This window comes from Arvicanthis niloticus, chromosome 2, assembly GCF_011762505.2.
Source record: "Arvicanthis niloticus isolate mArvNil1 chromosome 2, mArvNil1.pat.X, whole genome shotgun sequence".
Taxonomy (NCBI): domain Eukaryota; kingdom Metazoa; phylum Chordata; class Mammalia; order Rodentia; family Muridae; genus Arvicanthis; species Arvicanthis niloticus.
This window is the reverse complement of record NC_047659.1, coordinates 135,543,777-135,615,865: the sequence shown is the minus strand read 5'-3', so window position 1 is coordinate 135,615,865 and position 72,089 is coordinate 135,543,777. Positions and strand designations below refer to the sequence as shown.

Here is a 72,089-nt window from a genome sequence, read left to right as displayed (position 1 = left end):
ACATACATACACATAACAATGTGCACACACAGTCATGCACACAACATTCATACACTCACTCATGTACACGCACACTATCACATAAGCATACATACATGCACACACGGGGGGGGGGTGTGTGTGCAAGCATCTGATCTGTGTGAATTAGCAGAAGGGATTACATCAGCCTGGCTTTTTACCTTGCAAGGAGATGTCAGGCTGGTATCCATACAGAGGTGAGGCACCACAGAGGTCACACAGGAGTCTCAATGATGGGGTGACCAGGCTGTGGAAAACTGGGCCAAGTGGCAGGCTCTGGGTTCTGCATTCCTCGGACTAACATGACTTGTTTTCCTAGACTCCTACCTCTAGATCCTAGATAATATCTGCTCTTCAGCCTAATGGACCCTCTAGCCTCCCTGTTGCTTTGATTGCAGACGTATTTGGATATACAGGTGGTGACTCCACATCATAGGCAGATGCTGCTTGTGGTCAAGGCCGGCGAGGCTCACTCCTGGCGGCAGCCGATATGGCAGAACCCTGTGGGGCTGGAGGCTGGTTGTGATCTGGAGGCCAGGCATGATCTCTCAGAGTTTTAGGCTCCACTGTTCTTGTCCTGTCCCGTTCCTGGAGGCATAGAATGCAGCTAGACTGAGGTGTATTGGGGTATGTGGCTGCTTCAAGTCCACATATGATAACAACAATCTGTTCCTGTTCCAGACTCACAGTCACGCTTTTACAGGATCAGTATTGCACAGGGGCCTCTCTCTGGAGCCGCTCACGCTGTGTTTGGAAGTTTTCATTTCCTCTGTGCTTCACAGTGAGAAGCAGCACAAGCCATATTCATAGCAGGAGAGTGGGGCGGGGGCGCCCCTCTCTTCACTCTTGTTGCATCTTGTCCTCTGTGGCCAGTTATAGACAATTGGTGTGTTAGCAGCCAAGCACTGAATCGGAGGGAAAGTTTAACGAGCGTGTAAGCTTCAGATGAAATGTGGGTGACCATGCATGTTACACAGAACACGTGTTCTCTCTCTGGGATAAAGAGGCAAACCATCACAGCTCAGGGGTGAGAGGATGCTCTCCCAAAGAACTGGGGTTTGGTTTCCAGCATTCACATAACCCCTCACAAATGCCTGTAACCCCAGTTCCAGGTCATCCGACACCCTCTTCCAACCTCCTCTGGCACCAGGCTCTCAGGAGGAGCACAGACATATAGGCAGGCAAAACACTACACACAGAATAAAGATAATTTTTTAAGAGCTTAAGTCATTGAGCTGCAAATTTCATTTTTAAAAACAGGTAGGCGAAGCCTGTTTTCTCTATAGGAAGCAGGACCCTCAGGCTCCCTTCAGTCTGTGGGACGGTTTCTAGTTGCTTGTTTGTGCAATACCTCGCCTTTCATGGAACCTTTCTTCCTGTTCAAAGCACTTGCCTGATATGCCTCTCTCTAGTTCTTTCTGTGACAAAATAACAGCAGTGAAAACACTTATAAATGCCAGCACTGCTGGTTATATCACAGATGTGTCTGTGGGTCTCCCTGTTCTCACGGAGTGTCGGCCAATGCAGTCCACGAGGGCAGTGGGAGCAGAGACTTCGAACGGTGGTGATGGTGGGTGGTTCAGAAACCCTGTGAGTACTTATGGCGAATGACCACGCTGGGACAGCTTGTCAGTAGGCAGATCAACATTACTTAAGGTGATTGAAGGCTTATAAAGTTGGGGGGACTGAGGGTAGGGACATCTAGGATGGGCAAAAGCCATTGGCTGGGGGCTTAGGGTATCTGGAATGCCTCATTAGCATGGGAAAGCAGTTCAGGACTCTCAGGAGCTAACTGAACAGGTTTTGTCAGGAAAATGGAAATTGGTCCCATAAACTATAGGCCACATGACATTCCTCAGGTAGAAGCGAGTGTAAGGGCTTGGAACTCCCTGGACAAGGTCAAAGAAGGAGACACTCTGTTAATAAAGGGAGTCCCCCGTTACATGCTGAGCCCCAGAAGGCTATCGAGTGAATGGTGGACTTTGATCTTAATTAGAAGGTTTTCCACATGTGCCTTCCTCCCTGACTCTGCCCTGATGCCCTTGGTGTGAGGAACACCTCGTGGGCTTCTTTCCTGGCTCCTTCACTCAGCGCCATGTTGTAGCCATGGCTCTTGGGAAGCCCAGTCTTGATATTATGTTTAGGAACCTTTCCTATTCTCCTCACACTCTGTGCACACGGAGGAACTGTCTCCCTGCCCTCCATGTCTACACTTAGGCTCATGCGATCTAGCATTAGCCTGGATACTGGCTCGAACACCCATGAGTATCTCCCAGCTCCTCTTCTCCTCGGCATGGTGATTCGCTGATAGTCACGTGATCGAGATGGGGTGGGGAAGAGGCGGGGCCTGTCACAGTGGCGACGTGAAGGCAAGCCACCAAGCAGAGAAAGGTGGTGCCAAACAGTGGATTCCTGAAGATACGACTTTCGTTTTGGGGTCCAGTCCATGCCTGACATTGGTCACCCCAAATAATTAGTCATGTGACTCTTACATTCGATTTTCTTTTCCTCTCAGGAGTGATGTCACCTGTCATCAGTTTCTCTGGTTCAGTTTAAAAACAAACAAAGAAACAAACAACTCATTTTTGACTGTTAAAAAACTACTCCCGTGTGGGAATTGAGTCTTCTCTCTCCTGGGACACCCAGGAACTGTGAGGTGTCAGGAGCCCTTCAAACATGGCCTGCTGTGGAAACGCTGGCAGAAGAGTAAGCATAGAGTGAGGACCAGCTGCGAGAAGCACTTCCAGGCCCCTGCTCCCCACTGCCTGGTCCCCAGTCCCTGCCATGGTGAGTGATGGGTTCCTGTCACTCTGCCTGCGTCCTTGGATCCACATTCATACCACTTCATTAGTGATGTGTCTCGTTGGCTTGTGTACCTGCACTGGGGTGATAGGTGGGCAGCAGCTACCCTGGATGTGCCCTAGATCTTTCACAATCCAGGCTGGGCCTTCTACCTGGTGACCTTCTATGTCCCTTCCAGGAGGAGACACGGGACCACTTTCAGACCCTTCCAGCTGAGCAGGAAGAACATTGCCTAGAGATGCCCAGAGACCGCCACTTGGAATGAGCTTGTTTGCAGCTGGTCGCCTGCCCATCCTAGGTTTGTCATTTAGAAGCTGGGCTTACATTTGAGTAGCCCCGGCCTGGAGCAGCTCAGCTTGCCAGAGGAGGCAACAGGATGCAGGGGAATAGATTGTTCCTGAGCTGGTCCACAGCCCTGTGATGAGGAGGAGGTGGCGGCTGTAGGTGGGGTTAGTGAGCTGCACTGTGCCGCATCCTTCTGAACCATCACAAAGCTGTCCTGACACCATGGACATCGATGTGAGCCTGGTGAGTGTGATTATTGGAGGAGCTGCCAGGATTCCACAGGGACTCCATGCAATGTGTATAGGCCCCTTTGAAGATGTGTAGAGAATGGGACTCAGTACCACACATGGCAATTTGCCTCCCGGTGTACACCTCTGAGCTGTTAAAATGACAAGGAGCTGTCTCTGTGCGTCTAGTAGATGCTCATTAAATGTTTGTTAAGTGAATGAATTGGAGGTTGGATTAAGAGAGTTGGAAATGGGCTATCCTGGGAATTTATCCTTTCTCCTTATTGGCTTTTAGGAGATTAGATATTGGATATTGAGGGTGTCTTTACTTCCTTCCTTCTCTCCCTCCCTCCTGACTTCTTATTTTCTTCCAGGCATAACCCTTGTTTAATTTTTTTTGCGATAGGTTTCTCTGTGTAGCCCTGGGTGGCCTGGGTCTCACTTATATAGACCAGGCTGGTCTCAAAATTATAGCCATCCACCTGCCTTTGTCTCCCAAATTGCTGGGATTAAAGGTGTGTACCACCACATCTCTAATCTGAACCCTTGTTTGTTCATTCATTTATTGATTGATTGATTTTGAGACAGGGTCTCATTACATAGCTCAGAGTGGCTCTGAACGTACATCCTCCTGCCTCAGCCTCTGGCACATGTCACCATGGGTACATAATCTTTCTTAGTCCCCATTCTGCCTTGAAAGCCTGCTGGCTGGGACAGCCTGTGCTGGCTGGAACAGCTTGTGCTGGCTGGAACAGATTTCCTGTTTAGATGTGTGAACAGATACACAAAGGGAAGAAATTTAAAAGAAACAGTCTAGACTTTTGGAGACTTCCAAACTTTGACTAACTAAAACCATCTTCAGTTCAGAAGCGTGAGAGGAATCCCAGACTCCCTCTTTCATTTTTCTGTAATCTAAAACTGCTTTTAGAATTCCTATCTCACCCAAACTGTCAGGCCAATTTCATGTCTCCAGAACCCTTAACAAGTGGCATCTCAGATGTCAAGTACCTCGTAGAGCCTGAGTCCCACTGTGACCTCTGTGGTACGTGCTTGCAGAGAATGTTCCAGCTGTTATACTGGGGACACAGGGATAAAACCACACCTACTTGGAAAACTCAAGACTCACTGCAAAGCAGCTGCAGGGTGAGCATCCTGGACCAGGGTCTCAGATGCCTGGGTCCTATATGCCTGGGTACTATGTACCCAAGCGTGTCCTTCTACCAGGCCTATAACTAGTGACTAGGACCTTCGTCTGGCTGCTGGCACCTACCTGCCTAGCACCGGTCAGGGAGGTAACACCAGGCAGTTCTTCTACCAGAATACATACATCCACTGCCCATCAAAGGATGTGTGTGTGTGTGTGTATGTGTGTGTGTGTGTGTGTGTGTGTGTGTGTGTGTGTGTGAAAAGACCCAGCTCAGCAAAAGTCTCCAGCTCTGCCTACCTAGTGCTCACCACATGGGGCTCCCCTTCCCTCCCCTTCCTTCAAGCCTCATTTTCCCTAATGGCCCCGCCTTCTCACACCCCCGGCTTGTCAGGAACAGGGTCTCTAACATATTTAAGTCTGGAAATGAGAAGGGATTGGCCTTAGGCAAACTTGGAGCCAAACATCCCACTTGCATCAGGCCTTCACATCTGGGCACTCGGCATGTTGACAGTCTTTTCTGTTGTTTTCCTCTAAGACTCAGGGAACGTTTCGGAAGAAGAGGCAGGAAGCAGATTAAGAGTCAGAGGATGGAGGGAAGCAGCAAAAATGCTCGCTGCCAGATGTGACATGGTGGCACAAGAAGGGGCTCATGGAGTTCCACTCTCACTGAGGAGAGTGATTGATGGGCGAGGGGTAGACATTTTCTTCAGTGGTATAACCACCTTTAGAGTCTAAATAACCCCTCGCTTATGTTCTGTAAGCAACAGGGACACACACACACACACACACACACACACACACACACACACAAGCGAGAGTTGGAGGGGAGAATTGAGAAGAGGAAGGGAATTAATTAGCCAGAGTGGGAGGGAGCAAGAGAGGGTAATGGGGTGAACATGACTGAAACACATGGTGTGCATGCATGACAATACCAGAAGGAACCCATAACACTGTGATTAATAGATGCCGATAACAACCTTTTAGGAAAGGAAGAAAAAGGAGTAATCCTGGTTGGCCATCTCAGGTCAGGTGACAACCATCAGCTCAATCACTACAGTCAGGAGCATAAGGACCACATGGAATGCACCCCCACGCACTTCGTGTCTCGTGACCGAGTGCAAGAAGGAGCCCCGCAGACTACCACGTTCATCGAGACGTTACTAACATTGACCTCATAATACAGAACCTTGGATGGAAAAGGACTGGCCTCTTGGGACCAAGGCAGCTAGAGAGCTGTCAGGAGGGCAGATGATGGACAGAGGTTGGGGGTGGGGTTAAAGAAGCCACAGGACACCTTCACCTGAACAGTCCATCTCCTCCCCCACATGACTCTAGCTCAACTCTCATCTTTTCACACTGGAGACTGTGACATTTAAAAAGATACAGTTTAGGCTGACTAACTATGTGAAACAACAGATAGATAATTTTGACAGTAAAACCTATTCAGATACATTGTCATAAGTTAGTTATAGAAGACCAGACTCAAGATGAGGTTGTTAGAATGTGAGGCTGAGGCTAAGCACTGCAAGGGAATATAAATAAAAATTAAAAATATCCTTCTGGGTTTCCTGAGGGACAAACCTGACTGCATAGGGGTTGATGTCAAAAGTATCCTCTCTCCAGGAAAAAGACATCGGGATGGGTATGGCCCTCATGCCTCACTGAACAATGACAGAAGGACCAGAGCCATTACAAGGTCCCCTTTAATTACTGGAGGTCAGGCCTCTATCCCGCCTTTGCAAGACTGGAATTGCCATGGTCCTTCTACACTTGGAGAAGGGAGAAGATGTCAGGGGCGGCCTTGCTTATACACTGAAGGCCTAAAATCAGCCATAGGCCTAAGCCTTGGTCTCTGTGGACAAACACTGAAACAGATAGCTATAAGATATTGTAAACAGGCAGCTTTGGTGGAAATTTACCAGCCTGGATAAGAACTAATAGCCATAGACCTTGTGGATAGGTAACCTTGGTGCATAGTACCAGCTTAGATAAGAAACAAGTGATTCATAGACAGAGTCATAGTGACATGTTCCCTGAACCTTCACTCAGCCAACACTTTGTTCTGGAAGATATCTGTACTCCCCCTGAACACCTATGCTCCTCTGTCATCCCCTTCCCCACATCCTGACTTTTTGTGTTTATAACCCCTCTGTGAAAAAGTAAAAATCACGGTTTGATTTTTAAAGAAAAGATACATTTTTTTAAAAAGGCAAAAATCAACTGAGACCCCCGTCTGGATGAGCAGGGTGACTGTATTGGCCACCTCACTGGAGCTGTAGAAGGGCAGCAAAGCCCTGCGGACACAGCTGCTTTCTTGCTTCGTGGCTTCTTTCCACACTTGACATCTCTTATGATTTATGAAAAACAGATTAAAGTTCAAAGATCAGGATTACATCCTGCTGTCAGTGACCTGGGCTCAGAGAACGGAAGCTAAAGCTGTGTGTATCCTGTGACAGGCTGGGTGAGCAGCCCAGTGCTGAGAGGGAGCATGTGCCCACCCATTTCTTCATGCTGACTCCCCTGACATGAGTGGTCGCTATCTTCTGGATACCTCATGGAACAAGATAGTAGTGCCAACTCAGGTCATTGTCGTCTGCTCCCCAGCCAGCAGGACAAGGGAGAGAGGAAGTCAAGTGGCACAAAGGGGGCACTACAGTTGGTTTTTAAAAATCCCTCCATGACTTCCGTTACAAACCATGCTTGTTTTGCTGTATTCAGTGTTTTAAGACTTGATTGATAAAGATAATTACAATATTAGTTACTAACTACTGATTCCTCATGTGCGGATTGTTGTTTGAATGTGAACTGCCTCTCACAGGCCCACTTGCTCAATGCTTGCCCCCCACCCCCCCACACACAAGGTCGTGGAGCCTTCAGAGGATGGAGCTGAAGGAAGTGGGTCACTGGGGGAGAGCTTTGAAGTTTCACAGCTCAGTCCCACTTCCAGGCAGCAGATGTAATGTGACCAGCAGACTTCCTGCCTCCGCCACCACGCCTGTATCACAGTCTGTCTCTTTGAACCAAGCAGAACAAACCCTTCATTCCTTAAACTGCTTCTCCTTGGGTATGTTGTCATAGCAACAAGAAAATGGCCACCACCCAGGTATAATTACAAGTTTTCCCTTCAGTCAGTCCTCACGACCCCTCACAGTGGCCTGAATAATGTTCCCCAAGAGGTCCACTTCTGGTCTCTCTAACCTATGTACTTGTACTATGTACCTTGGCATGGTAACAGCTACGCCTCAGAGGTGACTAGACTAAGGCCCTAGGTTAGAGATGTCTCTTGTTTTTCCTGGTGGGCTCATTGCAATTCCAAAAGTCCTTATGTGAGGGAGGCAGGAGGTCAGAGGTCAGAGGTCAGACAAGAGTCTGTGACCGTGGCTTTGAAGATGGGGGAAGTGGAGTTAACAAGTGCTGCTGGCCTCTGGGAGCTGGAAACCAGAGCTCTGGGCCCTCCAGGAGGAGAGCTGTTTGGACTATTTGAAGTCTCCTTAGGACTGTGACAAGCATGTGTTGTTTAGCCATTGTTTGTTAAAAGCCTATGCAAGTGAGCATCCTGGTTCTATACTGTTATATTTCCATTTGCAAAGGAGGAAACTGAGGCACAGAGAGGATAAGTAACCTACCTAAGGCTACACAGCTCTAGGAGCAATCCTGGTTAGGACCCAGGCAGGCTTGTTCAGAAGTGCAGCCTCATGGCTCTGCTGAGTGGATGGTGGATGCTGTCTCTAGGGGTCAGCTCTGATTTTACAGTTAACTGATTTAGCAGTCTTTTAGCAATTCCATTTCACAACTTGGAAAATTTCAAACATACACGAATGCAAAAAGACTGAGATAATGAAAGTCAGGCCCCCATCACACATTCGCCACCAGAACTACCCCTGCTGCAACCAGCTCTCACTAGATTCTGCCCTGTCCTTACTTCCCTCTGAGGAAAGCCAAATACAGCATGTTTCATCTATAGCTGCCTGCAAATGGTAGGCTTCTTCTGCTCCCAAAGCAAGATGCAGACAAGCCTGGTGCTGGATTTATTGTGGAAACCTGTGACAGGGTTCTCTGGGGACTCAGCCATACTGCTCGGTCCTAGACTATGATGACCCTTGACCTTTCTAAAATACCATTCATTAACAACACGTTTTGCTTCTGTACCCCTCAAGATGAACCGACTGGCTGACCTGGACATCACTGTGCTTTCCTCTCCGCACTGCGTGTGTATCCGCTTGTGTCTGCTCTGCTGTCTGCCGCTCTAATTCTGACTAGCAGCAGTGAGTGGCAACCATGCCACAGTCTGGACACTGTGCCACCTTGAAATTTCTTGTCTAGTCAGTCCATGACTTTTGAATTCAACTTCACTCACATTTCCAGGAAGCCATGTGTGGCTCCTAACCCAGTTCCTGATGGCATCCTGTCCCTGTGAAACCTCATGAACTGGTGTTTACTGTCCATATTTTCCCCAGAACCCTCATCTTTCACAATCCACCAGAAGTGCCCTTCGAGTGTAGCTTCTTGTGCCTCAGGGCTTTTTCAGCTCAGAGTTCACAAACCAGGCCCAAAAGCTACAAGCAACATGACTCCTTTACTATAACAAGACCACAGACCAGAGGGCTCCAGGCCTCCAGGCCTCAGCACCAGTTTCTCTATTGATTTCTTTTCCTGTTGCTGACAGAAAAATACAGAAGCGACTCAGGGAACGAAGGCTTTATTTTAGATTAGGAGTTAAGAAGAGCCATAGTCCATCACCATGAGAAGATGCATGGTGCCACTCAGGAGGCAGAGAAGGGGGCTTCCCCTCAGGTAAACCTTTCTAGAACATAGTGCTGATCGTGTCTGTTTTGTGACTGTAGTCATTATAGTTGAGAATGAAGGTTAACAACCATACTTAGAGCAAACAGATGGGCACATCTTTCTGTCATAGTGGTCCAGGAGCAAGCCTCTGACCCTCTAGATTGAGGACAGACACCTGCATGTGGGATGGGAGGTTACGGAGGCCAGGGCGGAGCAGCCAGTGTGCAGCTCGGCTTGTGGGAAGAGGTCTCCTGGAAATGCTTTAGGAGCAGCAAGGCCAAAGTAACAAGATGGGAGATAGAGTCACGTGGGAAGGGAAGGCCCTGGTGGGCAGAGTTAACCCTAGACATAACCAAAGGGTTCCGTCTCATTTTCAACTTGCTGCTGGGAGGGACCATCCTCTCTCTGTAAATGCCCCACAGGAGCAAAGCCCCCAGCACACTCAGCTTCACCTGGACTGTGGAAGCTTTTTCACTGGTCCTGTTCTGCCTCTGGTTGTGTCTCGCTCCTGCTTCTTGGCCTTCCTCTTGCTCTGTCTGGATCAACCACTTGCCTCTCTGATGCCATGTCCCCAATCCACACAATTTCCGACACATTCCTGAGGTGATTAAAACACACGGCCAGGTGCAGCCCACAGAGAAGGAAGGGAGGGACAAAGAAAATAATAATGAATCAGCCAGCATGGGGAAATAACAAAGGCGGGCGATTTCTAGCTGATGGTGACATTTCATTGGATGCCTGGATCAATGAGACTTCCAAACAAGGGGCAGGGGAGGGCTGCTTGCCGAGGTGCACAGACAGGGTCTGCCTGTTGCTGGGAGTCAGGGGAACCCTGTGTTCAATTTACTGATTCTGTATGTATTGAGTACTCACTGTGTGCCTGGCATGGTTCTCATGCTTCCTGGGTGTCCCCTCACTGTGTCCTCCAGAGTCATGTAGAGGGACCACACTGTTGCTGGGTTTGCAGAAGAGAGACCCACGGGAATAGACAGTTTTGAGGACAGAACCAGCTGTGGCTGCTGGGCAGCCCGGGGTCCTGGGTTCTGTCATTTTAACCCTTGATTCACGGTGCTCCTCTGCTCCAAGTGGGGAGCTTGACACGGACTCACCCTGAGGTCCGTGCTCCCTCCTAAAGCTGCCAACCATGCATCAGGTTCAAATCCGGGTCTCTGAGTGCCTGCACCTAAGTGATCAATGCACACGCATGTTTGTATGTGTGTACACTTGTTGTCATACATGAACAGGGACACACTGTGAGTGCTGGACTGTACACACACATGTATGTTACAGAATAGCAGGGATCTGAGGTCAGGTGACCAGGTCAGTCTCAGCTGCTCAATAACCCACAGCCTCGCCAATGACTTAACTCCCCGGTATCTGGGTCCTCTTCTGCCGCATCGTGACAATCAGCCGGCGTCTTGTAGGGCTGCCGTGAAGAGTCTGTATGAAGCTCTGAGAAGGGGCTGGCTCTGGACATGTCACTGTTGTACTGCCCCTGATCCATGTGACCTGCAGGCAGAGCTCCATGTGAGGACCTGGGGTGACTTGGACGTGAGCTCCCCTTTTCTTAGGGGCTTCTCATCAAGAAGCTAAGTGATCTCAACCTTGTGTGCCGCCTTTCCACGCCCTTTCACCCCGCTCAGGAAAACTGGGAAGATCATCTGCTTCTCCCATGAAGCTGCTGAGATCAGCTTTGCTCAAGTGCTCAGGATCCTGTCAGAGCCAGGGAGGGCTGCTGCGTATCCATGGTGGTTACTGTGTGCTTGTGCATGCGTGTGTGCGTGCATGTGAGTGCGTGTGTGTATGTGTGTGTGTGCGTGCGCACAAGCTCAAATGTGCACACATGTACACATAGGACCAGAGACAAACTCAAATGTTGTCCTCTGAAAGGCTGTCCACTTTGCTGTTTTGAGACAGGGTCTCAGTTTCTGGAGATCCCCAGATAGGCTGGGCTACTACTGTACACCTCAAAATGAAACAACCCAGCTGGCCTCTCTGCCACAGCCCTTACTCCACCCGGCTGCTCTGCATGCTGCCATCTGTCGCTCAAGTCTGACTTGGAGCAGGGCCTGCCTGCCTCTGCAGCTCTGGGGTAACAGGTGCAGACCACCATGTCTAGCTTTTATTTTGCCTTGGGTTTCAGGATTTGAACCCAGGTCCTCACAGTCTGAAGGTGAGTGCTTTACCGACTGAGCCAGCTCCACAGTCTCAGCTGCTATTATTCTTGCTGTTATTACTGTGCTTAGAGTACATTATGGACAGTTATGGCCAATGGGGTCCCCTCTTCCTGCTGTAACTTAGCAGGTTCTCTTTCTAGCTTGTTCTGTCAGCAGGCCACTCCCAGGACCCTTCCCCAGCCAGCAGGCTCTCCTCATCCCTTCCACACAGTGGTAGAGGCTCCTCCACCCCAACCCTGTCTTGTCTTGCTGCAGGCAGAAGTCATCGACCTCTAACTTAAACATATGCATATTCTTCCACCCAAGTAGTCCCTATTTTTAGGAAAGTGTCCCATAGAAACCAAGGCTTATCTATATGCGCATATATATGCATACATATGCTTTGGATAATAAATATTCAAAGATATTTATTCCAGTGCTGATTGTGGTTGATTCTAGTTGATCATAGAATCTGAAAATATTTCGGAGCACTGCAGCACCACCGGGCAATGCTATCATTAGCACAGAGGATATTGATGCCGCAGTGTCACTAGGAGATGCTGTCCTTGGGGACCACCCTGGTGCATGTGTATGTCTTTGTCTGGATGTAAGGACGCACCGAGTTGGTGAGAAGAAGTTAGACTGACAGGCTTTTTAAAATCTTGATTAATATTGTTGTCTTGATGTATTTTAATAACAGATAGCATGTAAGCTATCTACATACCTGTGAGCGTGAGTATGAGCATGCTCACACAGGGACCCACATAGAGACAGTTAAATATCCAGAAAGCAGCTTCTGGTGGAGAACCTCAAGCCCCTTGGAGACTGTTAGCTCTGAGGGAATTTCTGCAACACAGGAATGGAGAGGGAAAGAAGGTTTTCTAGCCCTTAGAAAGCACCCAATGTGTGCATGTATGCATGTGCGTGTACATGTGTGCACCAGTGTGTGTGTGGGTGTGTTGTGCATGCATGTATGTGCATCAGTGTGGGTGTGGTGCATGTGTGTGTGTGTGCATTGGTGGGTATGTGCATCAGTGTGGTGTGTGTGTGTGTGTGTGTGTGTATGCAGCCTTCAGACGTCAGGAGTCTGGCTCACTCAGGGAATGAGGATTCCGTTCTTTTCACCTGGGAGTGGAGCAGGAGGCCCCTGGAAGTTTCTGTGTTCTAGGTTTCCCACCTCATCGTGGGCAGGGTGGAGAACTAGCCAGGGAAAGGCACAGGGCAAGAGGATCTCAGCAGACAGGCATCAGAAGGCCTCAGCCTGTGGAACTATGCAGCTACGTGTGGGCAGTGTGGAGCTAGCAGGTATTGCCTCTTCGCAAGGATGAAGCAGGGAGCTGTAGGTAATCAGTGGGAGGGGCCTGCTGATGCTGGGTGACAGTGCACCAGTGCATGGGACAGGTGTGCCCCAGGCACACTTGCATCGTGCTTTAATTTGGAAAGGCCTTCCAGCTGCTTCAAACTGTTAGTAAATCTCACTTGCAAGGATCTGAGCCCTGGAACTGAAGTTCTCTCAAGAAGCCACAACTATATCGAGGAGCCTGCAGACCATTTGACCTTGGCTAAATAAAACATTGGACTGTGGAAAGATGGAATTTGCTGACTGAGAGCTAAAGTTATCTTGGCCTGTCTTAAGCCATGAGCTAAAACAAATCGTTTCTCCATTAAGCATTTCTCCACTAAAACGTTACTATTTTGGCTCCTGGCTTTCGGGAAATCTGTCCAGGGTCACTTGGGTCCACATGCCCAGGGGAGCAATGTGGCACTGGGTGTGTGCAGTTGAGGGTGTCTTCATGCACAGGAAGCACAGAGAGGAGAGGAAAAGGACTAAGAAGCAAATAGCCTCAGGATCGTCCCACAGTGAGCTATTTCATCCAGCTGGATCCCACCTCCTCATGTTTCTGGAACCTTCCCATTTAGCTCCACCCACTTGACATGTGAGCCTGTGGGGGATGCTCCCAGCAGCCACAAGCTCTGTGTTCAGCCTGATCTTGGCTACAGATGAAGCTCTTGGGATACAACACTGAGCCCGAGGCATCTCCAGCCTCCGCCAGCCCTAAAGCTAAGGTGTGTGAAGATGACCTCTCGGTCCTGCAGAAGATGGGGGAGGAAGGATTTGGACTGTCTCACGGTATCAGGGAATTTCAGTCTGTTGCATCAAACAAGGCACCAGGAGGGAGGGGCAGGATATGAGCAACCTGGACCATGGCAGCAGGGATGTGGAGTGAAGGCCATTCACATGGCAGGGGACCAGGAAGGAGACCAGTGGTGACCCTGTGTTTACTGTCAATGCAAAAAAACCCAAAACAAAACAACTCTGAACCTAAGGGGAATATGAGATAATTTATTCTGTAGCCATTCTGAGTGAGCATGGCTAGGGAACCCAGATTTGAGATACCCCACATTCCATGGTCCAAGGTAGAAGCAGTTTCATGATGTTTTTTTATGGTTTTACAGAACAGAGAAAGTCATAAATCAAAGCAGGTTTAGAACACATTGGTGGGTACATCAGAGAAGCAGCTGCAGAGAGATGGTGGGTGTTTTATTATAGGCCTCAGATGCTGTCTGATGATGTTCTTAGCTTTTGGATTGTTGGAAGCCAGTGGTCTGCTAAGTTAGTCGATGCAAAGTTTTTTATCTACTAGTCACAAGTTGTTAGTCCACTCACAGAGATGGGCAAGGAATGGCCATCACAGACGGCTAGATCGGCCCAAGGTAAGGTTCAGGCTCCTGAACCTGCCATGTTCCAACCTCTCCAAGTCACATCAGTGCTAACTAGTCACAGTCTCTGCAGACACGGATGCTCTTCAGGAATTCTCATTGACACCGTCAAGGGACATTTCATCTTGATTTGCACCAAACCTTGCTAAAGGTGATATCAACACCGATGTGTTTTTATAAACAGGATATGTTTTATAGAGTGTGGTATGGTACAGTGGGAGGGGGTACCTCAGTTGGCTATGCTGGGGCATCCTTCCCCTCCCCTCTCAGGTACCAGTAATATGATGGGTCTAGTATAGAGTAGAGTTTATTTGGGGGCATGAGAAGGGAGTAGTAGTAGAAAAAGAGGGGGGACAGAGAAGGATGGGGGAGCATATCGGGGGCAGAAGGGGAGAGGCTGGCTGTCTGGGAACATGTGGAGAAAGGGAGGGGAGGGAGAGAGAAGGGCCAAGGAGAGAGAAGGGAATCAGAGAGTCAGAAAGCTCAAACAGTCTCTTTTATAGCAAGCCAGGCCTACCTGCCTGTTGCTAGGTAACTGATGGGCGGAGCATAGAAGGAATGCTAACAGCAGCCATGTCACGTGGCATTTGAGGGGCCAACTCACTCTAGTCACTGGTCTTGGTCAGGAAGCTGATCTGTTCTTCATGGGCACTTGTGTCTGGGTGTTTGCATGTGGGAAGAGACATTGTCACAGTGCACATGTGGGAAGAGACATTGTCACAGTGCACATGTGGGGAGAGACATTGTCACAGTGCACATGTGGGAAGAGACATTGTCACAATGCACATGTGGGGAGAGACATTGTCACAGTGCACATGTGGGAAGAGACATTGTCACAGTGCACATGTGGGAAGAGACATTGTCACAGTGCACATGTAGGGAGAGACATTGTCACAGTGCACATGTGGGTAGAGACATTGTCACATTGCATGTTACCTTGCCTATTTCATTTTCCTTATATTTCTTTATATGTTATAGTCTGGACATCAAATTAACAAAACAAAACCAGAAGAATCATGTTGGGACCAGCGCGATGACTCAGTGGCTCAGAGAGCTAGTTGCTCTATCTGGGGACTGGAATTTGGATCCCAGCCCCATCCTAGGGTGGTTCACAAAGGTCTGTTACTGCATCTCCAAAAGGTCTGATGCCCCCTACTGGCAGACACACACACAAAATAATAAAGCAAATCTTAAAAAACTATATAGATTATACTATCTGTGACTTTCATTTTAAGTTTTGACTACAGTGGAAATGAATTTTAAAATTGTCTCTACAATGTAGCTTCAGGACTGTTAGGGGTGAGAGCTGCCCTTCCTAAGACACACTTCCTAAGATGTAACTCTTTCCCCAGGGAGCCTGCGACCTCATTTGAAGGGGCTTTTGAGCTCTTGCTAAATTGAGCTAGGTTTTCATGGCAAGAGCTCCTTGCTTTTCTTCTTACGGGCACGTCCTCCTCTGCCAAGACTCCTCTTACAGCCACGCTGGAGGCTGGTGTAATTTTTATCCTTACATCCTCGGGCTGTCGAAACATGCCTGGAATCGTCCCCATCAAGTGTGGCGACCTGGCTCCGGTTTGTTACAGATGCTGCTGAGGCTGCTGCCAAATTTAGGCCACTGTCAGTGAGCAAATAATTTGTCCCTCCATAGGAGATAAAAAGACATCAAGAAGAAGGAGCAGGGCAGGAAGCTTAGTTATGCAGATGGCATGGAGCACAGAGGGCAGAGGAGAGGCCTCATTCAGTCTGCAGCAGCCCGGAGCCCGGAGCCCGGAGCCCGGAGCCCGGAGCCCGGAGCCCGGAGCCCGGAGCCCGGAGCCCGGAGCCCGGAGCCCGGAGCCCGGAGCCCGGAGCCCGGAGCCCGGAGGCAGCTATGGAAACACTGGAGCAGAGCAGCCTGTACTCAGTACATCCACAGGGGCTCCATCCAGGAGCAAACAGCATGGGTTCCCAGGACACCGAGAAGCAAGAAGTTAGCCAGAGGCTCACTGGCCCTTTGCACACAATGTAGGTCATTCCACATGGAATCTGGGAGCATCAGCTGATGTCAATACAGTGACTAGTTCTCACGGGGACCGCGGGGGGATGGGGGATGGTGACTTAGCAGCCAGAGAAGATCTCTTGGATACTGGGAGGGCTGTCACTGTGATTCATGGCTCCTCAGACATCACAGGGTACTTTTTGTGATGCAAAGTCAAATAGACACACACCAGGGGGCCATAGGGCCTGTTGTAGCCCAGGAAAAGGGACATGGAGGCAGGACAGACTGATAGGCAGACAGGCAGGCAGGCAGGCAGGCAACACACACACACACACACACACACACACACACACACACACATCACAGCAAATAAGGAATTGATCAGATAGGATGCCTATAGTTCTTGTAAGCTACAGCCCTTTTCTGAAGAGGATCCATTTATATAAGGTGTTCTGAAGCCGCACAGAGACTGAAAACTACAGGCATAGACTCAAGGGTTCAAATTATGCACAATGGGCACGTTTTCACTTTTCTTCTTTTACTTGGAGAAGAAGAAGAAGAAGAAGAAGAAGAAGAAGAAGAAGAAGAAGAAGAAGAAGAAGAAGAAGAAGAAGAAGAAGAAGAAGAAGAAGACCCCAGTAGTCAAAGAAAGGGAGGCTCCACACACATCAGAACCAGCAGAGGGAGGAAACCCTATCAAAGTCACCTGCAGGAGAGCAGCGGAGCCGCTCCAGGCTGCTGCCTGGGGTACAACTTGATGTCTGTGATGATCACAGCTCCTGCTACTCATTCTGAGTACCCCAGTGAGGTGGTGGGGGCTGACAGGGAAGGAGGAGCTCTAGACTGAACTGGGGTGTCAGGGATCCTCTTTCCGTATACTTCCTCCCTGCTCAGACAGGATTTCTTGCTGTGGAAGGAGCCAGAAGATTTGAAGCTGCTTCTGAATGTGCAGGCTCTGGGGTCAGGAGACTTCCTTTCCCCACACTCTCCCAGCTCTCCCCACGGCTACCCCTACCTCTACCTCCTCATTACTCCCCTCATCCCTGCTCTTTACACCCCCCCACACCCTCATATCAAAGACTCAGTTATGTTCTGTTTTGAAATCTCTTTTGCCAAACAAACAATCCATTTCTTTCGGATCCGTCCCCATCCAGACTTGAGGTCTGGATGAACAAAGTATATATGAATTCATTGGCAGGATATAACAGGAAGCTGTAGTCCTTTTTTACCCTTGAAAAACTCAGGATTTTATCACCATTGTTATGGTCGCCATTCTGGGCTTCCTGGCTTGGAATTGTGAAATGCAGCTGACATGCCCAGGATTTCCCTGACCTGGATATCTAAGTCCTTCCGTACCCTCAGATCAGTTCTAAGAACTCACACCACTCAGATTACATAGGACAGTAACCCCACTTCTGGTAGCAGTCTTCTGTACTAGCTGATCACATGCTGCTGTAACCAAGACACAGGACAGAAGTAACATGAGAAGGAAGATTCAGTTGGCATATGGCTTTGTAAGGTCACAGCCCATCCATCATGACAACATGGTGGGGGAACAGGAAGCAGAGAAAGCAGGCCAGAAGTAGGGGTGGGATTGTCTTCAAAGACTCAACGTAGTTGGTCTACCTCCTGTTTCCACTACCTGTGGCCCCCCTCCCGCCCCCCCTCCCAGCTTTCAAAAAAAAGCTCCACAGACGTGGCACACTGAGTGTTTACAACACGAACCTGCTGGGACAGTCCAGGTTCAAAACAATGAGCCTCAGCGTTAGGACTGGTTTATAACTAACCTGTCTTCCCAGCAACTATGACAGCACCTGCACAGGGGCACTGCCTAGTACACAGTGTGGGGGATAAGCAGGGAGGCTTAGCACAGCTGTCTGCTGGCACCTGGGGAGGCAGGAATCCCTCTATCTGTGTGACATTTTCATCTCTGAAATGGGGGTGATGCTGGCTTTAAATAGTAGTTTCTACTGAACACTCTGGGATCAGACCTGGAATACTGGGTTGGCCAAGAGATGATTTTAATAATAATAATAATAATAATAATAATAATAATAATAATAATAATACTTCCTCTTGCACTTGGCAAGGCCAGGGTGGTTCAGTGGTGAGATCAGTCACCCAGCTAAATCAACATTGTTGTGGGCTCAGAGAAAAAGAAGCCTTTACAGCAAAGTGCTTGGCAGATCCAGGGCAGTGTGAGAATGAAGCCCACATTCCAGTTGCTGCCTGTGCCTGGGTGGCAGGCAGGAGAGGGCTAGAACAGAGTCCAAAGCCCATTGGTCTCAAGAAAGAAGAGTGAGGAGGGAGAGGAGGAAGGAAGCTCAGTTTTTCAGAAGTAGTCATCTACTTCCTCCAGTGGTTAGAACCATGTCACATGGCTCAGCAGAGCTAGGAGCACTGACATCACACACAGAACCTATGTCCACCATGGTCCTGCTGGTAGGACAAAGGCATGAGAGAGAGCATGGCAGGATCCGACACCACCCGGTGATCTGTCTGACAAGCCTATGTACAGAGCTGTTCTTAACAGAGGACCATGACGCCCATCTCCCCGGAGGGACAGCTGTGCTTCTGAGTGTCGGAGGCCACTTAACCACGAGCTCCCCTCCCGACGATTTCACCTGGGCTCGGGTTACCCCAAGTAGCCATCATATCCCGTGGGTGCAACAGAAAGCCCAGAAAGCCCTCTGTGCATGGCCTCCTAGCAACACCCAAGTTAGCTCCGTTGGGGGCACCCAATCCCATCACCCCCACTCCAGGCATCTCAACCTCAGCAGCCACCCACCATATGCAGACTTGCTGAGATGCCACGTGCCCTGTGCTGGCTGTGGAGCCACCACCACCTCCAGCAGTTTAGAGGCCATCCCAGGAATAAGTCACTGTTCCGTAGGAGCCCCAGTAACCATTATTTCTGCTTCAAAACAGCCCTGGGCTCTTGATGTAGGGCTGGTGACAGGCCCACCGCCTTTGTTCAGACACGCACATGAACCAGTGACTGTTGTAATGAGGGAGTTGTGGCACTGGATGGAACCCTGCATGAAGACTTGGCCCAGATGTCAGGAGAGTCTTGGACACACAAGGCATACTGCCTTTGACAGTAGTGGGCTCAGACCGCGTGAAACACCCTGACCTGCTGGCTACGGCGCAGACAGTTAGGTGGGCAGGATGTATAGTCCATGCTGTGTTACAGTGTTCAGAGACACTTCCTCAAGTAAAATGCAGCCTCAAAAAAATAAGCTGAGCACAAGCAGACCCCGACATGGAATATTCCAGTATATTCCAGACGAATATAGCGACTCAAATTCACCACAACCTGGATTCAGCGGTCACCAGGCTTGGCTCCCTGCTCTCTCCATAGTCTCTAAGGACTTGTTTGAAAGCAGATCCCAGAGCTCAGGCCTTGTCTTCTGAGACTGCTGCAAGATCCTGGTGACCAATAAGGCTCGGATGTGCCCTGACGTTTGCCAACTGCCTTTCACTGGCTGCTTTTCCAGAATTTAGGTAAGGGCCACTCAACATTACATCTCTGTGGGAAAAGTGTCGCATTCTGGAGCCACTCCTTTGCTGTGTCATGGTGTCTGTCACCTTTTAATTGCTTCTACTTGGAAGGACAGGTGAACACTGAGTGACCCTGGAAAGAAAAAGCAGTTTCAATTAAAGTAGCTACATGCTGGCGCTCAAAGGACCAGCTTCTCAAATTGGCTTCGGCAGGTGACAGGGCACGTTGTGAGGTGTCCTGGGTCGCTACTGAGTAACACTGCCTGGGAGTTCTGAGCCACCTCACCCTCCACTGCTAACTGTAATTGCAGGCCATGTCTCTTCAGTTAGCTCACCGGACTGACCTAGGTAAACCGCAAAATGGAGGTTGAGGTTCCCATTGCCCGCCAAGTAATGACTGTGAAGAAACCCCAGAGGGGACAGAGATGGAGGGGAGGGGCTGTGACCCTGCAGGCACTGTCAGCTGATGTGTGTGTGTGGGTGGCTGTTGTGGCCTTGCTGACCCCCTGGGCCATAGGCATGAGCTGTGAAGGTCAGGGCCACTGGTCTATTTCCAGAAGGACAATGCCCAGAACGTCTCATTAAAGCCTCCAAACCCCTCAGTGTGCACGTGAGTCTCCTTCACGGCTGGACACACAAGGCTCGTGAAGGTAGATTTGCTCAGGATATCTTGGGAAGATGGAACGAGTCTGGGCTCAGGCCTCTCCTGTCCTTCCTTGGTTACCTCTTACTCGATCACAATGGTCTGGTCATTCTGCTCCACCTCTGAGCCCACACCCCCATGCTTTTCTTTACTGAACCTCCAGGAGTTCTGAATGTTTCCATCTCAAAAAGCTCCTGTCTCAGGAGGTATAATAATAATCCCAAGAGGAAATGGTTCTCTTAGTTTCTCTTGAACCCCAATGGGGGCCTGCTCAGGATGGAGACTGAACCCTGACAGTTGGGGGGGGGGTGCTGTCAGTCATTCTGGTCCTCAGCCAGCTTCAGGCTGCTGGTGCCACTTATATCTCTCCTCTCTGAGGCAGAAGCTGTGGCTGTGCTGGGAGCCCCTGAAGCTGCCTTGGGGGATCATTCTAGAAGGGTTTCTCCAGGTTCTCCCTCCGCTGAAGGGAAATGATGGAGTCTGTGAAATGATTTGCTCTTCCCAAGGGACCCCCTCAGATAAGAGAATTCCCTGGGTGGGGTGGAGTGAATGACCTCTCACTGACCTTTCAGGCTGTGTGATATTGTCAAGTTTGGGATGTCCACAGGTGGGGTGCCTTCCGTAAGGTCAGAGGAAAGGCCCACGATGGAACCGATTTTGAACAGACGTTCTTCTAGATTTGAAAGCTCCCAGGCCGAAGGCTCCTCTGCTGTACCCACAGCTGCCTGGTGGTCCTTCTCACAATTTCCCTCAGAGGCTGTTTTTCATCACTGTCTCATTAAGAAAAATTAGGTTTAGATGAATTCTTCTCCAAGGACCTCAGCTTGTGTTAGCCTGTCCTGACTGAGCAGAAGTGAGAGACTGTCGCTGCTGCCTGTGTGGCTATGGAAAGAGTCAATGCCGAGCATCCATCACGAGAGCTCTCACCACTAATAGCTCAGCAGAAACCAGAAAGCACTTACAGTGGCCTCAGACTGCAGTTATTTTCTTGGTTCCAGCATAATCTTTGCCAGAGAGCAACACAGGAGGCCTGCAGTGTTTGCTGTCACCTGGGAAGGGAGGCTACCAGGTGCCACTCAAGATGGACTGTTTCCCTGTGTGTGGACCCTGAGCCAGGCTAGCTCAGCCTTGGACAGACCCACACACTGAAAAATTCCACCGCGGATGCGTCTCACATGGCCAGGCTTTGGGGCCAGGAGGATGCACATCAATGCTTGCATCTCCTTGTCTTAGAGGTGGGGAGAGACAGCATGAGAAAGAACCCAGAACAGGACTCAGCCAGAGGGAGGGTCAGATGTGTGTTAATGAGCTCTGCTCAGTGCCTGCTTCTGTCACGATCCATGTGTGTGACAACTCTGAAGGGGGTGGGGCCAAATAAATAGTTTTCAAAATCTTTAACTTCAGCATGAAAAAGCCATAACTCCAGGTAACTAGAAGCTGGAGTCGGATTTATATTATGCTTTGTTGCTGGGGCGGGAGGGTTTCTTACAGAGTAGGTTCTCTGTCCGTTTGGATGTTTACTGTGGAGTGGGGACCTGAATCCCGGAATGTCTCAACACTAGGAACCAATGAAACAGGGTCACTGGATCAGGCCAATCACAGCTTGCTCCTGGGGCTGGGGGTGGGGTCAGCCCCAGGGACTGCTGGGTAGGGAGGTGGAGCATGCCTAGCGCTGGGAAATCACTTGGCTAAATGAAAAATCGCTGCATAGTTCTGCTGTGTTGTCCTGTGGGTCAGAGGAGGCAGGAAGTTCAGTGTTCTGGGAGCCACAATCTGTAGGTAGAGGGACGGTGCCATTATTGCTATCATGGTTCAATAACCCAAAAGTTTAATTAAAGTGAAGTTGATTATTTTAGGATAACAGAGTGCCTGGCGTCCAATATCTCAACTAAACAAACGAAAGCATTCTCTCGCAATACTATAAAACCAGTATTGCACGAAATTGAATTTTTAATTAAAATTAATTTTCATTGCACAAGTGTATCCCTCTGTAGCAAAACCGGAACCCAAAGGATGGGCTCAAATACCCAAGTCGCCTCCTGAGGTTGCCACCTGCCCCCACCCCATCATCCCTGCTGTCTGGCTAGGAACCTTGCTTGGAGCTTTTCCTTTGCTGTCTGTCATCTATGTGGTGACTCAGATGAGACACATGAACACGGATTCCGTCAGCAGATGTCCACTGGGTACCTACCGGGTGTTGAGCTCAGCTTCCAGTAGGCAGAAGCTTAGCTGGGTGATCCAGAGCAGAGTAAGGGATGGGAGGGGGTCCATGGGAGAAGAATGTCCAATAGAAAGGCATGCCAGAGGAGGTGGTACTGAGGCCACCTGGAAGAAAGCTCATCATGCAGGGATAGCAGGACTGAGGCCTGAGATGAAATCTTTGTGTCCAGGGCACAGCTGATGGGCAGTATGTGGGTGACAGTGGGTGTGTGGGGCACACAGGATCACTGAAGGTCAGAGAGCAGCTGCCATGTAGCACCTGCTGGGTTCAAGTAGGCTGGAGAGGCACCTGGGCAATCATTGGGTGTTGTCTTAGGGTTTTATTGCTGGGAACAGACACCTTGACCAAGTTAACTCTTATAAGGACAACATTTACTTGGGGCTGACTTACATGTTCAGAAGCTCAGTCCAGTATCATCAAGGTGGGAGCATGGTAGCATCCAGGCAGGCATGGTACATGAGAGCTGAGAGTTCTACATCTTTATCTGAAGGCAAACAGACGAAGACTGACTTCCAGGCAGCTAAGACCAGGGTCTTAAAGACCATACTCACCTACTCCAACAAGGCTACACCTACTCCAACAAGGCTACACCTTCTAATAGTGCCACTCCCTGGACCGAGCAAATACAAACCATCACAGGTGTATGTAGGTGTGTTGACTACATCTAAGAAGTGACAGTATGGCCTCGAGTGTGGGCGTTACACTGAACTTGTGTGTGTGTGTGTGTGCACATGGCCATACCCTCCTGAGCTTGGCAGAACATGTAGGCAGAGCCTTGGCCCCTGTACAGGTCTGTGCATACAGAACTGCCTCCTCCCGCATGCCAGCATTCTTCAGAAGAATCAATCCTCTGTGGTTTGTGGCCCTCCTTGTCTCAGGATATGTAGGTAGATTCCAATTTCCTGACATTCCAAATTGTAAAAGGTCCCTCATTGTAGACATGGGTGGAGGATGTAGGGTGGGCATTTGACGCCTCCTTGGATGCTGACAAATTCTCTCCAGAAAGGGACATTTGGCTTCAGGTTGCTTCTTCTGGAGTGTTCAAAAACAAACAGCAGATCAGGCCCAAATTTTGTCAGGGATGGGCTAGGCTAAGTTTACTCTGAGAAGGACCCTAAGCTCCAGTGGTGAGTCTTAAATGTGTTCATAGAGAAAGATGCATCCTCTTCACAGGGGTAGTGGCGGCTGGGGGATCAGGGCCAACATGGTAAGTCCTTCACTGTGTCTGGGGTTCTATTGCCATGCTCTCTGTCTCACTTGCTCTCTAACCTGTGCCAGGAGATACTACGCTGTGACGAAGGCTCTGTTGCTAGGGGGTGGAAGGGGAGCTGTGCAGAGTGCTGAAGACACCTGCACAGGGAATTGAAGCCTGGGCACCATTGCTCCTGAAACCAGGGTATCTGTAGGTAAGAATGAGGTCACGTGTCCCAGGGAGTAAATACAGCAGGCCTGGCCTCCAGGGCTTCAGCAAAGGCAGCCTCTGCGGCTGAAATCACGCTCTTTCTGGACATGTCCCCTCTTCACAACAAGGGTGACCGGCAAGGCTTTTGGACTGCTTTGGAAATTTCTGAGCACCTTGGCCTTGGCTAAAATATGCACCCCAGTCTGGCTTGAGCCTGGCTAGACTGGGTCCAGACTGGTGAGACCCCTGAAAATAACCTTTAAATAATGGCCGAGACACACTGAATGGGAGAGAGTTGGTGGAAACGACATCCTTTTCTTCCATGTAGTGTGGAGGCGTTGCTGGGATCGGGGAAGATAGATCACAGTGTGTAAGTGTTAAGTGGTCGTGTCTTCCCCGCTGGAGGAGAGAATAGAAGAGATGGCTCAGCGTGCTGAGGAAACGTCTTCTCTCTCCCTGCCGAGGGACAGACTTACAAAGGATGATATTTACATTTTCTCCAAGCCTTTAATTTTCCCATTTATCATTTGTCAGAGCCCGAGGCCCTTCCTCGGTGCCTGGTGTTTGCCAGCAGCTAATGATCCCTTTACCAAACGTCACAGTCCAGCCAGGAGCTTCCTTTGATGCGTTAGGATCTCACTGGGCCATCACAGGCAGGTCTCAGGCCCCCGGATCACAGGATCACTGCAGCTCTGGGGTTTTTTTGCTTCCCTTAAACTCCTTCAAGGCCAGAGAACCATGGCAACCACCCTAGCCACCAGTTCCTGAGGTAATGGCTGAGCACTGAGGTGGGTGTGGGCTTCAGAGCCAAGCCAGGGCTTCCAGAATGCCATTTGAGGGGTCGCCATCCAACAGGAGCAGAACAGATGGCAATGCCCTTGGTGGGGATCAGTTTGGGCCCTGCCGTAAGGGAATCCATTTTACAAAGCATCAGGCTGCTTCATTCTGAGTGCAAATCCTGAGACAGGATAATAAGCCAGCAACCACCGTCAGGACCAGGAAAATGAATGGCTCTTTGGATAAAGGTGTTTGCTGCCAATCCTGATGACCTGAGTTTGATCCCCAGGACTCACAGTGTGGAAGGAGAGAACTGACTCCGGGGATCCCTTAAATTATCCTCTGATTTCCACATGCATGCCCCACCCCCACTGAATCAATAAATAAAAACGTAATATGAAAAATTAAAAACAACAGCTACCATCTGTTCAGTACAAACCATGAAGTACTGAATGACACATACTTTATTTACATAGATAAATTTTTACCACCCATGAGCTTACCAAGTTAAATCAGGAACACACAGACACGTGGGCATACTGAAACCATATCAGGAACACCAGGCCTGTGAGCTCGGTCACATTAGATGTAAATTCTCACACTTGGAGCACCCCAATACTGAGACGTAGTAGGTACGTCAGCACATCACTAGGCCACTCTTAGTCCAGGAAAATTGTCTTGGGAGATGACCTCACATCTGTCCCCAGGCTCTAGCTCAAGTGTAGCTTTTCATGCTGGTGACACACAGCCTACCTCAAAATGACACTTGGAATGGCTTCCCTATTTCTGCAACTGACAATTGTGAGCCTGAGAGCTCGGTGCCCATCCTAAGACTTCATGAGCATCACTGACGACGTTTTGTTCTGTTTCAGCTCCGTGCTTCGGATTGCAGGACAGTGTTCTGAACTCTGTAACCTTGCTAAACCCCTTGCAGCCATTGGGTAACCCATGTAGACGTCAGTGTGAAGAGCCAGTGTGTGAGCTGAGAGTTAGTGTAGGCATTGAGGCTGGCAAGGCCAGGTCTACCAAGTGTAGGTGGAAGGCTCGGTGAACTGAAGACAACTAATTGACACAGCTTCTGAATTTACTGATAGACAACCTGACTTGGACACCACGGAAAGATGTGTGTCCATCTGTGTTTTGTCATAGCTCATTCATAACAGTAGGGAAATAACCAGAGGACCCTGTGAGGCTTCCAGGATGTGCATGTGCCTTTGTGTGAATTGGGACACCTACAATCACTTAGGAGAGAGACAGAGAGGACAAGGAAGGAACACTTAGCAGGTGGCCACACCTTTGAAACGAGCCCTAAAATCTCAGGAATCTAGCTGTTTGGCATGTCATCAAATCTAGGTTGTTTTATTTGTTTGTTTTAAATTTGTGTTTTTTTTTTTCCTGCGGGGTGGTTAGGTCTTTCCTTCTACAGACTCTGCTTCATGCTTAGTGATTGTTCTACTGTTGATGTTGTGTGTGTAGGCCCTGTGTTTCCTGGGGGCTCAGCATTTGAGTGGTCTGTGGTAGGAGAGGGAGAAGAGGGCTTTTATGAGGTCCAGGGATGCAGGGTGACCAGCTTTGCTTGTCTGCAAAGTTGTGGCAACTGTTCTTTGACCATTTCCTGGCCCTGCTGAGAGACAGACCCTGTCTACCCATGGACACCTGTCTTAGTTCCTTCTGCACTGGTGTGCCCTCCTGTTTCCCTCTCTGCCAAGAGTTAACAGAGCCTCCTCCTTGGAGTGACTGCAGTGATACCATCGAAGCTCTGACTGGGACGCCCCTGTATTTAACTGGTTTCCCTCAGATGCCTCACGAGACTTTGATGGGCATAAGAGACCCTCGTGGTCCCCATCTCCATCTTCCAGATGAAAAAGCCAAGTCTTGGAGGCACTGAGGTCACATGAAACAGTAAACTTTGGCCTGTGCCAATCTGAAGGTTGACACGAGAAGAAAGTCAGGTCTCACCCAAAGCCAAGGTCAGAATGAGTACCCTTGGGACCAGTGAAAGTGGGTTTGACTATCAACCCAACTCGACTGAGAAATGTTTAGAACGAGGGTGTCTACGGATGAAAGAAAACTGACATGAGGGACAGTGACTGAGGGGAATGGTCGGTGCTAGGTGTGGGCAAGAACCACCCGATAGATTGGGGGCTGGGGAGGACTAAATTGCTTAGAGCATCTTGGTACTTCCTGTCCTTCCTGGGTCACTGCATCTACCTCTGCTCTCACTGCCTGATGACATCAGACTCCTGGGTCATGGTCGTCTTCTTCTTCTTCTTCTTCTTCTTCTTCTTCTTCTTCTTCTTCTTCTTCTTCTTCTTCTTCTTCTTCTTCTTCTTCTTCTTCTTCTTCTTCCTCCTCCTCCTCCTCATCCTCCACCTATTCCTCCGTCTTACTCCTCCTCCGCCTCCTTCCTCCTCCTCCTCATCCTCCTCCGTCTTCCTCTCCTCCTTCTTCCTCTCCTCTTATTCTTCCTTCTCTTCCCCCCCTCCTTCTTCTTCTGCCTTTGAGCACACACTTACAGCAGGGATGCTCCAACAGGCCTGCAGGTGCCTTGAGGTCCTGGCTTCTGGGACTAAACAGTCAACAGGTTCTCTGCTTCTCCAGCTTTTCTCATTCAGCATCAGCCAAGTGATGTCATGTCCTGAGACAATGTTCACTGATGCCGTGCTGACAACTGATCAGCCAAGACATGACCAGAGTCACAACAAGTCTGCAGCTGACATAATAGCTCATTTCCAGCACTGTTGCACCTGTCACCTGTCAGACCTACCCTCACACAAGATGTTGCCAGTCACTAAGCAGACATCTACACAGCCAGCTCCCCTCAGCACCGAGGAGCGCTGACCAGAGAGGCTGAAGCATTGGCTCCAAGGGTGGGATTTTAGCACCAAAGCTTGCTTGGTAGAATCAGGCAAAAACAACACACAAAGCCTCCAAGTTAGTTAACCGGGGCCAGAGAGCGTTTCCTCTTTTCTCTTTCCGAGAACTACTGCTCAGCTCACTGGGACTCCGTTCCCACATCTTGCTTGTTCTCCCTGGCAACCGTTCCCTTGGGCACGGGCTCCCCTGGGTTTAGGCCAAGAGCCTCTGGCTTGGACTCAGGGGCTTCACTGTGGTGCATGGATAGAGTTTCTATGTGTTTTGTTTTGTTTTTCTGTCATTAGACCCCACTGTGGTCTCTGGTATAGAGAAAGCCCATTGGGTGCTGGCATCTTGGCTTGCTCTCCATTTTCTAGTCTTCCTTTCTCTGTTTGCCAAATTAAGCCAAAAAAGAGCAATCTGGCCTCGTTCACAGCACCTTTGCTGGAGACCATCCAGCTGTGGCCCTGCCAGTAACTGCACTGTGGGGTTTATCACCAGGTAATCTTCATTGCCATCAGCATCAGCATCACAATTAACATTACCATCAACACCATCAACATCAGCATCAGCATCACCACCAACTTAATCACTATCACCATCACAATTAACATTGTGATTGTCATCGCTATCTACATTTTATCATTACCGTTGCCAGAGTCACCGTTTTCAATGATTACATACATCTTTGGAGTTGAACAGAAATCTCCCCGGTATATTAGAAGTCAAGGGACCTGCATTTGTCAGCGAGTGGCAGAAGATCTGGACATCAAGAAGCTATGAAAAATTCAAAGGCTGAGCAGAGCTGGAGATGCCAGCTTCTAGAAGTTCCAGAGAGTTGTCTGCTGTGCTCCTTCATGGTCTCCATAGTTCTTGCTCTTGGCTGCTTTCAGGAACTCTTTAGCTGCCTCCTGGATCTTGAGTGAGTGCAGGGCTTGAAAGCCTAGAGACTCCTAAGCATTTATAGCTTTGGGGGTCACTCCCCAGCCATCTTCTGGTTGCCCGCTGGGTACTTGGGGCTGGAAGCCCAGGGTTCTCTCTGCTCATCCTGTTACTAGATTGGGCTACTGTACAATGAAAACACAACTAGGCAATGATAGAGCTTTTGCTTAGGAGAGACTTTCACTGGGGTCTAGTGTTGCATCAGGGCCTTAAGAATATGGCAGAGCAGTATATTAAGGTTCTTTATAAGAAAATAACTGATATATATGCATATATATCTGATTGATATATATATCTGATATATATCATTTCTACACACACACACACACACACACACACACACACACACACACACGGGATTTACTAGAGTGGCTTACAGGCTGTAGTCCATCTTGTCCAACAATGGCTGTTTTCCAACAGAGAATCTAAGAGTTCAGTTCCATCTATGATGCTGGACATCTCAGTTGGTCTTCAGTACATGTAGGAATCCGGAAGTAGGCTCTAATGCAAAGGAATTGAGAGCAAAGGCAATCAGGCAAAGAGCAAAATCTTTCTTCCTAGTCCTTGAGGCCGTCGTGAGAAGGCGTGACCCAGATGTAGCATAGGTCTTCTGTCATCAAATGATCTGGCTTTAAGATGGGTCTTCTTACCTCAAGTGATCCAGTAAATCAAAAGTCTCTCACAGACGTACCATCAACTTGGACTTTTAGTGAATTCCGGATATAGTCGAGTTGACATCCAAAATAGCCATTACATATAAGAAGGAAACCTCTGAATCTCAAAGGTTGAGAATCAGGCTGCTTATGTGGCCACAAAAGGAGTGGGGCAGGCTTCCGTCCATCTTCCAGGCCTACCAATGACAAGCTTTGCATGTGCGAAATTTTCATTGCAAGGTTTTTTGCTAAGTTATTTGGAGACATGTTATCTCTTAGCCTGAGTGTAATATAGGGCCACTCACAGGACACCAGACTTTACATTGGCCAAAACGTGGAGCAGTTTTGACTGGAGGGAGCTCCTAAGACAGCCATCTGTGTCTCTGCAGTGATGCTGCTACGTTTAAGAGATGGAGAGGGGAGTGGTGGATTTGGGGACGCATGCTGAGATGAATTGCTATCTGAGATAAGAAATGTATTAACACTACAGACAGTACAGGGGCGGGGTCTGAAAAGACGGGGCTTTAATTCTATCGTGCAGAGCAGAATAACTATCTTAAAGGTTTCGAAGGAAGCGGGGAGGTGCTGAGACTTTACTACATATCAACGAAGGGGCCACGGAGATGATAGAGAAGGGAGAAGACTTGCCTTGAATCCTAGATGGTAGAACAACCCTAAACCAGTGGTTGCGTCAGTCTCCTGGCTCCTTCAACCTTGTTATCTTTTTCAGCCAGGCTCATGACCCTGTGGCCAGGACCCTGTGACCCATAAATGGAGGACCTGGCCTACCTCTCAGGGCTCCTCCTACAGGCAGAGGAAAGAGAGCATCCAATCTGGTTGGTGGGAAGCTTGAGAGTTGGGGTGCTTTGAGCGCAGGTGGTGATGTGAGAGAAGGGGGGTTTTATCTAGGGGATACTGGCTTTGTCCTTGGACACTCAGGTTGTCACAGCTGGAGGTGAGTGTTCCCAATATTAACTGGGGAAAAACCGGAAAGACTTTTGGGGGAGCCACTTGCCCCCCAAAGTGTGGTTCATGGACCAGCAGTGAAATCCAGCATCAATACAGGAGGAAAAATCCAGACGGAGCTGAACTCTTGGGTCTTATCTTAGAACTCGTCTTGGTGAAAGTGCGTGCAAGGTCCAACACCTGGCTGATGTGGAAAGGATTTATGAGTTCACTTCTGACAGCCAGAGAAGGCAATTCCCCTGTGGTCTACCCACTGGTTTAAATATGCTGGCCTGCCGGTTTTACCATAGCTGCCATGGCTTAAACATCTTCTGGTTTTGTCCAAAACAGGAAAAGAATAGCTGGGAATGTTACTCACCGTGTCCTGTATCATTTTCCCCCAGAGCCCTTTAGTGGATGTTGTTTAGTCGCTATTGGCTAGAACTGAATGCCACTCCTACTGAGAGGGAGTACAGGATTATTGTGAACCACTGACTATCCATGACTGTCCTGAAGGCCTGGATCAAGTCTCCCTTTCTCCCATACATTGGTCTCTATTATCCAGGCAGACTGGAGAACAACCATGTGCTGTTTGTCACAAACCTACCTAAGCCATCTCCTCTCTGTTGTTACAGAGAGACCCACCATGCCCTATGTGTGATGGTTTATCTATCTTCTGGGCAGACCCTGCTTCCCACAGCCATGCTCTAAGTACTAATGATGTTGGAAGAAGACCCAAGCCAGCTTGAGTGCAGGCATGGCTGCAGACTGGTTTCCTCGACCGAGCTATGGAAGGCGCGTACTGGGAGGATGCTGGATAAGTTGCAGGATGCAGGGAAATTAAATGGGAATAAATAGGTCGGCTCAGGGTCTGAGTGGGAAGCAGACCCTGAGGGTCCCACACTGGGGGTCCCACACGGGGGTCCCACACTGCCACTGTTGTGGGTCTACTTCCGCCTTTGGTTCCTTGTGTCATCTGGGATTCAGGTTGGGATATGCCTGTGTTTCTGGTATGGAAACTCTGGACTGGAGACAAGTGTTGGCTGGCACTTGGCTACAAGTCTGGTGATGACCACAGGGACAGAGTGGAGCTTGTCTGTGATTCTGACCTCTGAGAAGCAGAAGAAGGGATGCGGCCAACAGGATAATCTCACACTTGCCACCTAAGCTGCCTTCTGTCACACAGCCATCTCCCTGTCTTTACTCTCTGAGTGAGGTGACTGCTTCCCCAAAGACTCCATTCTCTCTTTTTTTTCCCTCAAATCTCCTTCCAAAGTGAGCTGAAGTACTTTCCACCTGCCTCCCCGTGAGGACCAGTATCCTGGCCTCATCACCTCCTCCTTTGCTATGGGAGCTGCTTCAGAGCTGGGAGAGGGTATGCTTTGGAGCAGATATGCTTTGCTGGACTCTTCACTGCCTTTTCGATCCCCCCCCCCGCCCCCGCCCCGGTTAATATTGGGAACACTCACCTCCAGCTGCGACAACCTGAGTGTCCAAAGACAATAGCCAGTGTCCCCTAGATAAAAAACATGCTTCAAGTTGAGGGCCACTCCTCCTTTGTACTGATACCATCGCTGTTTATTGCCATAGCAACGTAGCTGCATCAAAAAGCCTTTGACTTTTCATTCCTGCTTATTTTGACATGGACCCCTCTCACAGACTAATAGGAACCAGCTATGAGAGTGACTGTGTTGACTCCACCCCACGTCGAGTGTCCTTCATGGAACAGAGAAGCCACAGCACCTCACACTTTAGCTGTGAGACTCTGACTTTGTAGCTGTGTCTGCTGAGCCAACATCCCTGGGGCAGGATAGGATTGGATGTCTTGCCCCATAGCTGCTAAGCAACAGCCCACAGCCTAATGCAGTAAATAAACCTAACTCAGGAGTGTGGGTTTTGGAACACTGAACCGACTTTCAGCCAATCCCTGACAGCCACCTCATTACAGTGTCCAAAAGAGGCTGGCTCTAGCACGTCCAATCAGGCACCAGGTGGTGTCTCTACCTGATCCATGCTGGAGGCTGGTGACAGTTCCTACTTAGGCTGTGCTTGCACTGCCAGAGGATATGTTTAGAGCTTTTCCTCCTTGCCAGGGAGGCCTGCGGCAGGAATGCTCGCTCCTCACATCAGCCAGTTTCAAGCTTAGTTGTGTTTGGGTACTCATGTGCTTGATGAGTACAGAAGTGGCGTGATGGGGATCCAAAGGGAGAGCGCAGCCTTCAGTTCTGTAGGACAATGTGGTGTTCAGGGCCTTACAGGCTTTCAGTGGGTGGGTTCCATAGCACGTGGCTGAGCGTGGCTCGGCCTATATGCCAAGGATCATGGCAGTGGGTGCTAAGCAGAACCACAAACTTATCCTGTAGCTGCCAAGGGGAGGGAGAGAGCTGCAAGGCCACAGCATGACAGGCTTATCACACACACACACACACACACACACACACACACACACACACACACAGAGAGAGAGAGGGAGAGAGAGAGAGAGAGAGAGAGAGAGAGAGAGAGAGAGAGAGAGGCAGGCAGAGGGTCTGACATTATGTGTCTGTTATTTATATAGTTCAGGGAAACAGAGACATAGAATGTATTCATTTCCAGAAAGTAAAAAGCAGAGCTGGCTTTGTCCTGTCCTCAAGGGCAGTGCCCACCCCATTCCCATAGGACACTGCCTTTCCCAGGCGATGCATGACTTGCTGGATGCTCAGGCATGTCTGCCTTTTGCAGGTACCCAGAACTCTGAATCTCTCTGGCTTGACTCAGTTTCCCCTGTGGGGGCGAGACTTGGGTCTTGGTGCATTCATCAGAGTCTTGCATCCTTCTTGGGTCTGTGGAGGAAGACTCAGTGATAGGGATCATTGAAGTGAACTGTATCTTATTTCTTAGGCTCCATCGGCTCCTAGGGCGCTGGTCACAGGAAACACTTGGTGGGGGGGGTGGCTATTATTGGCTGTGGACTTGACTGCTTCTGGAATGAACTAAAGCCACTGAATGGAGGCCACACCTGTGAGGGAGTTTTGCTTGATTTGAAGTAGAAAGATCTACTTCCCACGCAGATCCTTGCAGTAGGAAGACATGCCTTTAATCTGGATATCGAGTTGGGAAAACTCATACTTTTAATCCAGATCATGTGAGCTGGGAGAACCCACCTCTCACCCGGGCCACACCTTCTGCTGGAAGCCTGTATGACATGGAAAAGGGACAATCTCTCTTCTGCCTGCTTGCCCTCACCTTGCTGGCAAGTTCACTCCTTCACTGGCATTAGAACCCACTTCTTTGGGATTTCAGCACATACTGAAGACCAATGGAGACATCCAGGCTTGTGGACTGAGGAACTACTGGATTAAATCCCCCTTTATCTGAATCTCTGTCTGTATCCATATCTGTATTCATTCATCTGTCTGTCTGTCTGTCTATCTGTCTGTCTATCTATCCATCTATCCATCCATCCACCCACCCACCCATCTATCTATCTATCTACGCATCAGTCTATCTATTCATTCTATAAGCTCTGTTACTCTAAAGAAACCCCACTGATACAGTTAGGGAGCAGAGATGCCTTCTGTCTTTAGAAGAGTGGGGGTTACAGGCAACATACTGGGTCAGCAGTGACCATTATGAGACCACGAGGAAAGTCAACGAGAATGTGAGGGTCCAGTGTCAGGGACAGAAGGACAACAAAGAAGTATAAAGTCCACTGCTTCCCGAACACGCCTGAAGTCCTCCTACCCAGATACAAACGCCAGTGCACCCCCTTCACTGCTTAGTTCAGCTTGACTTTTGTGTTGCTGTTGGCAACCCTGGGTATTCTAAGCAACATCCTCTTTCTTCCTAGTGAGGTCAAAGAGAGGGCACTTGAGAAACTGCCTGCATCTTGAAAGGAAAATGCTTCCAACCTACATGCCTGGTAAGACTTTTCCCAACTCAATTAACATGGCAAACCCACAGGAAACACTCTCTCTCTCTCTCTCTTTCTCTCTCTCTCTCTCTCTCATCATCATCATCATCATTCTCTCAAATTCATCAATGGACTAATCCTGAAAGCCAGTGACTATGAAGCTCCACACTCTCCCCCCATTCTGCTTCAGGGACTAAGCTTCAGTACACAACATTGGGGAAACAGTTCGTGTCCAGGTCATAATATCCTCCCCTACCACCACACCCCAGTGTACAGCTCATCATGCAAACGCACCCAGCCCATCGCCGTGAGCCCTCTCTTAACAGTTCTGCATTGTGAAAGTTCAACTCTAAATCTCCTCGGGGGAGTCAAAGTGACTCTTAGCCACGATCTAATAAAGAACCAAGTTCCACACGCCATCCCTCATGGTTAGATAGACACAGGGCAGATGTTTTCATTCAAACAGAAGAGTTTAGAAAGCAAGACCAAAACCCAATGGGTTTTACAGCCCCTTGTCTAGCATCTGGGTCTCGTGGTGGCCATGTCTGGATGTGTCCTGATGGCTGTGGTCCACATGGGTCGCCCTTGGATGGGTCTCCTGGCCTCTCTGTCTTTCCTGGTATCTCTAGCATCCCAGGGTCTCAGTTTCAGCTTAGACTTCACCTCCACAGCTTAACCCATTACCTTCTCAGGGGCTGCACAAAGGGAACTTGGCTCGATCACAAACTGCCTAAGCTTGGTGGGAGCCTCTGTGGCTCCAAAACTCCTAGCAAGCTTCATCCCGCAGAGCCGGGAAGTCACATGGGTGATGCCAGGGTTGCCATCAGAGCAGCAGTAGCCAGATGTGCTTGGATGATGACTGCCATGACCTTTGCATGCCTGGATGGTCCAATGCTGTCAAATAAACACCAGAGAAATGATTCCTGAGCCAGCAGGGCATCCTGGATCTCTTCCCAAATAAGTTTTTGAAAGGGATTTATGATTTCACGCCCTTGAGCCTGTGAAGAGCAAGTTGGCCAATCTCTGAAGTGCCTTCGAGCCTTCTTACTCATTGTCCCCGTGCAAAGCTCTTGGCTTCTTTCAGAGGACACAAATCTCTTTAGCAATCCCACCCTCCCTGGCGATAATTTTAAATTTTGTTCCTTTACTTGCAGAAATGTGAATTAAAAAAAAAAAAAAACCCAAACCCTGGGTTTTGCTTTTTATGATCTGTAAACTGTTTCTGGTCCTCAGAACTGAGCATTGTCTATCAGAGACAGCCCTAGCAGGAGGCAGAAGGTCCATGGTGTTCGAATGTAAGTAAAGGTACAAATAGATGGCAGGGTTGGGGGACCAGCAAGAGCAGGGAGGGGCTGGCAGCCTCAAGGCTGAGCAGCGAGGTGTGAGGGGGAGCTTTTGGAGAGTCCAGAGGTACTTCCAGAGTGTGCACCGAGGACTGTGGCCAGAGTGCACAGCGGAATTGGGGCTGAGGTGTCCCAATAATCTCTCTCCCCTTCTTCCTGACCTCCAGCTCAGTCTCCCTGGCTGAAGCCAGCTGGAGGCCAGGAGTCAGGCATCAGGGCCAAGTTCTGGATACAGACCAGTAGAGATGGAACCTTGGTGGCAATGGAGAGTGGAGAATGACCCCTGACTGATCCTGTGCCTCCTTCCTCAACCTTGTGCCCATGCCCAGAGAGAACAGCTTCTCTTCCCTGTCTGGCCCAAGCTTTAGGAGTATGGGGAGAAAATGCCAGGGGGAGCGGGTAGGAGGGCTAGGGAGAGGAGGCACGTGGTGTGTCTGAGGGGCTGTGAGTTGGGAAATGCACGAGGAAAGTTGTGACTCAGGGACACTGCGTTGGTTCCCTGCCGTGTGAGTGAACTGAACCTGGGCTATGCTTTTTAATATTCTCAATTTTAAATCTAGATTTGGAGGGCATGGGGGTCAGCTTTCATTCTCGGTTCTGTTTGGTTCCAAATGCCTGGGACACGTGTATTACCCAGACAGCCTCGGAGGATTTGTTTAATTGTCTCCACACTGTGATACAGATTTCTACTCGAATGTATTCAGAGTGGATAATGTCCAGGAGCCTGTGGGCACATCCAAAGATCAGCGTTAAAGTGTCCCCACAGGCTTCCCTCTGTGGGATCACAAATCACTTCAGATTTGTGAAGTGATTTCAGGACCTGGGCATCTCTCAGGCAGCTCCACATGGCCAGGGCAGACTGAGAGCCGAGCTCAGGTTTTTATTCGCCCCACTCCTGGTTTTGACACCAGACATTTATCACATTTTGCTTGGTGGCTCATGGAGCGCAACCTTGGTGTCTGAGGAAACCTGGTCCTTGTGTGGGGAGCCTCAAAACACAGAACACGCAACTGGGCCCAAACTTCCATTTCATCCAGGGCCTGGTTCCTTGGTCCCTGTGACCTCGCTCAGCTTCATCAACAAGTGTTATGGCAGACAGACATGGTATAAAGACTGATAAGCTTCTGTAACATTCTTACAGACAGCGGGAAAATGGTACTGTCCCTGGAACGTTCCCAAGGACAAAGTCCTTTCCCCTGAGAAGCATATTAGAAGGCTTAAGCTCCAGAGGCCTGCTCCTCTCTCAGGGACTCACTGCTGATCCTGCTGTTTTTCTCAATAAATCCTCCCTTGCTCTGCTCCAGACTTTAGAAAAGTCTTTAAGAAAGAGTCACCGGCCTTCTGGATACTGGTCAGTATGGCATTGCAGATGGCATGTCATGATTTCCACAGAGCAAAGCTTTCCTTTCCTGTCTCTCTAGATTTATCTAGATTTATGTATGTGAGTATATTTGTATGTATGTATGTTTGTATGTATGTATATGTGTTTGTATATATGTATGTTTGTATGTATGTATGTATGTTTGTATGCATGTGAGTATGTATGTTTATATGTGAGTGTATGTATGTTTGTATGTGTGTTTCTTTGTATATTTGTGTGTATGTATGTATGCTTATATGTGAGTGCATGTATGTTGTATGTATGCATGCATGTTTGTATGTGACTGTATGTATGTATGTATGTATGTATGTGTACCACTTGTGTTCCTGGGGCCTGAGGAGGTTAGAAGATGGCTCCAGATCCAGTGGGGACTGGAGTTATAAATGGATGCTGGGAACTGAACCCAGGTGCTCTGCAATAGCAACAAGTGTTCTTTCCTCCGAGACATCTCTCCATCCTGGTTTTCCTCCAGTTCTCCTCCATTCTTCTCTGGCTTCTTAGACTCACAAAGTTGTCAATTAGAAATACCCCAGGTCTCTCATCCCCTATCAGTAGTTGCTGTGGAGACTGTGATAGATCAGAGTGGATTCATGGCCTCCGTGGGAGAAGCTAGGATGCTTCTTTAGGACACATAATTTATGATCTGAGCTCGTAGGGAGGAATCTGAAACTTCGACATGTTCATCTGGCTCATGATACCACATCCATCACCCGTGTTTCAAAATCTTGTCTGTGTCTAAATCATGCAAGTGCCCTGAGGAGAGAGATTTCTCCTTGCGTTTCTTTCAAAAGCCCCGGAATGTCTCCAGGACACGTGTTAAGTGTTTCTTGGCTCCTCAAGGTTTTGAAAGGTGGCCAGAAATGCTCCAGTCTCTGTTCTCAGAAAAAGCTACAGAAGAAAGATGACTCAAGCCCACTGGGATCGCCAGGCTGTGAGTTGTTAGCCTCTCGGGGGTGTGCTGAGTAGGCCTTTCTCCCAGTTGCAAGCCACCAATGCTGATCCTTGTTAGGCTGAAAATGGGTTTGTTCCTACTGCAGAGACTCAGGACCTGAGAAGTCATGGATTCGTGCTTTAAAATGAACTGCCGAATGCAAAAGAGACAATTCAGCCTCTCTCTCTCTCTCTCTTTCTCTCTCTCTGTCTGTCTCTCTGTCTGTCTCTCTGTCTGTCTCTCTGTCTGTCTCTCTGTCTGTCTCTCTGTCTCTCTCTCTCTCTCTCTCTCTCTCTCTCTCTCTCTGTGTGTGTGTGTGTGTGTGTGTGTGTGTGTGTACAGCAAGCACACCTTGCCACAGGGAAGGAAAAGAGAGAGAGAAAATTCTAGAATGGAAATTAGCTGAAACTGGAGGTAGGAGCTGCCAATTAGAAAATGTGTCGTCAAAGATTCATTTCTTCCTTTGCAGTTATTTGGGAAATCGTTCTGATGCCGGAGGGTGCACCTGCGTGTGCTCGCCCACCGACTTTATGGCCACAGCCCTCCTTGTAGCCTCCCATAGAAGACAAGCAGTAAGGACTAACGCTGCCTGATCGATATTTTCTTTTCCACCCTCCCCTCTGCCTCGTCTCAGGCAACCCAGATGAAAGTGTTCATGAGTTATTTATTCTGAAATCTAAGAGCAGAGAGATGGAAGGAGCGCGCGGGAGAGCCTTCTTTCATCCTCTCTGATGTGGATCGTTCACCCAGGAGCAGGCGGCTGGACACTATCAGTAAGGGACGTGATCAGTGAACTGGAGTGACCAGCTTTGGTATAGATCTAAATAAGAAAACCAGGAAGGCTTGTTGCTGCAGCTTGTACATTGAAACACTTGGTCGCCAGTTGGGGGCACTGTTTTGGGAGAGCCTCAGAACTTTCAGGCGGCAGAGCCCAGCTGGAGGAAGTGAGTTGTTTTGGGGGTGGGGTATGAAGATCATATCTCAGTCTTACTTCCTGTACATTCTACTGCTTCCTAACTGTACAGGTGAAGTCACCAGTTGCCCGTGACTTGGTGGATGACACTCACTCAAAACTGTGAGCTAAAATAGCTCCTTTTATCCTTAAGTGGCTGCTTCTCAGATAGTCACAGCAGCAAGGAAAAGGATGAACACACTCATGGTTGTTTTATTGCCTTAAATTTTTTTTTTTTTGGTATTTATTTTCTCCTCATTCTCAACTCTTTTAGTGTGTGTGTGTGTGTGTTTGGTGTGTGTGTGTGTGTGTGTGTGGTGTATGTGTGGTGTATGTGTGTGTGTGTGTGTTTGGTGTGTGTGTGTGGTGTATGTGTGTGTGGTGTGTGTGGTGTATGTGTGTGTGTGTGTGTGTAAATGCCATAGCATGTGAGTGAAAATTCGAGAACAACTTTGGGAGTTGGTTCTGTCCTACTGTGTGTGTTCTGGGTATTGAACTTGGGTCAACAGATTTACCTGCAAGCCCTTTTACCCAGTGAGCTATCTCTCCGACACCTGCCTTCTTTCCGTGGCCAGAGGAAATCTCTGTGGCACGCCCTTGGCTCAGTCAGCTTGTCTGCTCATGGCCTGAGATGGGTTCCTGGGAGTCAGTCTCAGACAAGACAAGAAAAGGATGGGATTCTGAGTAGGTATTTTATATTTGGTTTTATCTCTATGGTGATATCTCACAGGCCAGCCTCAAATGACTAGATCAGCAAGCGCTTATTTTTACCTGCAAAGGTCTTCAGTGTACATGGTGGGTCAGCTGATCCCTGGCTGGCTTTGTCTGGTCAGCTGTGACTCAGTGTGTAGAGCAACTGGGCTCAGCTCCAGCTAAGGGGTGGCCTCGTGTTGGTTCTTATTGTGAGCTGTGCTGAGGTCCTGTCTGGAAGAGTCGCAGTAGCCAAGATACAAATACATGCAGGCCTGCTCACAGGGTTCTGTTGTGGTATAGACACTCTGCTCTGTCTTTCTGAGTCTCATTGGTCAAAGCGACCTCAAAGTGAATTGGCAGGATGTCCACTCTGTGCTGTGGAGGCCCTGAGGGTTATAGGCAAAAGGAGTCTGCTTACAAACGTATCCCAGAATGCAAAATCAGTATCAATGACCTGATCAACCCCAGACCCCCAGTCCCATGTGTGTCTTCAACAAGAACATGATTTTCCCAAATACAGTCATAATTGAGCCACACCTGTGGTGACAGCCCAGCAAGCAGAATATTCTCTGAGACACTCTATAGGCACCATGCCTGAGGCACTTTTCAGTGAGAACCCTACAGAGATGCAAGCGCCATATTGGTTTGTCAGGGCTGCTGTGTTTGGCTGTTTCCATCCAGCTGAGTTCTTTAAATTAAAATGTTAAGTAGATGACGATGTTGGTACAAGCTTACCCTACTAGTGTTGGGAGATAGAGGCATAGGAACTATGAGTTTGGGGTCAGCCTGGGCTACATAGTGAGTCCCTGTCTCCAAAAACAAAAAACAAAAAACAAACCAAAAACAAAAACAAAAAACAAAAAAAACCAAACAACAACAAAAACAAAACAAAAAACAAAAACCCCAAAATTCCTAAGGATAGAGGTATAGTTTAGGGAACTATCTATCTTAGCAGTATCTAAGGTCCTGGTGCCGTCCCCAGCACCAAGACTGTGAGTATTTAAAAATAACTCAGAAGTTAAAATTATAACCAGATGATATTAAAATGTAGAAGGCATATTTTATAACCGTTAGCATGGATTACTTTACCTAACATCTTTTTTAAATCAACATTCTCTGGAGCGCATTGCCCATCCACTGTGACATTTTAGCTTTTACTTGCACAGATGTGATTCAAGTTTCTGTTTGGATACCTTTGTTTATGTAAAAAAAAAAAAAATAGTCAAAGAAACTTTTAAGTAAGTCAGCACACAGAAGGCATGACTACGGCAAAAGTTTTGAAGTAGCTTCTGGAGCTCCTTCCTGAACTCTAAGAAAACGTAGCACAGACCGAGCATCCAGAGCGTCCTCGCAGATTGCCGTTTTCCTTCCAGAAGTTGCTATACATCCCAAGCTGGGCCTCTGCCCTTCATCTTGCTTGGTTTCAGGGTGACTGCGGCAGACATATGTCATGTTTCTCATTGTTATGAAAAAAAAAAATCACCTGACCAGAAGCAACTGGAGGAAGGAAGGGTTTGGGGGTACAGTCCATCATGGTTGGAGCACATGGCTAGGGCTAGGGGGTGGGGACCACAGGGCGGCAGGAGTGTGAGGTGGCTGTCAGGTTGCTTCTGCAGTCTGGAAGCCGACTGAGATGGATGCTGCTGATTGGCTGGCGTCCTCCATTTCTGTTCCATCCAGGACTGTTCTGAGTCGTGTAGCTGGAGCTCAAGGTGGGGTTACACCCTGGCAAGTGACATGAGATTTCTGGGACTCAGTTTCCCTGTTGGTACTGGAGGTGGATGAGAACAGGACCTTCCTTGGAGGAAATTAGAAGGGCTAAATGGGGTGAAGGCATCGCATGCACCCAGAGGTTCTCTGGACCCAGAGTAAACATTTCCCTTCACGTGGACGATACTCTTCATCTTGTTAATGTGAAGACTGTTGAACCCTCTTAACGGACACGGCCATTCAGGGCCTATGTGATAGTCTAGTTAGCATGGCGACCATATGTCTCTGCCTTAGCGGTCCACTTGGGGTCTTTGTGATGGGGATGGGGTAGGCTGGTGATAGCGGCATCATAAACTTATGAAGAATAGCTTTCAAATTAAAAATTGTTTTCCATGAATAAGACATGCTAAATCCACCAGAGGGTGTTTTTTAAAGTCATTTCTAAGTCAGTGGAGATTTCAAGTGTGCTCAACGTCCCTGAGGGCGAAAAACATCACTGAGTGACGTTTCAGAAGAGAGAGAGAGAGAAACCAGGGCCTCAGAATGACCCCTGTCACCTGTCAATACTTTGAAATAAACCAGCCTGCAGTTTGACCTCCAGCGTGAATGTCCCATGGTTGAGGTGGGTAAAGATAGAATGACTCACAACCCAGACAGCCAATCCAGCCTCCCAGGGGACTTCCTGTTAATGCCGCCTCAGATGCAGGAGGATTTGAGTGAAACCAGAGCCAGAGAACGAGAGGATTACAAAGCCAAGTAAAAAGAGGGAGAGGTTTTCATCTCCCTTTCACGCACACCGATGGATCAGAAAATTGAGAGAGAATTAAAAGTAATTAAAAAGCTCTTCCAAACAGTGCAGGATGCCGAGGAAGCTGCAGCCCCTAACAGCAGAGAGCAATCTATGTATGATACGAGAGGAAGCAGCCCTGGGAAGAGGGTGTGTGAGTGTGACTGCACACGGGTATGTGCACGTGTGTGTGAGTGTATGTGTGTGTGCATGCATGTGTGTGTGCATGTATGTGTATGAGTGTGTGTATTCGTCATGCGTGTATGTGAGTGTGCGTGTGAATGTATGTGTGTGTATATGCGTGCACGTGTGAGTGTACGTGCATGTGTGTACATGTGTGCATACGTGTGCGCGCGCGCGCGCGCGCGTGCGTGCGTGTGTGTGTGTGTGTGTGTGTGTGTGTGTGTGTGTGTATGTGTCTCAGAACTTCTCTTTCAATCACATACAGAAGCAGGTCCAGCCTAGAGCTCACCCATACCTGAGCCAGCTGTGGATGAGAAGTCTGGAGGGTCCCGCCACAGACGGTTCCACCACGCCTTCCCTGCCAGGATGACTGCAGAGATCATGGATCAAAACGAATCCAGCATGAAAGGGAGGAGAGAGAAGGGCCCATCAGGATGTGCTTTGAGCTTTAGATAGTCTCCCACGAAAGGGGCACGTGTCATCTCCCCTTAATTCTGTGTGGCCTATGTCACCTTCCAGCTCACCTCAAAGGGCTCATGGAACCTGGCTAGCTGACTCCTTCCTTCTTCTAGACCGTATGTTACGAGAGTTTGAATGTGGGCTTTCTGTCTACAACAGCAGAGGTTTTGAGCCGTTGGTGGATGTTGGGCCATTGACTTCAGAGACTGGGTTAGAGACAAACATGTAAGACTCATATCTTGGACTTAGGTTTAAATTATGGGATAGAAAAAAACCAAATGTCTTTCTCCTAGGCTTCCTGAAAATGGAAACAAGTACAAGAACAGAGCTAGCCTGAACGTGGAGAGACCGCTGAGATCCAAGATGTGGGGTGGGATGGATGGAGGGGTTGTTTCCTAATCCTGCTATTTCAGTGCCTGGATCCAGCCATGCCTGAAGTCGATACCTTTGGACTTCTTAAGGGCAAAAGCCATCAGCTCTTCCTCCCATACTTTCTTCATAGTCATTTTTATTTTGAGTTTGTCAGTTGCAATCAGGATAGACTGATTAAAACGGTGATCACCTCAGTAAAGTTCTGAGATGAGTCCACTGATGCTAACTTCCTGATGAGAGTTCAGAACTAAGGTCCCCACAGACAGCATCTGCTCTGGTCAGAACGAATCACAGTCCCATAACAGGGACTGAAGGCCCCTTGTCTTGGTGTGTCTGTGAACTGCAGTCTGGATTACACTGAACTAGACCGTTCTGTGATGAAGAAGCTTACTAATGCCCCAATATGAATATGGAAGGCCCAGAAGCTGGGCCACATCTGGAAATCATTAGTCTCATTCTCATTCATCTTGTCCTAGAAGACAAAACAGTAAATATTATGCATATGGTTATTAATATAACATGCATATGACAAATATTATTACTTAGTTATTAATATTTGGCAAAAGACACATAAAACAAAAAATCTTCATTGTTTGAGTCTTCAGTGTGGATATTGTTTTGTCTAGACTCTTTTGTTTGGCTTTTTTTTTTTTGAGACAAAGACTCCGTTTGTAACTCAGTCTGGCCTTGATCTTCTGATGCTCCTGCTTCAAGCTCTCCTGGACTGGGATGACAGACAGATGTGTACTGCCATGGCCAGCCGTGGTCTTAACAAGCAAGCAAGCAAGCAAGCAAGCAAGCAAGCAAGCAAGCAAGCAAATAACCCTTCAAAACAGTTCTTCTCACCTACTATGAGATACAAAGTTAAGTCCAGTCTAGCTTCCTCGTCCCCTCCTTAAAGACTAGCTTTAATCCCATGGGGTTCCTCGTCTTGAGTCAGGCGAACGAGATACCCCAAGGTTTCGGAGACCCTTGAGAAAGCCCCTCCAGTGTTGTTTCCAGCTGTCGAGATCCAGAGTCCACAAACACGCTCTCTGTGCACGCTCTTACTGTATACAGACTTCCGAAAAGGAGGTGACTTTCCTTCTGCTTTACAGTTATAGCAACACTAAAAGTCTGTTTAAAAAGAAAAATCACTCGTCTCTCCTTCCCCCAATGACCTTGAAATATAGAAACGACAGGCTTGTCTCCAGGTTTTTTCTTCTTGAAGGAACAGGCCAGTCCTTGAGCCTGCAGATCACAGGAAAGGGACAAGCTACAGGCATTACACTCTTCATGGGGGAAAGAGGTAGGGCCTTAAGTGCAAGAACAGAATGGTACCCTTTCTAAGAGAGGGGAAAACACTCCAAGATAGGGGCTTAGTGGACAAAACAGGACCAGCGGCTTCACACTTCCACTGCCGTGTCTTTCCCACCAGACCCTTCCAACTGCCGAAACAAAACCTTTCTGGTTCTTAAGCTGCTTCTCCTCAGGTATTTCATCACAGCAATGAGAGAAAATTAACTCAGTTAGGAAGAAGAATGTGAACAAAATAGGGAGAATGCCTAGAGATCTGAGGAGCTACAAGAACCTGGGTCTCTTCATAGAGGGTGAGGACACCCAGGAGGAACAGAAAGGGCAGGATGAGTTGCTAATATGCAACCAGCAGAGACCCCCCTCAGAAGGAATGGGGTGGGGCCTTGCTGACTCCCACACCCCCAGCCTCCTTCCCTGCAGCTATGTTGTCTCAAGACTGAAGCTGCCCGACTCTGCTCTTGTCTCCAAGGATGAAGGTCAATGTCTCAGCGGTGTCCACTCTGATGCTGTCTTCACGCTGAGACCTTGATATTCAATGTGAAATCTGCATTGATGAAATTTTCATTACCGAAACATCTTCCCTTTCATGGCCTTGTTAGTCTGTGGCTTTGAGGATCTGCTGGTTTGGGTTTGGTTACCCGGCGAGTGGAGGATGGGGTGTTATTAAACATTTAGATGAGCGATGGTATATCAGGAGAGCCCTCTCCCGTCACAGTCAGAGCATGAGGGGCTCAGCTAATGACCGCAAGGGAGGCAGGGCTGGGAGGCAACTGCAGTGTTCTCTGTAGCCGGAGGGAGCCTGCATCTTCTGCCTGCAGCAGAGAGGAGCTGCCTGGTTACAGGGCACACAAAAGAGGTCCAGTTGTCCACCCACTCTCCATCTACCAGCCTGCCTGTGGGTTTGAGCAGACCCTACCTGCTTCCGCATCTCACATGTGGAGCATAAGGCAGGTTGACCAGATGGACGCTTAGACATGGTGGCTGTGGGCTGAATCAGGGTAAAGGAGGATCCTGTGTTACAGGCTGGTTTGTGTTTAACAACTGTTTTTCTAGGCATGTGGCAGCAGAGTCTATGTGTCTCATGTACACCTGTCAGATTTTTCCACATGAGACAGGTGAGTTCATCATGCCTACTTTACAGATGGAGAAACTATGACCAAGGCAAGCTAACTAATCTATGAAGGGCTGCCTGCTGGGTGAGAGCGAAAGCAAGATTTGAATTCAGTGTGTCTGATTCAGAATGTATGCTTTAACTTCTATGATACATTTCTTAATAATTCCATTTTCTTTCTCTCTCCTTCCTTCTTTCCTTCTTTTCTTCCTTCCTTCCCTCCCTCCCTTCCTTCCTTTCTTCCTCTTTGAGACAAGGTCTGTAGCCTAGACTGGCCACAAACTTACTATGTGGCCCAACATGAACTATGAGCCTTGGAATTTGGGGTTTTGTTTTGGGTGCACAGAACCTTTGCATGATAAACAAGCATGCTGCCATCTGACCAAAACTCTGCTTTCTTTTGTATTTTTCAATAGCAATTAGGTGTCTGAGTTTAAGACACTCATGCAAACATACAGCTTGCATGCTGAAACCCTGGAGGCTCAACCAAGGTCTGGGTTTTCCTTCCTGGAAGGTCTCCATTGGGTACATCAGGAGACCCTAATAAAGAAGGGACGTAGTGTTTGTCAGCTACGCAAGATGGCAGCCTTTAAAAAGAGTCCTATCTCCAAGGAAGACTGACGGAATAGTTATAATTATGTTGGGGCTGGGGAAGAGGGGACCCCATTTGAAAGCAGTGGAGAGTGACTTAGGCTGCCAGCACTTGCTGACCAAGACCCCAGACAGCTGGAGGTGCTTTAAAGAGTGACACCCAAGATGACCTCTGGGCTCCAGAGCACACAGACACACGGCTCCCCTCCAGTCTCATTTGAGAATAATAAAAAAAGAAATGCTTTCATATAAGCAAAACTAGATCATTCATAGCTAGGAGATTTGCATGAATAAACAGTAAATGCAGCTTTTTGGCAGAAGGAAAAAATGGCTGTCAATGAGAAGATGCATGACAAATGAATGGAAAGTGTGTGTGTGTGTGTTTATGTTTGGTGTGTGTCTTTGGTGTGTATGTATTCTCTCTTTGTGTGTGCTTGGTTTATGTGTGTTCTTGTGTGTATGTCTGGAGTGTGTGTGTGTGTGTGTGGTGCATGTTTGGGTGTGTTGTATATGTTTAATGTGTGCATGTGTATGTATGTGTTTGCATGTTTGGTATGTGTATTTGTGCATATGTGTGTCCTGGGTGTATGGGAAATGTAAACATGGGTACATGAAGCAGCAGTAAGAATTAACTTTGGCAGTAGTTCTATTATATAGAGAATCAAATTATTTGGCATGAGTAATACAATATCCAGGCTAAATAACTTTAAGGAATTAAAAAATTCTTTGGCCAGGCAGTGGTGGCACATGCCTTTAATCCCAGCACTTGGGAGGCAGAGGCAGGAGGATTTCTGAGTTTGAGGCCAGCCTGGTCTACAGAGTGAGTTCCAGGACAGCCAGGACTACACAGAGAAACCCTGTCTTGAAGAACAAAACAAAACAAAACAAAACAAAATTCTTTGATAATAAAAGTGGTAAAGCTTATTCCCTCTTTTTTTTCTTTTAAAGATGTGTATGCATGTGTGTGTGTGTGTGCATGCATGTGTGTGAGTGCATGTGTGTGTGTGTGTGTTTGTGGGCCATAGATTGAATTGACATCCAGTATCTTTTCCAAATTCTTTTTTTCCTTAGTTTTTGAGACAGGGTCTCTTATCAAAACCAGAGCTCAATGACTGACTACAAAGGCCTGGGCAGAAGGGCCGTGGGTCTTCCTGCTTCCACCTTCTCAGTGGTGGGATTATAGGCATGACCACTGTACCTGGCTTTTATGTGGATGTTGGAGACCAAACTGAGGACCTGGAGCTAGATCCCCACTGAGCTGTCCCTTAGTCTGAGAACTGGAATTTTAAGAATCCCCGGACCTGTCTTTGAGAGACAATAGCCTATCACATGGAGTATGAAAGTCATGAACCAGAAATTAAAAGTGGCATGGGTTAGTTCTTATGGAGCTCAGAGCTACCAATTAGATGGTTAATGTAATGTAAAAAATTGTAAAAACAAATGTCTTTAGTGAGCAACCTCTGCCCTCTCCAGTCATCCTGGTAAAGGCCCTGGCTGTCCTTCTGCATCTTAACTCTGTGGATCTTGGTAACCGTGGCTCAGACCAGCTGGAGTCAGGGACCCACAGCCAGTCAGGATCTATCCTCACACCCTGTGTTTATTCAGTTCTGCAGCTCAAGCAAAGAAAGCTCAAGGCAGGGCTGAGGCAGTGGGAGAAGGAGCCAATGATGCCTGTGGAGCTGAAGGCTCCAGCTCACCCATGATGCCTGGCCCCTGAGGCCCTGCTGGAGCCAAAGCCAAGGCTTGCTGGACAGAGAAGGCACATGGTGGTCTGTCCAAGGGAGCCTGTGGTTTCAGAGATGGCAGTAGTGTATTGGTCCTGGCTCCAGACTGCTGGAGGGCTCCCTCCCTTCAAGTGAAGAGAGAACAGGGAGGTTTCCAAGAAAAAGGGGTGCCAGGACCAGTGGGATTGAGTTACTTCTGTGACAGCTGAGTGGCTGGCTATGCTTCCAGATCCCCAGGACTGCCCCAATGAGTTCACCTCAGGCAAAGGCGTCTGCCTGGGGAGCAATGGCCTGGCCTGCCTCACACTGTGCAGGTGACAGGCCCAGGGGTCAGAGTGTCTCCTGGGAGCCTGTCTGGGTTGGAGGAGCATTGAGAGAGCTCTCAGTGCAGTGGCCCCAAGTCTGGAGTCTGATCCAGGGAGGGGCTGGGGATGATGAACCTGCCACAGTAACTTCACTCCAACTGACTGATAAAAGAAACTGTGACTAACAGGTCGTGTTTCTGTCCTGCTCATTTTGGATTTTTATAACATACTTCTATGATATCACCAACAGGGGATGTACTTTCCAGGCCCCCACGATCCTTACAAAAATTAAAATGGAAAGACACAGCACTGGGAACATGATCTCGAGGACAGGAAACTGGGAAACGCTGGCCTCTCCAGAGGGAAGGAGCTGAGCTCGAACCAGGACCAGGGCTGAGAGCACAAGCTGGAAGTGGGGAGTCAGGAGCCTGCAGAGCCTGCTGGAGGTCAAGGGTGAGGTCGGGGCGAGGTCACTGCAGACCTGAAGAGTGGCAGAGGCCTTTCTCAGTAAGCCGTGGGAGGAGAAAGTGAGACAGAGAAGAGGGCTCTGTGGGATCCCAGACTGGGGACACAGAGTCCCCAACATGGAGGGAAATGTCTAGGTCCAGCTCTGAAGTAGAGGTGGGAGCGGCTCTCCTCCCTTCCCCAGGGTGTTGCTAAGGAAGACAGAAAGCTGTGCCTTACCTGAGTAGATGTGTTGAGAGGAGGGTGACAGGCAGGGAGAGAACTCAGGGATGGAAGCAGAGTAAACCATTCAAGCAGAATATCCATGTTTGAGAGAAATATGAGAGTGGTAGAAGCAAGGCAGATGTTGTCTACTTTGCCGGGGCCACTTGGGAGCACTCTCTACCCTGCGGAGGCTGCTTGGGAGCACTCTCTACCCTGCCTGTGCCACTTGAGAGCACTTTCTACCTTGCCGGGGCCACTTGGAAGCACACTCTACCCTTCCTGGGATGCTCAGGAGCACTCTCTACCCTGCCTGGGCAGCTTGGGAGCACTCTCTACCCTGCCTGGGATGCTCAGGAGCACTCTCTACCCTGCCTGGGCCACTTGGGAGCACTCTCTACCCTGCCTGGGATGCTTGGAAGCACTCTCTACCCTGCCTGGGATGCTCGGGAGCACTCTCTACCCTGCCTGGGCAGCTTGGGAGCACTCTCTACCCTGCCTGGGATGCTCGGGAGCACTCTCTACCCTGCCTGGGATGCTTGGGAGCACTCTTTACCCTGCCTGGGATGCTCAGGAGCACTCTCTACCCTGCGGAGGCTGCTTGGGAGCACTCTCTACCCTGCCTGGGATGCTCGGGAGCACTCTCTACCCTGCCTGGGATGCTCAGGAGCATTCTCTAACCAATCACATGAACATAGCCTGGTGTCTATTCGGTTCTACCAGGGTGAGGAGTAGTGGCAGGGTGAACACTGTTGTTGGAGAACTGTCACTGTGTCATGCAAGTTGGGGGACACAGAACTATAGTAGCAGCAACAGGTACATTGTTTCCTTCTACAGAGACAGCAGCAGACAGCAGAAAGAGGGCTGCCTAAGATGTCAGGGGTAGAAATGGGGGATGCTAAGCTCTGCCTTTCTGTTAGAGTGATGTCTGCCCCTGGCTATTTGGAACAGGTCATTTCTCCTGTCTTGTGACCAGGCAATGGCATGTGAGATGTTTTCCTTTCCTTCTATTCTACATTTGAGCCCAGCCCAGTATTTGTCCAGTTTAACGACTGTATTTTTGTTGTTGTTGTTCTAAAATTTCTAGTTGGTTTCTTCATTTTATTTGTGTGTGTGTGTGTGTCTGTAGGGGTGTATGTGAGTGTTCATGTGTACAATTGTGTGTGTGGTTGAATGTGCCTGTGAAGGTCAGAGGTCCACATAAAGCATCTTCCTCTGTCCCTTAGAACCTTATTTTTTGAGACACAGTGTCTTAGCCACTGTTCTATTGCTGTGATGAGACACGATGACCACAGCAACTCTTACGGGGAAAGCATTTAACTAGGGTTGGCTTACAGGTTCAAAGGTTTAGTCCTTTACCATGGTGGGAAAGATGGTGCTATGACGGTAGGCATGGTGCTGGAGAGGTAGCTAAGAGCTCTACATCTGGATCGGCAGGCAGCAGGAAGGAAGAGGTGACACTGGAGATGGCTTGAGCTTCTGAAACCTCAAAGCCCATCCCCAGTGACACACTCCCTCCAATAAAGCCATACTTCCTTCAACAAGTCCACACCTACTCCAACAAAGCCACACCCACTCCAACAAAGCCACACCCACTCCAACAAAGCCACACCCACTCCAACAAAGCCACACCCACTCCAACAAAGCCACACCCACTCCAACAAGGCCACACCCACTCCAACAAGGCCACACCTCCAATAATGCCGCTGTCTATGTCCTATGGAGGACATTTTCATTCAAACCACCACACGGGGGGTCAGGCCCTGAACCCAGAGTTCATGAGTTCAGCAGGACTGGCAAGCTTCAGGGACTCATGTGTCTCTATCTTCCCCAATGCTGGGGTTACAGGTCTTCATCACCACATCTGGCTTTTACATGGGTGGTGGGATTCGAACCCCAGTCCTCATGCTTGTATGCAGGCATTTTATCCTCTAAACTATCTCTACAGTTCTGTGCTTTCGATTTCTTGCTGAACTTCCAGTTCCCTTGCTGAGACCAGTAGCTATTGCTCCCTGGAGGCTTGTGAGACCATGTGACACCTGTGTTGTTCAGTGACAGCTTCTTTTGGTGGTTGTTTACAGTTCACGTTACTGTTTTCTTGGAAAGATAAACAATTTTTTATGGAATCCTGAATGTGCTAGATGTTATGATGGGGAGTCCGTGGGGTGTGTGTGTGGGAACAGGGTATTATAGACTCTAGTGTCATTGGCCCTCCTTCCACGTCATGGAACAAGGTCGACAAAGCCCAGTCATTTTGAGGATAAAATTAAAGTCCTGGTCTTTCTCTGGCCCCACGGAGTGCCAGGCATCCTTGAGTTTTGTGGAGCAGGGCTGGAAGCTCAACTTCTACTGAGTGTCTGTGTATAGCTCATGGCTGGAGGATCAAGCCTGTCTCCTTAGGACTCCATTCCTGGCCTCTGCTGACAGCACAGCCAGGATGGCCGTCTGTCTGTTCTGGGTTCTCATCTGACCTCCCTGCCATCATCCTGGTGGTGACTTCTCTGATCTTTGTTGCCAGAGGGTAGAGATGGGAGCCCAGGTTCTTCCCTTGGGCTTTGTTGAAGTGGGTAGGCAGACCATGGCCTTCTGTGTGTTGACCATATGCACGTGGTATTTTGTGGCAGCTTCAAGTCTTGTTTGCCTCTGGGCTCCTACCTGAGAGCCCACCAGCCTGCTTTCTTCCCTTCACTTTCTGAGTCTTGTTCCGCTCCTGCCCGCAAGGCTTCATTTTGAGGGGGCTTAGCTTGTATGACTTAGTATTCTTGTTGTTGTGGCAAACACCCTGACAAAAGCAACTTAAGGAACAGGTTTAGTCAGGCAGTGGTGGCACACGCCTTTAATCTCAGCACTGGGAGGCAGAGGCAGGTGGATCTCTGAATTTGAGGCCAGCCTGGTCTACAGAGAGTTCCAGAACAGCCGGAATGACACAGAGAAACCTTGAGTTGACACCCACCACCCAAAAAGAAAGGTTTATTGGCTTTTGGTTTGAGGGTACAGTCTGTCACGGTAGGGGAGTCACGGTGGCAGGAGCGTAAAGCAGCCGGTCACATCGCTTCTGCAGTCAGGAAGATGAATGCTGCTGCTTAACTCCATGTGTCCTGTTCAGTCAGGAACCACAACGCACAGGATGATCCCTCCCTCCGTTAAGGTGGGTCGCCCCATCTCTGTCAACCTACTCCAGAGAATCCCTCACAACCGGTATGATCGATTACTCTCTCGTTATAGCACGAGTAGAGAATGTGTGTCTGCATCGTCGTTGTTTTCGATACAGACATCAGAACGCTGTCTTCCTCCTTTTCCTTGACTGCTGAGGTCACCTAGGAAAGGCAGACCTACTCAGAGCCCCAGAAACCCTACACCTTCCTCACTTTGTTTTGATGTCTCCAGAGCTGCCGGTGCCAGCCCTCTGCCATGCCTTACCTCAGCTCCAGCCCTTCTGTGTCACGGTGGACTTGGTCTGGCTCTTTCCTTGTTGTATGAGAGCAGTTTTTATTTTCCTGCCTGGATGCCGATTTATGTGAAAGGCAGAACATTCTCACTACAGTTTGGTAGCTCCTGCCAAGTGCCTGTCAGAACGTCTGTACCTGTTTAGCTAGGACCCCCGGGAACGTCTGTTTACTCTCAGCCTGGCACGCTTTGCTTTGCCAATCTGATAAGCGAGTCTAATAGCCATTTCCACTTGTCTAATTAAAGAACACATTTTCATCTTTTCTTATGCTTATTGGTTGTTTGCATTTCTTATTTGTAAGCTACCCATTCATATCTTTTATCCAGTTTTCTATGGACGGATAGGTCTTTTTCTTGTTGCCTTGCAATGCATTAAATCCCTTCTTTGTTAGGCTGGAACTGGGCAGTCCTACCTTCTCCTCATGGGCATTACCCTTTGTCAGGCAGAAGTTAGAGGTGTTGATGTTAGAAAGAAAGCCAGCCCCATAGAACCATGGGAAGGTGGCGGACCAGACTGTGCGCTATGGGGAGGTCTCTGGTTTCTTCCTGTCTCGACCCTGTAGGCTGTCTCCATTCTTCTGCTTTCAAATGAGAATTCAGATGGGACACAGAGGTAAAAGCAAGCATTCAAAAACCCAGTTAGAGCAAGGAGGGAAGCAAGAACGGCTTAGACATTTCTGAAGAGTGCCCAGCATCAACAGCAGTGCCCTGATCCTGGCGGGCACCAGGCTTTCACTTCTCTTCTCCCTTCTGTCCTCTGCCTGTGCCTCCCTCAGGGTGGGCACTTCCAGGACAGGGTATACTTTCATGAAACTCCATTTAGCCCAGAATTCAGTCTGTTGAAGTAAGTACATCAGATACAAGAGTATGCATAGGGACCAAGAACCCCTGCATCTGCACAGTTCAGTAGGGAGAAGGTAACGGCCCTCGGTGTATGTTCCCTGGGGAGGAAAGTCCCCAAAGCTGGACCCAGCTGGAGTCGAGCACTGCCACCTCTGCTCTTTATGTCTTGGTTTGGGGGGGATCTCTGAGCTGGCCCTTCTAGAGAGCCCACCACTACCTATAGTTCTTTATGTCCTGTTTTGAGGGGTCCATTGGTTAGTCAGTCCTATGCTAACCTCCTGTCAAATCACGGGACTGAACAAGCCAGAGACAAGGATCCATGGGCAGGAGGATTTAGGGATGTTCACAGTGCCACCAGGGCACTGTCTGGGGCTCACTGTGAGGGTGTGAGGTTGTCGCTAAATGTAACTAATGAATCTTGTAAAAAAGTAGTGCGATTATGAAGCTGTAGTTTTCCCCACGCAGGGAGTCAGTCTGAAGGCTCGGAGAGTGAGTTAGTCACTTAAAGGTCACATTCTGAGGGGTTTTCTTGCTTATAAAAAATAACTGCCATTCATGACCTTGGCACAACCAGGAAACACAGGCAGTATGACCTGAGAACACAGGACACGTGGCGGCATGCAGGGAGCACAGGGCACATGGCAGCCTTTGGCCAGGCAGACCTCTCATCTTCCCAGAGCTTCTCCTCACACCTCAGCAGATGCTCATCTGCTTTCACTGTCTGGAAGGAGCTCACTGTAAAGGACAGGAAACTGTTCCTCAGCTAAGGGACATCCGGCCACGTCTGTCCCAGGACATCGCTCCTGCTCCTCCAGCTCCAGAGTCATGTTCACCCATTTGAACCAACTCCTGTCATCTGCCTGATCTGCTTCAAGGTCACATGGCTCAGCTTGCACCCCATGAATGGGCAGGGGAAGGTGAGTGAGGCCTTGCCAGTGTGTGGGTACCAGGAGGTGACAACACGGTATCAGAGTCTTCACTGCTGGTGCCGTGACAACTCATGGCAGTGTCTGAAGGGGCATGCCTGCCACTACGGGGCATGGGATGTCAACTTCCCACTTCCTCATCAGTGAACCATGGAAAGACTTAGACATGACCTTTGCTTTTCTTCTTTGGCCTGTTGGTATCTGCGACCCTGTCGTGCCTGTGACTGTCCATTTGGAAATGGAGGCAGACAAACTTACCACCGTCTGTCTAACCAAGCAGAATGCCCAGCAACTGAAGCAGGCATTCTGAAAACCTCACTTCCCACCGCTGCCCATGCAGAGGTCGTTGTGACGGTCAATGATGACTCGTCCCCTAATCCCCAAGTCCTAGGCCACTCCTGCTGTACTGACTGGAGGCCATCTCCTCGTGGCTTAGGCTCCCACACGAACCCATCACCATTGCCGAGTCAGAGCTTCACAGGCTCATGGCCTCTGTGTGCCAAAACAGATTCAGCTTGGAAGTGGGCCAGATGCTTACAGCTCCAAAATGGCTTGGCAAAGTGTCTGAGACACGGCCTGTGGTCTGTGCTGGGTGAAAACTCGCCCACATTTGTTAGTGATTAACTGATCTGCAGATGGAGCTCGGTGCACCTCCGTGACCCACAGATAAACCAGCTCATTCCTGACAATAAAAGCAGCTGTAAGAATCCTCTAGCCCATGGCTGCTCCAGCTCAGAGTCCCTCCAGCCCAGGGCTGCTCTGCCCAGGATCCCTCCAGCCCAGGGCTGCTCTGCCCAGGGTCTCTCCAGCCCAGGGTCCCTCCAGCCAAGGGTCCCTCCAGCCCAAGGCTGCTCCAGCTCAGGGTTACTGGGAAGAAAATATCACCAGAGAAAGAAGGGAGCCTAGAGTGTGAACAAAGGGTGTGAGGCAGGCCCCAGGAAAGCCTGGGGAGGAGGCCAATGGTCATGTATTGCTTCTGGAGTCTGTGGCTTTCCTGGAACTCCCTTCTTGTGGGAAAGATGGGGAAAGGACAGGGAGTGATGATGGGGTTTTGGAAGTTGGGGGCCCTTGCAAACCTTAGGCAGCAGTAGGTATGTGCTTAAGTTCAGGGCAAATAAATAGGGCTGAGAAGCTGGCATAAGGTTGAATTTCACTCTTCAGGTGGAGTGTCTCTGGGCTCTTGAGGGGCAAAGAACACAAAGATGAAGGCCACCAGTCCGGCCAAAAGCCATGAACACCTAGTTTAACAAATGCAAAGGGTGGGAACCACAGGTGGTGCAGTAGTTGCATGTTCAAGTAACATTCATGAAAGACACACCTTAAGGGAGTAAGGCTTCCTCTGGGCTCACGTTGTGACAAAGCACCCTTTCTCATGGTGGGGAAAGCATGCAGGACAGAGTCCCTTGTGGCTCTCCGCTGTGGCTGCAGGAATCTCCCACTGCTTCCTTAGGTCCTAAAGCAGTGGTTTTCAATCTGTGGGTTGTGATCCCTTTGGAGATCACATATCAGATCCTGTGTATCAGATACTTATAGGATTCATAACAGCAACAAAAATACAGATATGAAGTAGCAACAAATAATTTTATGGTTGGAGGTCACCACAGCATGAGAAAGTGTATCAAAGGGCCGCTGCATTGGGAAGGTTGAGAACCACAGGACCAGAGGCTCAGGAAACAGCCAGGTTTGCTGTAACAGGAGTGGGGCTAACAAAGGCCCAACCTACCAGTGACTCACTTCCTCCAACTAGACCCCACATCAGAAGGATTCTGAATCCCCCAAAATAGAGCCGCTGTCAGGACACTAAGTGATCAAGCAGAAGAACACAAGAAACAGTTCAAACTAAGCATGCCAGATGGAAATTAATCTGTATCCTCATAGCAAAGACGGGGTGATGGGTTAGACACACAGGGTAGCTCACACAACCCAGAAGTTGCCAGTGTAATCTCACTGAGGAGAAATCTTTTTCTTAACTTAAAGAAGAAAATTGAATTCTGTGGGCTAAAGTTTTTCTAAAACCCTACCATTGACTAGTGTGGGCCACATGAAAGGGCAGCAGAGAGACTCACCATGATATGGTTTACTTCACCGGGAAAATGGAAGTCACGGGGACAGAAAACACACTACTGTTATGCAGCTCCAACACTGGGTGTTACACTGTCTCCAGTCCAGGAAAGGGACTTCCTGCTCATCTCTTCTCTGAGCCCTGGATGGGCTGATCAGAACGAAAAGCAGATAAGAAAAGAGCAGGCTGGGTCAGGCTGCAGGAACAAACAGGGGCTTCCACAGGAAGAGGGTCTCTCGCTATCCCCACTCGGGGACATGGATTGAGAGTGGCTTTCTTCCTGTTCCCACAGGAGCACAGGCAGGACACTCACACACACAGCTCGACTCTCTTCTGCCCCAGTGTGACACGGGAGATAGGAGAGTGACAGTCCCCATCATCACCCTTGGGACTGTGGGTCGGCTTCCAGGAGACATTTCCACGGAGCGCAGAGGTATCAAAGCCCCACCAGTGTGTCTGGCAGTCCCAGGTCCCTGTGTGTCTGTGTGCTGTGGACTCTCAGACTGCAGTGCTTCTTCCTGACCCAGCCTTGTGCAGGGCACAGCTGGAGAGGTGACAGCTGATTTCAACCTGTGTCCTGGTCCCAACCACAGCCCTCATTTCCCCACACAGGCATCCTCCCCAGGCAGGTTCCTCTGTCACTTTATGAAGGGACAGGCTGAGCTCACTGGTCGCCTCTGCTCTATTTGTTTTGCAGGCTCTGCTTCATCAACCATTGGGCATCCGAGTTAATTTTCTTTACTGCTGTTAACTTCGCCTTCCAATTACCCAAAATGTCCTGACGGAGCAGCTCCCAGCACAGGACCTCATCTCTACTGACACTGGGTGCTATGGGTCTCAGCCCTGACTGACAGGGCCAGGGGCTTCCCTTGTCAAGCCTGGTCTTCTCCAAAATACAAATGACAAGATGGGCTCCTGAAAGCTGCATGGCTGTTGAACAGGCAACGAGTGTGGGTTAAAAACACAGCGGCTGCAACGCTGGGCTTAATTGCTGTCTTCAAAAAGCATGGCAGTTGGGAGGTGCTAAATGGATGCTTTAAAAAACGGTTGAGCGTTTCTGTCTTGGACCACATGAGGTTCATTGTTTGTGTTTACTTTGCTCTTTAGGAGTTGCTGCGCTTAATATCACAACCGAACCCCCAGTGGTTTGCTCTGCATGGTACAGAGCATCTGTTGTGCAGGCCGTTTTCTAGGTTTCAATTCTGGCCACAGACAATCGTCAGATACAAGGGGTCAGGAAGTGACAGATGCTGAGTGAGACAGAAAAGCTGGGAATGGTCAGAAGAGACTGGTGTGAACCCTGAGAGATGGGAAAGTCGGGACTCTGGGAAAATGTTCTACACAGCAAATGCCAGTGCAAAAGCCCTGAGGTAGATCTGTTTGGCCATTGATGGAAAAGTCATCGCACGGTGGGGAGACAAGGGTAGAGAGAAGGACAGAGAGGTGGGAAGGCTAGACCCACAGAGAGAAGGATGGAGAAATGGGAAGGCTAGACCCTGCAGGTGCTCTGAGCTTTCTTTGCAGGATCAGAAGATATGACTAGATCTAATTTATCTGTAAAACGATCACTCCCGTTATGTTGTTAAGAATAGACTGGGGAGAGGGGTTAGGGTGGAGGATGGTGCAGAGCCCAGGAGACAAGTGAAGACAGTGTCTGAACAGCAGCTGGGACCATTTTCGTGGAAGCAACGTGTATGTATGTGTGTGTGTGTGTATGTATGCATGTGTGTCTGTATGCATGTATGCATATGTATATATATGGTTTATATATAAATGTTTTCATAATATTTGTACTTATGTATTTCTAATGTGTGTAAATGGATTCACTGGCTGACCCACATTGCCAGCATCAGTATGTGTACAGCATCATTGTTATGTGTACAGCATCGTTGTTCTGTGTACAGCATCATTATGTGTACAGCATCGTTGTTCTGTGTACAGCATCGTCATGTGTATAGCATCATTATGTGTACAGCATCGTTGTTATGTGTACAGCATCATTATGTGTACAGCACCGTTGTACAACCTGGCATTATACATGAATAGTCAGACAACACATTGAAAAGTGCTTAGGTTGCTGGTCTGAGTAACTTGACCTTGATCTCAGAGAGCCTGGCAGACATTTATCATGGTCTTCACAGGTTTTGTTATTTTTAGTGAAATAGGACTTCACCATGTACCCCAGGCTAGCCTTCAACTCCCAATCCTGCTTCAGGATGAGTTACACAGGTTTTGTTATTGTTGTTGAAATGGGACTTCACTGTGTACCTCAGACTAGCCTTCAACTCCCAATCCTACTTCAACCTCCTGAAAGTTGAGATTTTAGGTAGAGATGTAGACAGAATTTTAAAGAATAAGTTTTATGTTTTCATCTTCAGCTTCGAAGTGTTAAAGGGGTGGGCACAGATATGGCTCAGGCTGAAAGCATTTCTCCATTCAATCCTGCCCACCTGAGTTCGGATTCCCAGAACCCATGTAGGCAATGGGCTCGGTGGTATTCATTGGTATTCCCAGCATTCCCACGGTGAGAGGGGAGGAAGAGACAAAAGAATGTCCCAGAGGCTTGAGGTGTACACAGTGCAGCAGTAAACCAGAGATACTATCTAAGCAGGGTGTAAGGCAGAGACCAGGATCAAGGCTGTCTCCTGATCCCTACACATTCACCATGCCATGAATGTATCCTCACACACAACCATGTAAACACACCCACACCCACACACACTGCACAGTCATACATGTAAAACATGAATAAAATATACTTTAAAAAGCAATCCATCACGTCATATGGACGCCCTGTCCCTGGGGTTCCAAATTGTCACCATTCATTGAAACTTCATAATAAGAATATGAAATCTCCTTAAATATTGTCAGAATCCTTTCCATTATTTTCTTTTAAAGCCACAGTGCAGGAGAATTGGCTGCAATGCTTTTTGAAAAGCACACAAACAGGCCAGCAATTGCCTCGCCTAATGGGCCTTGCCTTGAATTACATGTGAGACAGATGCGTCTCGTCAGAATACTGCTCAGCAGAAAGAATTGTGGCGTCCGGTTGAGCAATAAAGGTGCAGACCGTGAGTGCAAACACGTGTTCGGAGGACATTAGCTGTTAGCCACGAGCCTTTCTCTGGCTGACGATCTCGCTGTGGGATCCAATATCACTCTAGGAAGGGAATGGAGACTACTAGCTGTCAGCTGGCCAGGCAAGCCACAGTTCATCAAGCCTCCACTGATGTGACAGAGGCCATCTCCACTTTGGCAGGTTATGGAGGCGGCATGGGTGTTCTGGTCTAGAGGCTGTGCGTCATATAGTAAAGGACAGGTGAGCAGCCCAATGACCTGTATTTGCAAAAAGTGCTCCCTCCGTACTCTGAGACTGTCAGTGTAAAAATCATCTCATACCTCAAAGGCAATGAACAGTGTCTTATTTTGAAGCCAGACCTGAGTAGCCATGGCTTGGGGGGGACACAGATTTTGAGTACCCCAAATTCTAAATTCTCATAAATTCAATTGTATGACGTTCTTATAACATTAGAACAAAGAGAGTCATAGATCAGAACACTTTTAAAATGTGCCTGCAAAAATATCAGATAGGTGATTTACAACAAAGGGGGCTATCACTTCAATAGCCCTCAAATGCTGTCTAGTGACATCCTTAGCTTTTGGGTAGGTGAAAGTTAGTTAGGAGTCTGCCCATACCTTTCAAAATAATTTACCTAATAGTCACAAGGGTGTTAGGTCACACACGGAGATAGGCAATAAATGGCTATAAATAGGGCCTAAGATAGTCCAGGATAACTTGGCTTCTTGATCTGCAACATTCCAACCTCACCACAGCCACTAAGTTCTACCGAGACAAACAGCCTTGCAGAATGGCCAGTGTAGCTGTGGCTTATTTCTGGTGATTTCGGTTAACACAGTTCTAAAGAGATATGTTGACTCTCCAGCTACATGGCCTTGGCAGAGGGTTGGGTCACTTATCATGTGGGAGATATTTTATCCAGAGTGCCTGAAGGCACCTGCAAGGCAGAATGCACTGGGCGTGGCACCTGTGGTAGTCAAACTTGTCACCCCTGTGACAAAGTCTGAGAGGAGTGGTTTAGAAGGGGAAGAGTCTCTCTGGGTCAGTTTCAGTCTATGGTCAGTTAGCGCCATAGTTATGGGTCTGAGGTGGTGAAGGATGTTTAACTTGCGGCAGCCAGGAAGCAGACAGGGTGACATGAGACATGCCCTTCTCAGCCATGACTACCTCAGTGGCCTGCTTTTTTCAGTCAGCCCTTCCTTCCAGTGTCTGCCAGGACACAGCAATCCATCGGGTCCAGCGACATCAATAAATCCCTCCACTGATTGTATCAGAGCCCTCATGATCCAAACGCTTGCCCGAAGCCCATCTCTGAGCACTGGGACCAAGATGGCAACATCAGAGCCTTTAGAGGATATTTCATCTCCAAGCCACGGTGGTGTCACTCTCCCCTCAAGGGTGACCAGAGGGACCATTTACTGTATGGGATCCCAATTGTCTTTTAATTATACACGGTTTTGATGAAAATATATTTTTTCTTTTGGCACGTGCACCTGTGTGGTGCATATGTGTGTGTGTGCGTGTTCTCACGAATATAGGCCCATGTGTGTTCAGATCCATGAGCACATGTGTTCATATGCACGTTGGGTTGATATTGGGTAGTCTCTGCAACTCTTAATTATAGGCAGGGCGGCTCACTGAGTTGAGAGGTCTGCTCTGGCCTGCCAGCCCACTCTAGGAATTTCCTGTCTTGGCCCCACACATGTTTGAATAATAGGCAGAGGCCACATCTACTCAGCTTTAGGACCTGAATTTTAGTCTTCACACTTGTGTGGCCAGTGCCTATCCACGGAGCCATCCCCCAGCCCCAGTAACATATGCTAGATAAAGCTCTCACTTACATTAAGGGGAAGAATTCAAAACTAGGGTGATTATTCCATGCTGATAGGACCATGAGGAACTGTCCGTTCCTGACAATTGCCTCTGGAAGCCAAATTGTGCTACGCCAAGAGCGGCCATCCCTGTGAAGTAACAAACGCTCTTGGTCTCTGTGCCAGCACTCTGGCTCCTATGTCCTCCTGTGGGTTTCCACATCTAGATACTGACGATCAAGATCATACATCATAGCTTTGTTGGTGGGAACCATGGACAGAAACAGTATGAACATCCCTCTGCGAGAGACTGATTAAAAAGAAAACCCAAACTACACAAAGACAGTGGGGTACGAGCATCCTGAGGGAGCCTGAAACAGATAAAGCACAGGTAGGAGGTGGTTCCGTTATTGTTGCATACAGGCGAAGTGCTGTATGCACTACTAAGTAGATGCAAAGCACTACTTCTTGACCTGTTTGAATTCGCAGGAGAAAGTAATTAGGGATACACTGGAAAATTAACAAAGTGACCTACAGGGGGCAGCAGAGTGCTGGGGTCAGAGTAGCTCATTCAGGGTTTTTTGTTTTTGTTTTTTTTTTTTCTCTCTAATAGAGATTTATTTGTTTTCATTTGTGTTTATGCACACCTGAATTTGGGTGCCTATAGGTGCTTGAAAGGGGTGTTGGACCTTTGGAACTGGAGACCCCTGTTGCTGGATTGACAATGTGTTGTGGGCGCTGGGAACTGAGCTCAGTCCTGTGCAGAAACAGTGAGTCCTCTTGACTGCTGAGCGGTCTCTCCAGCACCAAATATATCATTTTTATATCACTGACTTTGTGTTTTTGGTTCGTTTTGTTTTGAGCCAGTCCCGTGTATCTCAGGCTGTTTGCAGACTCACTATGTAATAGAGGGTGACCTCAAATTCCTATCATCCTCCTGCCTCCACTTCCCAACTACAAGAACTACAAGTGAGTGTCCCTGGACCCTGTTTATGCAGTGCTGGGACATGCACTGTGTTTGTTCGTGCTCAGCAAACAATCCACCAACTGAGCTCTCGGTGAGCATTAAGCTGGCTGCATGAATTGCCAGGCAAACACTTAGACAGGTGGTTTGTAACCAATTGTCCCTTTCAAGCTGAGTCATGTTAGGGTCAAACAATACTTGGGAGTCTGTGGAGGTCAGGGCTGGGGAAGGCCTTGTGGTTTTGCCAGTCAGGATACAAAGGACACAGTGACCACCCTTAACCTCTGGTGTTGCCTGATGCTGTCGTCTTGATTAGATGCAGAACACCACCCAGGCAGCCTTGGAGAAGCAATAGGTGGCCCACTTAGACAATGATCTCACTGTGCTTCACAGAGACCCCAGAGACGACGGCCAACTCACGGCTCTGTTTCAGAAAGATGGCTGCTGAGCAGAGTCAGCCACTGAGCCCACACCAGCAGATCTGAGCAGGAATGGAATGGAGGTGGTGGAGAGTATAGAGGGGGAGGGGAGCCTTCTCTGTGCCCCATCTTTCCGTCCTCGGCTGTTTTCTGTGGATGGATCCACAGAAGATACACTTTCATCTCTAAGATGGAAAGCTGAGTCTAATAGGAAACAGAAAGCAACACAGGCGTTGAACAACGGCAGCCAGGAGTGCGTGCCGCGCTCAGAGTCTCTGGTCCGCCGTGGGGACTAAGGAGGTCAAGTTCATGCCTCTGCCCAGTGTTTTGACATCACTGTATTTTTACTGAGTGAGTGCAAGTTGAAAATGAGGTCTCTATTCAAAGAGGCAGCTGAGCAGGTAGCTCCACCCGTGGGTCTCTTAGCATCTTGTGCTGCCCTCGTATATCTTGGTATTTGCACTTCGTTCTAAGACCCCAGCTCCCTGCACACGCTGCAGCGTACTCTGTATGTTTGGCCCTCAGACTGCAGGGCAAGTGCACATTCTTATCTGGACTAGATGTCTCAGTGTGTGTCTGTTGCCTCCTTAATCTCTAGGCTTACCTTTTTTTTTGTGCGTTGCTGAGGGTGGAATCCAAGCCTTCCCACATATTAAGCAAGTGCGCTGTACCCCTGGCTGTCTCCAGTGTGGTCCAGTTTGAGCAATGGACCATCCACTCATCTATAAGCTGCAGGTGTCGGTCAGTGATGGCAGAAGACATGCATTGTGAGGTGCTTTGTGACCTCCTAGTGCCTTTATCAATAGGAGGGCAGAGGAGTGCCTCACTCAATAAAGTACTTGCTTTACAATAATGAGGAACTGAATTCAGCTCCACAGCACCCACTCAAAATGTCGCATGTGGTAGCCCATGGTTACAATCTAGTGGTGCAAAGGGTGGGGGGAGCTGAGACAGGAGAATCCCAGGAGCTCACTGGCCAACCAGCCTAGCTAAATTGGCAAGCTCCAAGTCAAGTGGGAGACCTGGTTTCATAAATACGGTGAAAACAACCCGGGAAAGACCAGATGTCGAACTCTGGCCTCCACACACACGCACACATATATGTGCATGTAAGACCACTCTCCAGAGTGTTCTAGAATACATTCCTTTAGGACTGAACAAGGCTCCCATGTGTCTCATATCACCTTTGCCCGACTGCAGATGCAAATCTCAATTCTAGTGAGTCTAAGAGTCTGATTGTGGGAGGCAGCAGGGCTTCTTGCAAATGCAGGCACTTCAAGGTGATCTCAGGGCTGGCTGGCATCAATCTTAGGAAAATAATGAAACCTTCCTGGTGTAGCACAGATGCTTATAGGCTTCTCAGCAGGAGCAACAAATAAAAAGATATTTATTCAAAAAATTTGATGGTCCAGAAGGCTTCTGGGATGAGCGCGCTCTAGTTAGCGACTTCCTGGAGGATATGTTAACACGGAGAAATGGAAATGACAATGTGGGAACTTGATGTCGTTCATGCAAATGAGAACAGAGTAGAAATATCTGTCACCTCTGCTGTTGGGGAGAGGGGACAGCTGGAAAGAGGACAGACAGACACACAATACAGGGGGTTGTTTACGATGAGGGAAACAGACGTGAGGTTTCTTGAGGCTTGTTTGGGTTCAGAGAGGCACAGATGCTTGCCGGTGAGCTCACAACATGGAAGACAAAGACCCAGGGCCAGACCCTGGTGACTCAGCTTCTGAAATGCTTCTCAAAGAAAGTGGAGCTGGTGTGCAAGTGTGGCCAGGAGCTGTGAGGCTCTCTGTGCAGCAGCCAGTGCCCCAGCACTGCAAATGACCTGAAATCCCAACAACAAAGGGAAGACACTGACCTTGTGAGGGGACCTCAGAACCCCGCCCCCTGACAGTGCAGCGGATTGGGTATTGGTCCCAGTCCAGGCAACTGCTCTCAGCTTCCTGAAGGGTGGATGGGTGGAGTGAAGACCTCACTCTGAAGAATCCCATTGGATGGCATAACTTCCTTGGGCCAATGGGATGCTAGTAGGCGTGACATGAGGGGAGGGGCACCTGGGCTCTTGCCTTTATTCCATGAGCATGAGGAGGGTAGTGTTCGAGGATGTTCCAAGCCCTATAGAGACCTCTGAATCGGGAGATGGCCCGATCTCTAAAGCAAGGGGCAGGAAACTTCCAAGAGAAAACAATGCTTATTTGTCTTCCCTTAATTCACTGGGTATTGGGAGTGTGTGTGTGTGTGTGTGTGTGTGTGTGTGTGTGTGTGTGTGTGTGCGTGTGCAGTCACGGAAACAGAGTTTCTTTTCTATTGCTTTCTGCCTTCATTTTTTAACAGATCCTCACTGAAACTGCAGCTCACTGATTTGGCTAGACTGGCTGATTAACTAGCTACGGGATCTTCTTGTCTCTGCCTCCTCAGTGCTGGAAAGACAGGCAAGCATCACTCTGCCCGGCTTCCTGTGGGTGTCCTGGTGATTCAAACATAGGTCTTTACGCTCCCATGATAAGCATCTTACTGACTGAGCCATTTTCCCCCACCCTGCTGTGGCTGTTTCTCCTAGAGCTTTGTTGGATATACATGTTATTTAGAACCCATTGCAGAGGCCGGGAAAATCAAGTAGGTTTCTAACCAAAACCTACGCCTTACACTAGAGCTGAAAGTCAAAGCTATGTTCCTGGATACAGGTAGATGGAGCCCAGGACCACAAAATATAGTGGGAACATTATTCAATGTCATGTTGACTGAAGAGGAAGGTTGAAGGCCTTGTGAGCTACACTGCGTGTTTGCTTTTAATTTTATTTTATTTCAGCTTTGTTTTTTTTAACTTTGAAACCTCTGACATCTCCTCATAGCTCACTCACTGTATGTCCCAGCCTGCCTCCCTGTCGCTGTGATAAAATACCATGGCCAGCCAAAAGCAGCTTGGGGAGGAAATTGTTTATTTGGCTTACGACTACACAGTCCATCATGGAGAGAAGCCAAGGCAGGAACTTAAGGTAGGTGTGTCCAGCAACTTTTGTTATACAGCCTAGGCCCACCTTGCCTAGGAATGGTGCTGCCCACAGTGGGCTGGGTCCTTCTTTATCAATTTGCAGTCAAAAATATGTCCCACAGACATGCCCATAGAGCAATGTGCTGGAGTCAATTCATCTATTGAAGTTTCCTCTTCCCATGTGTCTCTAGTTTGTGTTAAGTTGACAGCTGAAGCCAAGTATGACAATGCATCAACAAAAGCAGTGGGAGTTCCCTTGCTCTCTGAGGCCATGGTCAGCAATGAGTGTCCAGTCCACACGTCACTGTAGGATACTCTTCTTACCTGTCTCCTCCTAATGTCTAAGGGACTGCAGTAAAATGTACACCATACTGCGCACAGTTATAGAATAGAATATACATCACACTGAACACAGTTATAGAATATACATCACATTGCACAAAGTTACAGAATAGAGTATACATCACATTTCATAGTTATAGAACATATGTCACACTGAACATATTTATAGAATATACATCACACTGCACACATTTATAGAATATATATCACACTGCACACATTTATAGAATATATATCACACTGCACACAGTTACAGAATAGAATATATATCACATGGCAGTTATAGAATATATGTCACACTGCACACAATTATAGAATATATATCACACTGCACACAGTTAGAGAATATATATCACACTGCACACAGAAAATATATATCACACTGCACACAGTTAGAGAATATATATCACGCTATACACAGAGAATAGAATATATCACACTGCACAGTTACAGAATATATGTCACACTGTATGCACACAGTTATAGAATATATATCACACTACACAGTTATAGAATATATGTCACATTACACACAGTTATAGAACATACATCACACTGTACACAGTTATAGAACATACATCACACTGTACACAGTTATAGAATATACATCACACTGCACAGTTATAGAATATAGACCACATTGCACAGTTATAGTATATATACCACACTGCACACAGTTATAGAGTATATACCACACTGCACACAGTTATAGAGTATATACCACACTGCACACAGTTATAGAGTATATACCACACTGCACACAGTTATAGAGTATATACCACACTGCACACAGTTATAGAGTATATACCACACTGCACACAGTTATAGAGTATATACCACACTGCACACAGTTATAGAGTATATACCACACTGCACACAGTTATAGAGTATATACCACACTGCACACAGTTATAGAGTATATACCACACTGCACACAGTTATAGAGTATATACCACACTGCACACAGTTATAGAGTATATACCACACTGCACACAGTTATAGAGTATATACCACACTGCACAATGGTGTGATAGAACATACATCACACTGCACAGTGTCATGTGTGATACAACATACATCAGCCTGTACACTAATGTGATACAATACACATCACACTGCACAGTGGTGATGGAGTGGATGTCACACTGCATGTGGCAGCAATTGTTCAGCTCATGTAATCTCCATATGGTGCCAAGCACCTACTCCCCAAGGTGATTCCTTCTGCTACTTCATCTGAAACGTGGGCCTCGAAAAGCACGCACACAGCTGTTGTCCAGTTTAAATCTACACGGAAAGAGCTGGTGAAGCGTCTGTCCTCAGTGTTGGAGCTTTTAAAAAGACTCTGTCCTCTCTCATTTCATGCAGGTTCAGGGCTCAATTCCTGTTTGCACACATCAGCCGCTGTCTTGTCAGAAGGAATCCTGTGCCGCTGTGAGGATGGCTTGAGAGCCAGTTTCCCCTCGAGGGAGCATTAGAAGGAAGTTGTAAGCTTTTAATGTGTCTGCAGACAGTATGTCAGGGTGCAGGAGGAGATTCGTTAGTTCAGATAGCCACGTGACATAGTAGCAGGGAACACCACCTGAATCACCCTGGCTGTACACAGAGGCATTCTGTGTCTAACGTGGAAAGTGGGGAGACCTTGCTTGTTTTATTCTTCTTGAATTGTAGGCTGACAGATGCCTCTCCATTTCTCAGATTTACCAACACAATGCCTGTTCCTGTGATCATGCGGCACAGAGTGGGGGAATCAGTGTGTGTGTGTGTGTGTGTGTGTGTGTGTGTGTGTGTGTGTGCTTGAGGAGGTCAGAAGTCAAATTTGGCTTATCACCCTCTATCCCTTCATGTCTTATTTTCTTGAGTCAGGGTCTCTCATTGAACCCAGAACTCACTGGATTAGCTAGACTGGCTGGCCAGAAAAACCAAGATCCTCTTGTGTTCACCTCCCTGCTCTGGGAGAGCATGGTGTTGTGCCTGGACTTTTATGTGGGTGCTATGGATCCTAGCTGGGGTCCTCATGGTTGTATGGCAAGCACTTCTAACTGATGAGCCCGGCTCCAGAGCAGGCGCTCTTGGGCTCTTCAATGGTTCCCTCGAAAACATCTCCGTCCTCTCGGATCTTCACGGCTGGGCAAGGTCACATTACAGACAGTAGTGGAGAGCCATGACCCTGCCGTGGCAGGTGACGGGATCTTGGGGTGCAGGAGAGTGCCTGTGACAGCTTTTGTTGCATTAGGGATGGGAGGAGAGAGTTGGAAATAGGCTCCTGAGTGTGACAGCTCTCTCTCAGATGCGCTGAATCTCAGCAGATGACTGGCTTTCTAAGTGGATGGATTAAAGAGCATTAGCATTTGAGGCCAGACACTTTTTGCTCTGCGTCTCTGTAATCTTATTTTGTCTGCGAGAAGGCCTGGCATCCATCTTTTGGGCTCTTAGCCAGATGAGTCATCTCCTTGTCTGTTGCCTCCTCGTCTTGATGGTACCAGGTCTGTATCAGAACCTAACTGTAGTCCTGGCTAGAAACTGGGCTCGGCATTGAGACTCCACCGTTCTCAGGCAGGTCTGGTCTTTTGATGGAGCTAGCCTCAATTAGCACCAGTGGCAGGACCAGGCTTGGGGATGGTGCTGCCCTGAGCCCAGTGAGTCACATTTGGTCTTGTGCCCAGATCAACTGGTCACCTCTCTAGAAAGGGGGATGACTTGGCACATCTCATCTCGGGGCACCCCAGGGGGGCTTCATCATGGCAGTGGCACTGGAACCCTCTGCTGAAGGTGCCCCTGATTCAGACCTTGTGGAGATAGACAGGGTGAAAGAACAGAGAGATAGTCAGGCTCCTGCTAGGAACTAGGAAACACTCCAGGCCAGCCAAGGTAAGTTTTGTTTTGTTTTGTTCGTTTTTTTTTTCTTCTTCATAATGAAGAGAACAGAAGAAGGCAGAGAGTCAACCCAAATACTCCCATGATCCCCAACATTCCATAAAGACACCAGTTGGAGAGGGGGGAAAAAAAGAAGAAAAGACATAATTCAGCTGAAATCTGGAGGACGCTTCTCCCAGAATCTCACACTTTCCCTGAGTTTGAGGCCAGCAAAGCGAAAGGATTTTTTTTTTTTTCTTTTCACAGCCATGGTGTGAACGGGGCTATTTTCAGGAGATTCTTCCTAAAATATGGGCCCAGAGGAACGTGCTGTCTGTCAATTACTCATAATATGGTCTAACAGCTTTTTTAAAATTAAACAGGGACAGGGTGGTGGGCCACCCCTGAGGGACTCCCAGAGATTCCTTCCTCCTGGCATTCTGTCCTTGCATGAGCCCTGTCCTCTTGAGTGTGGACCGTGTGACCCAGGGATACAGGTTCTTGGCCTCATAGATCAAAGCATTGAAAAGTGGATTCCTCAGGGAACTCAAGATGACTTTATTGGAGAGAGAGAGAGAGAGAGAGAGAGAGAGAGAGAGAGAGAGAGAGAGAACAACAGGCTGGAGATCTTAGCAGCCGCTGGGAAGAGGGAGGTGGAAAAGGAAGACAGGAGAAGGCTACACTCTCCGAGTTAGAAGGCCAAGAGCAGGCTGGCTCAGCAGAGATGTCTGTGAATGGGGGTGGATGTGGGCTTGTGACCTCCAGTGTTAACACCAAAGCTTAGGACTTTGGATGTATGGAGAAGAGAGTTGGATAAAGGGAGAAACTGTTATGCTTCCTGCCAAGGTGTTTCCAGCCACCAGGCATGCTATTTGAGTAAAAAAATGTGACCATGTTTGTACTTACATGTTCCTAACTCAAGAGGCATCCTCTGACAATATCAGAAAGGATGCTCACACCCAATGGGTCATGCTGGCTTCGTGAGGGGAATCTGGCATTGTTACACATGTGGCCAACATGGTGTCTAGAGAGCAGCTGGCAGTAAACAGCCCTTCTGATTTGCTTTCTTTGTGCCTAGCATTCCATACCAGCTGGACCTGGGGGCTTAATTCTAAGAAGCACAATACAGAAGAAGTGATGGATATCATTTGTGAAGTTGGAGAGTGGCGGCTAGCAGGCTGTGACTCAGTGTCTGGCTCCTGCACTTCTTATCCTGGGCTCCATTTGGTTGAGGAACAAAGATGCTTTCAACTGATAACCAAGGCTTCATTCTGCCTCATTTGGCGTGCGATTTGAATGAAAGTGAATTAAAAGATAATGAAATTATTTGTTTAGAAGGGGGAATTTCAAGATGGGGAGGGCATCCAGGCCTGGTGTTGAAGAAGCAGGCTTGGCTGCTAAAGTGAAGGCCACACTGAAGAGAAGTCTTCTGTGCTGCCCCAGGGCAAGAAGAAGGATGTCCTGAGAGCAAAACATCTCCCATCAGATGTTCCATGTTGTGACGAAGCACATTCCTTTTTTTTTTTTAGAGTGTTTTTTTTTTGAATTTATTTATTTATTTTGTGTAAGTACACTGTAGCTGTCTTCAGACACCCATATGAGGGCATCAGATCTCATTATGGATGGTTGTGAGCCACCATGTGGTTGCTGGGATTTGAACTCATGACCTCTGGAAGAGCAGTCAGTGCTCTTAACCACTGAGCCATCTCACCAGCCCAGCACATTCCTTTTGACAGAAGAAACCTAGCCAGAAAGGGCCCAGTACTCCCCAAAGGCAATTGTCTAGGGAAGTCTCCTCAAGGTCTGCACACAGAGGCTGATATAGGCGTGGCCTAAGGTGGCCAGGCTATTCCTCAGGCTGGCAGCAAAGCCTTGCAGAGCTGTCCACGTGGTACTGGTTCTGCAAACATGGGAGACTCAAGATTAGGGGAGTCATGGAGAGCATCTGAGCCCAGGCAGTGTGTGGCAAGGTCTGAGTCCCAGGAAGGAGGCCATAAGATGCCACTCTGTGAAGCCGTGACAGTGAAACCCAAATTACAGTGAGAAGATCTTGGAGATGCCGGGACTGTGGAATGCCAGCCACAGAGAGCTGTGGGCACAGCATAAAGCCAGTACAGACAAGAGGCCATGTGCACCTCAGGAGTGGAATCGAACGGGTGAGGCTACCTAAGTCTTTTGGAGCCCAGCTGATTTCGCCGTAAGCCCTGAATGCCAGACACAGACCTGAAGGATGTGGTGCTTTTCTTGCTGTAATTTGGTCCAGTTTCTCGCTGCTATGTCTTTATTCTTTCTTTCTAGAATAGGAGTGTTCACTCTGTCATTACATATCGAAAACATGTAACTTTTAAGAAATTATTTCATAATTTACAGTCAAGAGATTGTAAACTTTTAAAGCATTGTTAAAGTCTACAAGAGTTTTAAAATGAGACTAAATGCAGGTTGTGCTATGACATGGTTCTGAGCCGATAAGGAGAAGAGGTGAAATGTTCTGACTTGAAACTGATGAATTTGGCTGTCAGGTTGATGGAGGTGTGAAAGCTGGTGTTGGGTGTGAACTCGAGAGAACCCAGAATTGCTTTGATGAATCTCTGTCATTGATTGTGGATGTGATGTAGCCGAGTGCTTCCAGCACCTGCCCCCTGGACGTCCCCACCATGATGGGCTGTGCCCCAGACCTATGCCACAGAGTAAACTATTTCTTCCTTAAGTTGCTTTGTTTACCATAGCAACAGACAAGTAAATCAGACATCTGCTGTGCTGCCTGGGATATGGAGCATCATAAAAGGAAGTAAGAATATCAAAAGTGAATGGTCTGTTTACTGCTAAGTTCCAGGTCCACTGTGGCTGGTGGGAGCAGGTAGCAACACGCCTCAACAGCCATGATGGGAGGACAAAAGCCTCTCCGGGCAGATGTGCCAGCCAGGCTGTGCCTCCCTTTGGACACATCTGCCTCTCCCATCCATCCCAGGTTGTGGTTCCTCTTGGATCTTAGCTCAGGCTTGCATGTGACAGTTGTTATCCCCGTTTTGTGCAGCTGGAGGAAGTCCAGGTCCCTGCGGGGAGACAGCTGTGCTGACAGCTCCTTCTTGAGCTCTGACAGACAATCAATGGACGAATCACAATGTGTGGAAATCCTGCTGGGAGAAGCAATGGCTCCCCAATAACCAAACCAAACCAAGACAAACTCCAAAAGAATCCAGAAAAATGGTGCAAGCGGGAGTCTGCTGAGGTGTGTGTGTGTGTGTGTGTGTGTGTCAGAGAGAGAGAGAGAGAGAGAGAGAGAGAGAGAGAGAGAGAGAGACAGAGAGACAGAGACAGAGAGACAGAGACAGAGAGACAGAGACAGAGAGACAAAGAGACTCAGAGAGAGACAGAGAGAGACAGAGAGACAAAGAGACTCAGAGAGACAGAGACAGAGACAGAGACAGAGACAGAGACAGAGACAGAGACAGAGACAGAGACAGAGTGATTCAGCAGAAGGAGAATTTTATCCCAGCTAAGAAAACCAGGCTTACTCTGGCTGGGTAACTAGATGCAGAGACAGACACACTCTGATGGTGCTTGAAGGAACAGCCCTCTGTGTCCTCTGTTGCTCCTACCCTAGAACTCCAAAGGTCTGCTCCTTTGGAGAGCTCCGTCAGGCTTCCCTCCCAGCCTGTGACCCTGCCTTCAGTCCGCAGCGGTCTATTAGAGCCTGTGAACCTGTCAGTCTGTAGTGCTCTATTGGACCTGAGCTGGCTACCACTGCTAGCAATAAACTCTCCCTCATCTCGGTGACCACATCTTTTTTTCCGTACTTGTTTAGAAAAATCCACTTTCCCCTCCCCAGTTATTTGCCTTAGGATTTTCTGTCTCATTGTACTGTCATGTCCTGCTGTGTCCTCACA

At 48.5% G+C, this 72,089-nt stretch overlaps 1 long non-coding RNA gene across 2 annotated transcripts; it reads left to right on the top strand.

Annotated features, from left to right (window-relative positions):
- The first annotated feature begins 35,052 nt into the window (after positions 1-35,052).
- On the top strand, positions 35,053-60,302 carry LOC117702303 (uncharacterized). Of its 2 annotated transcripts, none has more exons than XR_004606005.1 (3): positions 35,053-35,246; positions 56,026-56,166; positions 56,431-60,302. It is a non-coding gene; the product is annotated as an uncharacterized LOC117702303 (long non-coding RNA). The 2 variants fall into 2 exon arrangements; XR_004606004.1 differs by lacking the exon at positions 35,053-35,246 and adding an exon at positions 53,164-53,662.
- The last annotated feature ends 11,787 nt before the right edge of the window (positions 60,303-72,089 follow it).